Source organism: Bufo bufo, chromosome 7 (assembly GCF_905171765.1).
Source record: "Bufo bufo chromosome 7, aBufBuf1.1, whole genome shotgun sequence".
In the NCBI taxonomy this organism is placed as follows: Eukaryota; Metazoa; Chordata; class Amphibia; order Anura; family Bufonidae; genus Bufo; species Bufo bufo.
This window is the reverse complement of record NC_053395.1, coordinates 226,711,197-226,783,285: the sequence shown is the minus strand read 5'-3', so window position 1 is coordinate 226,783,285 and position 72,089 is coordinate 226,711,197. Positions and strand designations below refer to the sequence as shown.

The window sequence follows — 72,089 nt, the reverse complement described above, 5'->3', positions numbered from 1 at the left end:
AGCGGCTGATATCAGTCACATGTGATGTAATGTCTCTGGAGGTTAAATCAGCGCTGGAGCGTTATAAGAGGATCGGCTGATATCAGTCACATATGATGTAATGTCTCTGGAGGTTATATCAGCGCTGGAGCGTTATAAGAGGATCGGCTGATATCAGTCACATAGGATGTAATGTCTCTGGAGGTTATATCAGTGCTGGAGCATTATAAGAGGAGCAGGTGATATCAGTTGCATGTGATGTAATGTCTGGAGGTTATATCAGTGCTGGAGCGTTATAAGAGGAGCCGCTGATATCAGTCACATATGATGTAATGTCTCTGGAGGTTATATCAGTACTGGAGCGTTATAAAAGGAGCTGCTGATATCAGTCACATGTGATGTAATGTCTCTGGAGGTTATATCAGCGCTGGAGCGTTATAAGAGGAGCGGCTGATATCAGTCTGTCATGGTCTTACCTGCTTGCTGCTCTCCTTCGTTTGACATGTGCTGGCGGCCATCTTGGGGTCTGGGTTTCTTGTAGCCTTCCACCCTGCGGCTCCTCCTTCCCCTGGGAGGAGCTGGATGCCTAGCTCATATATATAGGAGGTCTGTGGCTTCAGTTCCTTGCTTGGTCCTCTTGTGTTCACATGCTTCTAAGACTGCTGCTGCTTCTGGTTCCTGATCCTGGCTTCGTCTGACTACCCTGCTGGTTCCTGATCCTGGCTTCGTCTGACTACCCTGCTGGTTCCTGATCCTGGCTTCGTCTGACTACCCTTCTGGTTCCTGACCTCTGGCTTCGCAAAGACTCTGCTCGGTTTCACCATCCGTTTTCAATAAAGCCTTCTTATTTTCATTTATCTCTTGTTGTACGTCTGGTTCATGGTTCCGTGACATTAGGACCAAGCCATGAATTCTGACGGTACAGGGCCATCCTCGCTACCCACGCTGGTTGCCAGACTTGATCAGCAGGATCACCTGTTGGGTCGGTTCGCTGTGGCGTTGCAAACCCTGCTTGAACGCACGGCTCATTTCGCTCCCGTTGCCGATGGGTCGGTTGTCGCTCCTGGGCTCGCTCCTACTGCCGCTCCGGTTGTTGCGCCAGAGTCTACCCCGACACCTGTTGTTGCGCCTGCGGTGTTTCAGGGTATGACCGGTTCTGCCCCTCTTCCACAGCGCTTTGGGGGAGAGCCAACTCAGTGCCGAGGTTTCCTTAACCAGGTGGGCATTTATTTCGAGTTGCTGCCACATGCCTTTCCTACTGAGAGATCAAAGGTGGGCTTCTTGATCTCGCTGCTCTCGGACAAGGCCTTGGCCTGGGCCAGCCCTTTATGGGAGAACAACAATCCGGTGGTTGCCGAGTTTTCCGGTTTTGTTGCTTCTCTTCGGAAGGTATTCGATGTGCCGGCTCGTGCTGCCTCTGCTGCGAAGCTCCTTATGTCCATCAGACAGGGTTCACGATCCGTAGCTGAATACGCCATTGAGTTTCGTACCCTGGCAGCAGAGGTGGGCTGGAATAATGAGGCTCTGGTCGCTGCTTTCTCTCATGGTCTCTCGGATGCCTTGAAGGATGAGGTTGCAGCTAAGGACCTACCAGTTGAGCTCGAGTCTCTTATTTCTTTCCTGATTTTGATTGACACCAGACTCAGGGAGAGACCTTCCTTTAAGGAGAACCTGCGGAGGTCTTCTAACAGATTGGTGCCTACGTTTGCTGTCCCACCCGTGCCTCCCTCTCCTCCCACGCCTCCTGGGGATGACTTGTCTGGGGGTGAACCCATGCAGCTGGGGTTTGCTCGCCTGTCCGAGGGGGAGAGGGCACTCCGGAGACGCGAGGGCCGATGCATGTACTGTGGTCTCGGTGGGCATTTTCGGTTGGCATGTCCGAACCGTCCGGGAAACAATCGTACCCTGAGATCCTGTCAGGGGCAGATCTTGGGTGGAGTCTCCTCGTCCCCGGTTTCCCGTGTTGACAAACCACTGATCACTGTTGTCCTCTCCTGGGTCGGGGGCTCGGTGACGACCCAGGCGTTGGTGGACTCTGGTGCTGGTGGTTTGTTCATTGATAGTGTGTTCGCTGCCGCCAATTCCATTCCTCTGCAGGCTCGAGGTTCCCCACTGGCTCTTGAGGCGATAGACGGCAGACCCCTTCTGCCGCCACACGTGACTCATGAGACCCTTCCAGTGGGGATAGCCATTGGTGCCGTTCACAGAGAGTCGGTCTGCCTCCAGGTTATTTCGTCTCCACACTACTCGGTGGTCTTGGGGTACCCCTGGCTCCAGAAGCATAATCCGACTTTCGATTGGAGATCGGTCGAGATCCTCTCGTGGTCACCGCAGTGTGGGGCTAGTTGCATCCATGGGTCTGTCAAGTTGCTGTGTACTTCCTCGGACTCTCTGTTGCCTCCTGAATACGAGGAGTACCGGGATGTATTCGATAAGGTGCGCGCGGTTGCCCTACCTCCGCACCGCCCATACGATTGTGCCATAGAGTTACAATCTGGTGCCGTTCCTCCTCGTGGCAAAGTCTATCCACTGTCGGTAGCGGAGAATGAGGCCATGGAGGAGTACGTGAGGGAGGCGCTTTCACGCGGACACATTCGCAAATCTTCGTCCCCGGCAGGGGCTGGATTTTTCTTTGTGAAAAAGAAGGGCGGTGAGTTGAGGCCTTGCATCGATTACAGGGGTCTCAATCGCATCACGATCAAGAACGCTTACCCGATACCCTTGATTTCCGAGCTGTTCGATCGCCTTAAAGGGGCCACGGTCTTTACCAAACTCGACCTGAGGGCGGCGTATAACCTGGTAAGGATCAAGGCGGGCGATGAGTGGAAGACCGCGTTTAACACCAGGACCGGTCATTACGAATCCTTGGTTATGCCCTTTGGGTTGTGCAATGCGCCCGCAGTCTTTCAGGAATTCATCAACGATGTTTTCCGTGACCTGTTGCAGCAGTGTGTGGTAGTCTATTTGGATGACATCTTGGTATATTCTGAATCCATGGAGGCCCACATTCTGGATGTCAGACGAGTGTTGCAACGGTTACGAGAGAACAAGCTGTTCGGTAAGCTTGAGAAATGCGAATTTCACCGATCCCAGGTAACCTTCTTAGGTTACATCATTTCCGCTGAGGGGTTCTCCATGGATCCTGAGAAGGTTTCGGCTGTCTTACAGTGGCCCCAGCCCAGTGGTCTTCGTTCCCTGCAGCGCTTTTTGGGCTTCGCCAATTATTATCGGAAGTTCATCAGGGACTTTTCCATGCTGGCCAAGCCTCTCACGGATCTGACCAGGAAGGGCAGTAATTCCCAGGTCTGGCCGCTCGAGGCCATCCGAGCTTTTGAGGCCCTAAAGTCCGCCTTTGTGTCGGCTCCGATTCTGTCGCATCCCAACCCTGGGTTGCCCTTTGTCCTCGAGGTGGACGCGTCTGAGACGGGAGTAGGCGCCCTTCTGTCTCAGCGTAGAACACCAGAGGGTCCTCTGCTTCCTTGTGGGTTTTACTCCCGGAAACTGTCTTCCGCGGAGTGCAACTATCAGATTGGTGACAGGGAGTTATTGGCCATCGTGCAGGCCCTCAAAGAATGGAGGCACTTGCTCGAGGGTTCGGTGGTTCCGGTTCTCATCCTGACGGACCACAAGAATCTGACCTACCTTTCTGAGGCCAAGAGATTGACACCACGTCAGGCCAGATGGGCTCTGTTCTTGTCACGTTTTAATTACGTGGTCTCCTACCTACCCGGTTCCAAGAACATCAGGGCGGATGCCTTATCACGGCAGTACTCCGAGCTGTCCAGGGAGGAGTCGAATCCGACTTCGGTCATACCTCCGAATCAGATCCTGGCCGCCATTCGCACCAGCCTGACCTCTCCCCTGGGTGAGCAGATTTTGGCGGCTCAATCTGGTGCTCCCTCTGGGAGACCCAACGGCAGATGTTTTGTGCCTGAGGAGTTGCGCACTCGGTTGTTGCGAACCTACCATAACTCCAAGACCGCGGGGCATCCTGGAAAGAATCAGCTGTCCTGGGCTGTTTCACGTCTGTTCTGGTGGCCTTCCCTACGTTCCGACATCGCCGCATATGTAGCGGCATGCTCCGTTTGTGCCCAGAGTAAGTCCCCTCGGCACCTTCCGTTGGGCCTTCTGCAACCCATAGCCACCGGGGAGCGCCCATGGTCACACCTGGGGATGGATTTCATTGTGGACCTCCCTGCATCCCGAGGCCATACGGTCATTCTCATGATTGTGGATCGGTTTTCCAAAATGTGCCACTGTGTTCCTCTCAAGAAGTTACCCTCTGCACAAGAGTTGGCCACGATTTTTGCCAGGGAGGTCTTCCGGTTGCACGGTTTGCCTAAGGAGATTGTGTCGGATCGAGGGAGTCAGTTTGTGTCCAGGTTCTGGCGCGCCTTTTGCTCCCAGTTGGGGATTCATCTCTCCTTCTCCTCGGCCTACCACCCTCAGTCCAATGGGGCCGCAGAACGATCCAATCAGGCCTTGGAGCAATTCCTTCGTTGCTATGTCTCCGATCACCAAGACAATTGGGTTGACCTCCTGCCTTGGGCTGAGTTTGCCAGGAACACGGCGGTGAACTCTTCCTCTGGGACGTCTCCCTTCATGGCCAATTATGGGTTCCAACCTGCCGTGTTACCGGAGGTATTCTCTCCCCAGGATATTCCGGCTGTGGAGGATCACCTTTCCGTCCTACGTGCTTCTTGGGTACAGATCCAGAAGTCCCTTGAGGTCTCTGCGCAGCGCCAGAGACTCCAGGCTGATCGCAGACGAGCGCCTGCTCCTTCCTACCAGGTCGGAGACCGTGTATGGTTGTCCACCCGCAACCTCAACCTTCGAGTGCCCACTCCCAAGCTGGCGCCTCGCTTTGTTGGTCCCTTCCGAGTGCTTCGCAGGGTAAACCCGGTAGCCTATGCCCTTGCGCTTCCTCCTGGCATGCGGATCTCCAACGTGTTTCATGTCTCCCTGTTGAAGCCACTGGTGTGTAATCGTTTCACTTCCTCGGTTCCTCGGCCTCGTCCGGTCCAAGTGGGCAATCGTGAGGAATATGAGGTGAGCAATATCCTGGACTCACGCCTGGTCCGCGGTCGGTTGCAGTTTTTGGTCCATTGGCGTGGTTATGGTCCAGAGGAGCGTTCCTGGGTTCCCTCCGCAGATGTCCATGCTCCTGCCTTGCTCCGAGCCTTCCACGCACGCTTCCCTCAGAAACCGTTTTGTGCTCCGCGGAGGAGGGGCCCTTGAGGGGGAGGTACTGTCATGGTCTTACCTGCTTGCTGCTCTCCTTCGTTTGACATGTGCTGGCGGCCATCTTGGGGTCTGGGTTTCTTGTAGCCTTCCACCCTGCGGCTCCTCCTTCCCCTGGGAGGAGCTGGATGCCTAGCTCATATATATAGGAGGTCTGTGGCTTCAGTTCCTTGCTTGGTCCTCTTGTGTTCACATGCTTCTAAGACTGCTGCTGCTTCTGGTTCCTGATCCTGGCTTCGTCTAACTACCCTGCTGGTTCCTGATCCTGGCTTCGTCTGACTACCCTGCTGGTTCCTGATCCTGGCTTCGTCTGACTACCCTTCTGGTTCCTGACCTCTGGCTTCGCAAAGACTCTGCTCGGTTTCACCATCCGTTTTCAATAAAGCCTTCTTATTTTCATTTATCTCTTGTTGTACGTCTGGTTCATGGTTCCGTGACACAGTCACATATGATGTAATGTCTCTGGAGGTTATATCAGCACTGGAGCGTTATAAGAGGAGCTGCTGATATCAGTCACATGTGATGTAATGTCTCTGGAGGTTATATCAGCGCTGGAGCGTTATAAGAGGAGCGGCTGATATCAGTCACATATGATATAATGTATCTGGAGGTTATATCAGCACTGGAGCGTTATAAGAGGAGCTGCTGATATCAGTCACATGTGATGTAATGTCTCTGGAGGTTATATCAGTGCTGGAGCGTTATAAGAGGAGCGGCTGATGTCAGTCACATAGGATGTAATGTCTCTGGAGGTTATATCAGTACTGGAGCGTTATAAGAGGAGCGGCTGATATCAGTCACATGTGATGTAATGTCTCTGGAGGTTATATCAGCGCTGGAGCGTTATAAGAGGAGCGGCTGATATCAATCACATAGGATGTAATGTCTCTGGAGGTTATATCAGTGCTGGAGCGTTATAAGAGGAGCGGCTGATATCAGTCACATATGATGTAATGTCTGGAGGTTATATCAGCACTGGAGCGTTATAAGAGGAGCGGCTGATATCAGTCACATGTGATGTAATGTCTCTGGAGGTTATATCAGTGCTGGAGCGTTATAAGAGGAGCAGCTGATATCAGTCACATGTGATGTAATTTCTCTGGAGGTTATATCAGCGCTGGAGCGTTATAAGAGGAGCGGCTGATATCAGTCACATGTGATGTAATTTCTCTGGAGGTTATATCAGCACTGGAGCGTTATAAGAGGAGCGGCTGATATCAGTCACATGTGATGTAATTTCTCTGGAGGTTATATCACTACTGGAGCGTTATAAGAGGAGCGGCTGATATCAGTCACATAGGATGTAATGTCTCTGGAGGTTATATCAGTGCTGGAGCGTTATAAGAGGAGCGGCTGATATCAGTCACATATGATGTAATGTCTGGAGGTTATATCAGCACTGGAGCGTTATAAGAGGAGCGGCTGATATCAGTCACATGTGATGTAATGTCTCTGGAGGTTATATCAGCACTGGAGCGTTATAAGAGGAGCGGCTGATATCAGTCACATGTGATGTAATGTCTCTGGAGGTTATATCAGTGCTGGAGCGTTATAAGAGGAGCAGCTGATATCAGTCACATGTGATGTAATGTCTCTGGAGGTTATATCAGCGCTGGAGCGTTATAAGAGGAGCGGCTGATATCAGTCACATGTGATGTAATGTCTCTGGAGGTTATATCAGTACTGGAGCGTTATAAGAGGAGCAGCTGATATCAGTCACATGTGATGTAATTTCTCTGGGGGTTATATCAGCACTGGAGCGTTATAAGAGGAGCGGCTGATATCAGTCACATGTGATGTAATTTCTCTGGAGGTTATATCAGTACTGGAGCGTTATAAGAGGAGCGGCTGATATCAGTCACATGTGATGTAATTTCTCTGGAGGTTATATCACTACTGGAGCGTTATAAGAGGAGCGGCTGATATCAGTCACATGTGATATAATGTCTCTGGAGCCAGGAGAATGACATCAGCACTGCAGTGGGAGCCGCGGAAGAGAAAATGATATTTTTCACCATCGCTGTTGCTGGTTACACATATAGGAGCATATTTCTTAAAGTCTTTATACCAGTTTTTTGTCTAAAAAATGCTGTTTTAGACTGTCTTACTTTTTTGTCACATTTACTACTGAAATTGCGCCCGTTTTGAAGGCTTTTGCAGCTTGTTTTCCTATATAGATTTTTTAGTCTAATTCCCAAGTTTTCTAAGGCCAGTTTCACACTGGAGTTTATCTTTTCCGGTAGGCTGTTCCCACCGCGGTATTTGTCCGGCCACCTCTCGTCATTATTTGCCGTGCTGCTGCCGGATCTCCGCTGCTCCCCATTAGGCCGAATGCACACAGCCTTGGAACACGGACATGAGCGGTCTGTGGTATCCTGGGCTGGCATCTTGCTGCCAGTCACATGTCATTGGTTGCTATGACGCCGTGCGCTTCATGCCGCCGCTGCACTACAGTAATACACTCGTATGATCTATACCAGTGGATTACTTTTTCCCAACCTATTTATGTAAGTGCGCTTTTTTTTGCACCTACATTTTTGCAAAAACAGTCTAATTTCTTCTCCAGTCAAGAGCTGGCGTACTTTTCTTCATCTGTTTTCAGTGGTGAACTGCAACTTTTTTTTGCATTAAAAGCCGCACTTTCCAGGGCACATGCACATTTTCTCCTCACAGATGCCACTTTTTTATCTGTAAATAAATGAGCCCAGTCTAAGTGAATATGACCCTGTCAAACTGAAAAACAACCACCAGAGGGCAGACTAATAACAATACACCAAACCTAATTCATCAACGGCTGTGCGACTTTAAGGCCCCTTTCACACGAGCATGTCCGGATAAGGTCCGGATGCGTTGCGGCAAACCCGCGCAAGTAGGTACCCAATTGCCGTCAGTTTTGACTGCGATTGCGTTCCGTTGTTCAGTTTTTATCGCGCCGGTGCAATGCGTTTTGCACGAGAAGTTCGGGTTTGGGATCGGTGTTGTGTAGATTGTATTATTTCCCCTTATAACATGGTTATAAGGGAAAATAATAGCATTCTGAATACAGAATACATAGTACAATAGGGCTGGAGGGGTTAAAAAAAATAAAAAAATATTTAACTCACCTTAATCCACTTGTTCGCGCAGCCGGCATCTCTTCTGTCTTGTTCTGTGAGGAATAGGACCTTTGATGATGTCACTACGCTCATCACATGGTCCGCCACATGATCTTTTACCATGGTGATGGACCATGTGATGGACCATGTGGTGAACTTATTGACGTCATCAAAGGTTCTATTGCTCACAGATGAAGACAGAAGAGATGCCGGCTGCGCGAACAAGTGGATTAAGGTGAGTTAAATTATTATTTATTTATTTTTTTAACCCCTCCAGCCCTATTCTACTATGCATTCTGTATTCAGAATGCTATAATTTTCCTTTATAACCATGTTATAAAGATCGGGTCCCCATCCCGATCGTCTACTAGCAATCGTGCGTGAAAATCGCACCACATCCACACTTGCTTGCGGATGCTTGCGATTTTCACGCAGCCCCATTCACTACTATGGGGCCTGCGTTGCGTAAAAAACGCACAATATAGAACATGCTGCGATTTTCACGCAACACACAAGTGATGCCTCACGCATTGCACCCGCGCGGAAAACTCGCCCGTGTGAAAGGGGCCTAAGGGTACAACCACACAGAGCGGTCTTGATCCGGTCGAGTTGTGGCCGTACTGCAGTCAAGGGGGCACATTTATCATGAGGTTTTGCGCCTGATTCAGTCGTATTTTGTGTGTGTTGGACGGACTTTTCAATGTAATCACATTTATTGTTAGGTTTGCCCCTTATCTTAGACTTTACATCGTATTTAACATAGTATAAAAGGCTGAAAAAAGCCCTCTGTCCATCCAGCTCGGCCTGTTATCCTGCAAGTTGATCCAAAGGAAGGTAAAAAAAAAACTATGGTAGAAGCCAATTTTCCTCACTTTAGGGGAAAAAATTCCTTCCCGACTCCAATCAGGCAATCAGAATAACTCCCTGGATCAACGACCCCTCTCTAGTAGCTATAGCCTGTAATATTATTACACTCCCGAAATACATCCAGGCCCCTCTTGAACTCCTTTATTGTACTCACCATCACCACCTCCTCAGGCAGAGAGCTCCATAGTCTCACTGCTCTTACCGTAAAGAATCCTCTTCTATGTCTGTGTACAAACCTTCTTTCCTCCAGACGCAGAGGATGTCCCCTCGTCACAGTCACAGTCCTGGGGATAAATAGCTGATGGGATAGATCTCTGTACTGACCCCTGATATATTTATACATAGTAATTAGATCTCCCCTCAGTCATCTTTTCTCTAAAGTGAATAACCCTAATTTTGATAATCTTTCAGGGTCCTGTAGTTGCCCCATTCCAGTTATTACTTTAGTTGCCCTCCTCTGGACCCTCTCCAGCTCTGCTATGTCTGCCTTGTTTACAGGAGCCCAGAACTGTACACAGTCCTCCATGTGTGGTCTGACTAGTGATGTGTAAAGTGGTAGGACTATGTTCTCATCACAGGCATCTATGCCCCTTCTGATGCAACCCATTATCTTATTGGCCTTGGCAGCAGCTGCCTGACACTGGTTTCTACAGCTTAGGCCCATTGAAGTGAATGGGTCCTCATCCGAGCCGCCAAAACTGCGGCTCGGATGCTGACCAAAACAACGGCTGTGTGCATGAGGCCTTAGTTAGCTGTTCACAAAAATTCCTAGGTCCTTTTCCATGTTAGTGTTACCCAGTGTTTTACCATTTAGTATGTACGGGTGACTTGCATTGTTCCTTCCCATGTACATAACTTTACATTTGTCAGTGTTAAACCTCATCTGCCACTTATCTGCCCAAGCCTCCAGTCTATCCAGATCCCTCTGTAGTAGTATACTGTCCTCTTTAGTATATATATATATATATATATATACAGTATACTGTCCTCTGTAGTATATATACAGTATACTGTCCTCTGTAGTATATATACAGCATACTGTCCTCTGTAGTATATATATATACAGTATACTGTCCTCTGTAGTATATATACAGTATACTGTCCTCTGTAGTATATATACAGTATACTGTCCTCTGTAGTGTATATACAGTATAATGTCCTCTGTAGTATATATACAGTATACTGTCCTCTGTACTATATATACAGCATACTGTCCTCTGTAGTGTATATACAGTATACTGTCCTCTGTAGTATATATATAGTATACTGTCCTCTGTAGTATATATATATACAGTATACTGTCCTCTGTAGTGTATATACAGTATACTGTCCTCTGTAGTATATATACAGTATATTGTCCTCTGTAGTGTATATACAGTATACTGTCCTCTGTAGTATACAGTATACTGTCCTCTGTAGTGTATATACAGTATACTGTCCTCTGTAGTATACAGTATACTGTCCTCTGTAGTGTATATACAGTATACTGTCCTCTGTAGTGTATATACAGTATACTGTCCTCTGTAGTGTATATATACAGTATACTGTCCTCTGTAGTGTATATACAGTATACTGTCCTCTGTAGTATATATATATATATATATACAGTATACTGTCCTCTGTAGTGTATATACAGTATACTGTCCTCTGTAGTGTATATACACTATACTGTCCTCTGTAGTGTATATATACAGTATACTGTCCTCTGTAGTGTATATATACAGTATACTGTCCTCTGTAGTATATATACAGTATACTGTCCTCTGTAGTATATATACAGTATACAGTCCTCTGTAGTATATATACAGTATACTGTCCTCTGTAGTATATATATACAGTATACTGTCCTCTGTAGTGTATATATACAGTATACTGTCCTCTGTAGTGTATATATACAGTATACTGTCCTCTGTAGTATATATATACAGTATACTGTCCTCTGTAGTATATATATACAGTATACTGTCCTCTGTAGTGTATATATACAGTATACTGTCCTCTGTAGTATATATATACAGTATACTGTCCTCTGTAGTGTATATACAGTATACTGTCCTCTGTAGTATATATATACCATGTACTGCCCTCTGTAGTATATATACAGTATACTGCCCTCTGTAGTTTATATACAGTATACTGTCCTCTGTAGTATATATTCAGTATACTGTCCTCTGTAGTATGTACACAATATATTGTCCTCTGTAGTATATATACAGTATACTGTCCTCTGTAGTATATACACTGTATATTGTCCTCTGTAGTATATATATATACAGTATATTGTCCTCTGTAGTATATATACAGTATTCTGCCCTCTGTAGTATATATACAGTATACTGTCCTCTGTAGTATATATTCAGTATACTGACCTCTGTAGTATATATATATACAGTATATTGTCCTCTGTAGTATATATACAGTATACTGCCCTCTGTAGTATATATACAGTATATTGTCCTCTGTAGTATATATACAGTATACTGTCCTCTGTAGTATATATACAGTATACTGTCCTCTGTAGTATATATACAGTATACTGTCCTCTGTAGTATATATACAGTATATTGTCCTCTGTAGTATATATACAGTATATTGTCCTCTGTAGTATATATACAGTATAGTGTCCTCTGTAGTATATATACAGTATACTGTCCTCTGTAGTATATATACAGTATATTGTCCTCTGTAGTATATATACAGAATACTGCCCTCTGTAGTATATATACAGTATACTGTCCTCTGTAGTATATATACAGTATATTGTCCTCTGTAGTATATATACAGTATATTGTCCTCTGTAGTATATATACAGTATACTGCCCTCTGTAGTATATATACAGTATACTGTCCTCTGTAGTATATATACAGTATACTGTCCTCTGTAGTATATATACAGTATATTGTCCTCTGTAGTATATATACAGAATACTGCCCTCTGTAGTATATATACAGTATACTGTCCTCTGTAGTATATATACAGTATATTGTCCTCTGTAGTATATATACAGTATATTGTCCTCTGTAGTATATATACAGTATACTGCCCTCTGTAGTATATATACAGTATACTGTCCTCTGTAGTATATATACAGTATACTGTCCTCTGTAGTATATATACAGTATATTGTCCTCTGTAGTATATATACAGTATATTGTCCTCTGTAGTATATATACAGTATACTGCCCTCTGTAGTATATATACAGTATACTGTCCTCTGTAGTATATATACAGTATACTGTCCTCTGTAGTATATATACAGTATACTGCCCTCTGTAGTATATATACAGTATACTGTCCTCTGTAGTATATATACAGTATACTGTCCTCTGTAGTATATATACAGTATACTGTCCTCTGTAGTATATATACAGTATACTGTCCTCTGTAGTATATATACAGTATATTGTCCTCTGTAGTATATATACAGTATACTGTCCTCTGTAGTATATATACAGTATACTGCCCTCTGTAGTATATATACAGTATACTGTCCTCTGTAGTATATATACAGTATACTGTCCTCTGTAGTATATATACAGTATATTGTCCTCTGTAGTATATATACAGTATACTGTCCTCTGTAGTATATATACAGTATACTGCCCTCTGTAGTATATATACAGTATACTGTCCTCTGTAGTATATATACAGTATACTGTCCTCTGTAGTGTATATATACAGTATACTGCCCTCTGTAGTAGTATACTGTCCTCTGTAGTATATATACAGTATACTGTCCTCTGTAGTATATATACAGTATATTGTCCTCTGTAGTATATATACAGTATATTGTCCTCTGTAGTATATATATATACAGTATATTGTCCTCTGTAGTATATATATATACAGTATACTGTCCTCTGTAGTGTATATATATACAGTATATTGTCCTCTGTAGTATATATACAGTATACTGTCCTCTGTAGTGTATATATATACAGTATATTGTCCTCTGTAGTGTTTATATACAGTATACTGTCCTCTGTAGTATATATATACATTATACTGTCCTCTGTAGTGTTTATATACAGTATACTGTCCTCTGTAGTATATATATACAGTATACTGTCCTCTGTAGTATATATACAGTATATTGTCCTCTGTAGTATATATACAGTATACTGTCCTCTGTAGTATATATACAGTATACTGTCCTCTGTAGTATATATACAGTATACTGTCTTCTGTAGTATATATACAGTATACTGTCCTCTGTAGTATATATACAGTATACTGTCCTCTGTAGTATATATACCGTATACTGTCCTCTGTAGTATATATACAGTATATTGTCCTCTGTAGTGTATATACAGTATACTGTCCTCTGTAGTATATATATAGTATACTGTCCTCTGTAGTATATATATAGTATACTGTCCTCTGTAGTATATATACAGTATACTGTCTTCTGTAGTATATATACAGTATACTGTCCTCTGTAGTATATATACAGTATACTGTCCTCTGTAGTATATATACCGTATACTGTCCTCTGTAGTGTATATACAGTATACTGTCTTCTGTAGTGTATATATACAGTATACTGTCCTCTGTAGTATATATACAGTATACTGTCCTCTGTAGTATATATACAGTATACTGTCCTCTGTAGTATATATATAGTATACTGTCCTCTGTAGTATATATATAGTATACCCTCCTCTGTAGTATATATACAGTATATTGTCCTCTGTAGTATATATATATACAGTATATTGTCCTCTGTAGTATATATACAGTATACTGTCCTCTGTAGTATATATATACAGTATACTGTCCTCTGTAGTATATATATACAGTATATTGTCCTCTGTAGTATATATACAGTATACTGTCCTCTGTAGTATATATACAGTATACTGTCCTCTGTAGTATATATACAGTATACTGTCCTCTGTAGTATATATACAGTATATTGTCCTCTGTAGTATATATATATACAGTATATTGTCCTCTGTAGTATATATACAGTATACTGTCCTCTGTAGTATATATACAGTATACTGTCCTCTGTAGTATATATATATACAGTATATTGTCCTCTGTAGTATATATACAGTATACTGGCCTCTGTAGTGTGTATATACAGTATATTGTCCTCTGTAGTATATATATACAGTATACTGTCCTCTGTAGTATATATATATACAGTATATTGTCCTCTGTAGTATATATACAGTATACTGTCCTCTGTAGTATATATACAGTATACTGTCCTCTGTAGTATATATATACAGTATATTGTCCTCTGTAGTATATATACAGTATATTGTCCTCTGTAGTAGTATACTGTCCTCTGTAGTATATACAGTATACTGTCCTCTGTAGTATATATACAGTATACTGTCCTCTGTAGTATATATACAGTATACTGTCCTCTGTAGTATATATACAGTATACTGTCCTCTGTAGTATATATATAGTATACTGTCCTCTGTAGTATATATACAGTATATTGTCCTCTGTAGTATATATATATACAGTATATTGTCCTCTGTAGTATATATACAGTATACTGTCCTCTGTAGTATATATATACAGTATACTGTCCTCTGTAGTATATATATACAGTATATTGTCCTCTGTAGTATATATACAGTATACTGTCCTCTGTAGTATATATATACAGTATACTGTCCTCTGTAGTATATATATACAGTATACTGTCCTCTGTAGTATATATATACAGTATATTGTCCTCTGTAGTATATATACAGTATACTGTCCTCTGTAGTATATATACAGTATACTGTCCTCTTCCGTGTTTTAAATCATATAATATAAGTACAGACAATAGTGAGTACATATATGAATATCAATGTTTTTATCACAAATTTACATTGTTTTAATAATATCAACATAATATTGTTGTTTAATGTTATCAACATTATGTTGCAAATAAACTTTATATATATAATAAGTAAAGTGCACTATGCCCAAGTTATAACAGAAAGAAAACTGACATAGATTTCTCCTTTTATTAACTCTCATCTAACCAATTCTCGGGTGACCAATCCTCCAATTCAAAAGCATTTTGTAATTTGTGTTAGATTGGCTAAGCTTCGGAAAGCCAAAGTCATACTGACTATAACAGACATTATAAATATTTTATCAAAAAACTACATTAATGAACAAAATATACAAATTTTCAGGCCATTTGGAGCACTTTTGATTCAGGTAGAATCGCTTCAGAGCTCACTGAAAATAATTCTTCCAGTCACTGTGTGCAATCTATTAGACCACAATCAAATTTTTGGAAAGATTTGGCGAATCTGACACAAAGGAGATCATTTATCAAACAGAAAAACGTCTAAATTAGATGTATTTACGGTGCAGATTGCGGCGCAAAGGTTCTTTCTGCTGTAATCTGCAACTTCTCCCCTCCATGGTGCGGGCGGGGAAGGGATCGGGCCGGAGGCCCGTCTCATTTACCATTCTTTACACCTGTTTTAGGTGTTGAAAAAGGTCTAAATGTAAGACAGCAAGAAAGTTCTTATATTTAGGCCGATGGTGGGTGCGCCAAAGTTATGTAGAGGCCGGCGCCTCTTCATATCTCCAGCTGATCCACCGCCAGAGCAGGGGCTTATTAAGACCGGCATCTAAAAGGACGGTCTTATTAAATCTGCCCCAAAATGTATTTCAAGATATTCACTTATCTCTAATAGACAGATTTGGGATAGATAAGTATAAGAGAGAGATAGATAGATAGATAGATAGATAGATAGATAGATAGATAGATAGATAGATAGATAATAGATAGATAGATAGATAATAGATAATAGATAGATAATAGATAGATAATAAATAGATAATAGATAGATAATAGATAGATAATAGATAGATATGAGATAGATAATAGATAATAGATAGATATGAGATAGATAATAGATAGATATGAGATAGATAGATATGAGATAGATAGATAGATAGATAGATAGATAGATAGATAGATAGATAGATAATACATAGATAGATAGATAATAGATATGAGATAGATAGATATGAGATAGATAATAGATAGATAGATAGATAGATAGATAGATAGATAGATAGATGGATAATAGATAGATAGATAGATAGATGATAGATAGATAGATAGATAGATGGATAGATGGATAATAGATAGATAGATAGATAATAGATAGATAGATAGATAGATAGATAGATAGATAGATAGATAGATAGATAGATGGATAGATGGATAGACTCGAGGGTTGAGCCAAAACGTTGCATATCCACATGGGTAAATAAAGTATTTTCTTTATTTTTACTGATTTTGGAGCGCTGCCTTTTTGCTATTTTAGATAGATATGAGATAGATAATAGATAGATTATAGATGGATAATAGATAATAGATAATAGATAGATAGATAGATAATAGATAGATAATAGATAATAGATAGATAGATAATAGATAGATAATAGATAGATAATAGATAATAGATAATAGATAGATAGATAGATAATAGATAGATAATAGATAATAGATAGATAATAGATAGATAATAGATAATAGATAATAGATAGATAATAGATAGATAATAGATAATAGATAGATAATAGATAGATAATAGATGGATAGCACCCAAAAGTGACACACACGGTCTGCAGATCTCATAATCTTCACTATTGACACCGATTACAGTGAGGACCCCCCTGGATAGAGGCCGCCCGGACAGAGTGGTCTTATGCATTCTGATCAAAACATAAATGATGCGGAGAAGCAGGAGATCGGCGCCCGGCATGTTTTTTCTTCTTTTTGGATTTTTTTTATATATGAGTTGATCCTTCTAGAACATTGGCCACTTTGTCTGGATGAGAGTGTGCAATGTGCAGGTCAGGCTGGGTGAGGGTGCCCCGCAGGCAGCGAAGGGGTTAATCCTCTCCGCAGCTGTTGACGGGCTCTCTGTAATATTATTAGGAGCAGGAGAGGGTTGAGAAATTTCAAGAGCAACTGTGACCAGCCCGAGACTCTCCAAATATGTGGGGCTCGCCCACTGCACGACAAGGCCGCAGCCGCCCTGCCCCCTCCCCGACCACAGGGCTCTGCGCAGCCTTCCTGCGCCTTATCGCGCAGCTGTTCAGCTGTGTGTGTACAGAGTCACTCAGGAAACTCCCCGAGATTTCACCGCCTGTGGGTTTAAAGGGCACAGAACACGGAATAAAATGTGAACATTTTGTCTTCTTTTACATTGTAGGTATGAGCTGCGTGGATGACGCAATATGAGCAGCCGAGGATCGGGCATATCGACATACCGACGACTGACAGCAGGGCTTTCCCAGCATCCTGAATGGCAAATCTGATCTCCCAAAGTATTGCATGAGGCAGATGATGAGCAGGAGCCTGGGAAAGCTGGATGAAAACCCCTGGGACTATTCCATCAGGGTCGTGATCAGTAGGCGACCACTCTGGGACCACTACCAGTCCTGAGAATGGAGGGGCCTCAGTGCTGTGTCCCCTCCTAAGGTTCCTCTCCACAATGGCGCCCCAGCCACCAGGCGGTGCAGAGAACTTCATTAGGCCCATTAGCTTGAAATGGGCAAGAGGTTGGATGTCCACTGCGCGACAGCTATCAGTGGCGATTACGTGTGACGGCGGTCCTACTGGTTCCTCCTTTAAGGAAGCACTCCGACCACCCACTGCGCGGGGGACTGCATCTGGCTGCATTCAAGTCACTGGATCCTGAAGAAATTCCCTGTGTTACAGTGGCCTGCCTCCCTCTGTCTCCTTCAGGTCAGCTCTGGCCCTCCATGCAGGCTGTGGCCCCATAGGGCATGCAACCTCCTTTTGCTTTTTAAAGGGCCAGTGCACACCCTAATCTTCATCATCTAATAGCTAACAACCCAGTTCCACTGTCTGTGTAGCGACTCTCTGCTTGTTTACTGGATTCTAACCCTTTTCTGCCTGATATGACCTGTGGCTGACCTCCGTATTGACCCTATGCTGCCTGCCCTAACGGCGGATCCTTTACCCTTTAGAACGCACTCTGCCTGCCCTGACTTCAGTCTGTCCCTGACTATGATTCTGCCTGACCCCTTGGTGCCCTGCATCAGTGTGTCCGACCCCCGTGGGTCAGCTGTCAATCACATAGAGACTACTCCAGAAGATAGAGGTCCAGTGGTTCCCCTGCAGTGAAGTCCAGATCCCTGTACAGGGGAATACCAAGGGACTGCCAAGATAAAGTCTTTAGGATTAGGTCAAGGTCAAATCTGTTGGTTGACATAAAAACTGATCTAAAACTACATCAGATTTTCACACAAGTCCTAAAAATAAATAGTGAACCAAATCAATTAAAAAAATATTAGATTTTGTCATTTATTGAGGAAAATGATCCAATATCACGTCTGTGATTGGCAAAAGTATGTGATACTTGACATTTCGCTTTGGGGCCTCCCATTTATTTGAATCATCTCTGAGATGTTTGGAGTCGCCTGTGATAAATTCAGTGGATTGGACATGATGTGGAAAGACACAGCCCTGTCTGTATAAGATCTCACAGCTGACGATGCATCAGAACCAAAACCAAGCCATGAGGAGGAAACAGCTGCCTGTAGAGCTCAGGGACAGGATTGTGTGGAGGAACAGATCTGGAGAAGAGGACAAGAACATTTCTTCTGCTGCACTGAAAGTTCCCAAGAGCACAGTGGTCTCCATAATTCTTACCTGGAAGAAGTTTGGAACAACCAGGATTCTTCCTAGAGCTGCTGCCGCTCCAAACTAAGTAATCAGGGGGGAGAAAGACCTTGGCAAGAGAGAAGACCAAGAACCCAATGGTCACTCTGGCTGAGCTCCAGAGATCCTGTGTGCAGATGGGAGAAACTTCCAGAAGGTTGACCATCGCTGCAGCCCCCACCAATCTGGGCTTCCAGAAAGAAGCCTCTCCTCAGTAAAAGGGCTCTTTCACCCAACCGTGCCATGTTTTGCGGTCCGCAAATTGCGGATCCGCAAAACATGAATACCGCCCGTGTGCCTTTTCGCAATTTGCGGAACGGAAAAGGAGGCCCATTATAGAGATGCCTATTCTTGTCCGGATTCGGAAATCCATGTGCAAATGGATATCTTTTTTTTCTGGATCCGGATCCATTGGACGTATGAATTGAATTACCGGATCCGTCTTGCCGCTATCATCTGGAATAACGGATCCGGTATTTAATTTTTTTTAACGCTAGAAAGAACTGAGCATGCGCAGACTGGAAAACCGGATCTGGCGATGCAGCAATTTATGGAACACTTGGTACCGGATCCGGCATTAATACATTTCAATGGAAATTAATGCCGGATCCGGCAAGTGCGGTAGTGTTCCGGGATTTTGTCCGGTCAAATACCGTACAAGGTACGGAACTGAAGACATCCTGATGCCTACTGAACGGATTGCTTTCCATTCAGAATGCATTGGGACAAAACGGATGTGTTTTTTTACAGTATTGAGACCCTTTACCGGATTTCAATACCGGAAAAGAATAACGCTAGTGTGAAAGTTCCCTATGTCCCGAATAAAGTGCTGAATACTTATGTACTGTATCTCACAAAAGTCAGTCCACCCCTCACATTTTTGTAAATATTCTATGTTTTCCTGGGACAGCACTGAAGATCTGACACTTTGATACAATGTAACGTAGTCAGTGTACGGCTTGTAGAACGGTGTAAATTTGTTGTGCCCTCAAAATAACTCATCACACAGCCATTAATGTCTAAACCGCTGGCAACAAAAGTGAGGACACCCCTAAGTGAAAATGGTCAAATTGTGCCAAATTAGCCATTTTCCCTCCCCGGTGTCATGTGACTCGTTAGTGTTACAAGGTCTCGGTGTGAATGGGGATCAGGTGGGTTACATTCGGTGTTATCGCTCTCGCACTCTCTCATACTGGTCACTGGAAGTCCAACATGGCTCCTCATGGCAAAGAACTGCTTTACATAAAGATGGCCGAGGCTATAAGAAGATCGCCAACACCCTGACACTGAGCTGCAGCGCGGGGGCTAAGACCATCCAGCGGTTTAACAAGAACAAGTTCCACTCAGAACAGGCCTCGCCATGGTCGACCAAAGAAGTTGAGTGCACGTGCTCGGCGTCATATCCGGAGGTTGTCTTTTCAAAATAGACATACAGTATGAGTGCTGCAGAGGTTACAGGGGTGGGGGGTCCACCTGTCAGTGCTCAGAACATTCACCGCATCAAATTGGTCTGCGCGGCTGTCGTCCCAGAAGGAAGCCTCCTCTAAAGATGATGCCCAAGAAAGCCCGTAAAAGATTTGCTGAAGACAAGCACTAAGGACATGGATTACTGGACCATGTCCTGTGGTCTGATGAGACTAAGATAAACTTATTTGGTTCAGATGGTGTCCAGCGTGTGCGGCGGTATACAGGTGAGGACTGGAGACCAGTGTGTCCTGCCTACATTCAAGAACGGTGGTGGGAGAGTCACGGTGCATGCATGAGTGCTGCCGGCTGTGTTGAGCTACAGTCCACTAAGGGAACCATGATTGCCAACATGTCCTGTGACATACTGAGGCAGCGCATGATCCCCTCCCTTCAGAAACTGGGCGGCAGGGCAGTATTCCAACATGATAACGACCCCAAACACCCCCAAGACGGCCACTGTCTTGCTAAAGAGACTGAGGGTAAAGGTGCTGGACTGGCCGAGCATGTCTCCAGACCTAAACCCTATGGATCATCTGTGGGGCCTCCTCAAACAGAAGGTGGTGGAGCCCAAGGTCTCTAACATCCACCAGCTCCGTGATGTCCTCATGGAGGAGGGAAGAGGATTCCGGTGGAACCTGTGAAGCTCCAGTGAACTCCATGCCCAAGAGAGTGAAGGCAGTGCTGGAAAATAATGGCGGCCACACAAAGTATTTGGGCACAATTTGGCCATTTTCACTAAGGGGTGTTCTTACTTTTATTGCCAGCGGATTAGACATTAAAGGATTTCTGTCACCAGAATTAACCCTAAACTGGCTGATATTAGCGATGTGCTAATGTCAGCAGACCCTAACTCTCCTAATCTCATGCTTATGGATGCCCTCGTTACTGCACAATTATAACTTTCATGATATGCTAATTAGCCTTTAGGAGCGGGGGGGGGGGGGGGTGGTGTTGCTCCTGCTCCTAGATTCTCAGTTCGCCCACCTCAAGTCACGCCCTTCCGTCCTTGATTGACAGGGTCAGTGTTCGCCTATGTGCTGGGACTGCGCAGGCGCGAGATTTATCCAGCACATTGGGCCGGCAAGAGAAGACGAACACTGACCCTGTCAATCAAGGACGGAAGGGCGTGACTTGAGGTGGGCGAACGGAGAATCTAGGAGCAGGAGCAACCATCCCCCCCCATCCCCCCCGCTCCTAGAGGCTAATTAGCATATCGTGAAAGTTATAATTGTGCAGTAACGAGGGCATCCATAAGCATGAGATTAGTAGAGTTAGGGTCTGCTGACATTAGCACATCGCTAATGTCAGCCAGTTTAGGGTTAATTCTGGTGACAGAAACCCTTTAATGGCTGTGTGTTGAGGTATTTTGAGGGAACACCAAATTTACACCGTTATACGAGCCGTACACTGACTACGTTACATTGTATCAAAGTATCAGATCGTCAGTCTTGCTCCATGAAAAGACAGAATAAAATATTTACAAATATGTGAGGGGTGGACTGACTTCTGTGAGATACTGTAAATGCAAGATTTTAGTTTGGGGACAGAATAATGAGTAAAAAGAACTTTTTATTTCAGCACAAGGTCGCAACATAACAGAATGCGAAAAAAGTGATAGTCTGAAGATTTCACGAATCCACTGTAGTTTTGCATCTTGTTTTTTTCTTATTTCACATTTTCTTTAGTTTATATATAGAAACATAGAATGTGTCAGCAGATAAGAGCCATTCGGCCCATCTAGTCTGCCCAATATACTGAGTACTATGGATAGCCCCCGGCCCTATCTTATATGAAGGACGGCCTTATGCCTATCCCATGCATGCTTAACTCCTCCACTGTATTTGCAGCTGCCACTTCTGCACTTCTGTTTTGATATTACATTGCATTTGCATTCATTTTTGTTTATTTTAGACAAATGGTTTATATTTATTTTGATGTTACATTTTTGTATCTTATTTTTTCATACTTTACATTTCTTTTCTTGCCTTAGTTTTTTTTTCTTTTTGTCCATCGCATTCAGCAGAAGTGCAGCCCTGATAGCAGCAGCAGCCTCTGCCCAAAAGCAGTTCCTGTTATCTGTAAACTTGTGCGCCCCTCCCCTCCTGTAGGATCCACAGCCCTCTGACACATGTTTTTCCTTTGCAGAGGTCAGGAAACTGACTGTGCAACAGGAGTCCGGTGCCTGGAGCCTCCTCGCAGCCACCACCACTAGCAGCAGCCGCAGCCCAGGAGGGACCTTCCACCATGTCTACACCTGATGAGAGTATTCCTGCTCCTAGCTGTAAGTATGTGCTGCGCACATGACCTCACTAGCACGTGTTAACCTCTTCACTGCCAGGTATAAAGTTACCATTCAGTATCAGTATAGCCTGCAAGTCCACACAGGCTGCATGCATTTCAATGGAGACATGATACTTGCAATGAAGGACTTAGTAACATGTCACCAGCTACAGGACCCCAATCAGCTTATCATAATGTACAAAATACCACAGACCCTCATATTCCATTGCCAGGGATGTGACAAATTCTCTTGGTGGCCAAGGCAGAAGTTTAGGAGTCCCCACAGCCCCTGTGTGACATGTTTTGCGTGTATATGTCATTTTTCATGCATTCTTATACAATGGGGGTCCATGTGTGTATTCTATTATTCCACAAATGCCCAACCTGCGGCCCTCCAGCTGTTGCAAAAGTCCCATCATGCCTGGACAACCTACAGCTATCAGGGCATGCTGGGAGTTGTAGTTTTGCAACAGCCGGTGGGGCGCAGGTTTAGCATCCCTGTAAATCCATAAATTATGTACCCCAACTGTAATGAGTCCTAGGCGACTGCCCACTCTGCCTAGCCCTTGTGTGCACCCTAGATACAGTGACAGAAACGCACGTGACAAGAGCAATATCGGCATTTACTGTGCAATGTGCATTGGCGCAGTCAGATCTGAGGGCAAATCAGGAGAATTGGTGTAGAAAGGTTTTGCTCCTTCAATAGACATAACCTGCACACCGGATACATGTCATTGGGGGCCTGGTATCTGGACAGGCAGCTGTAATGTGCATATGGCCCTCGCTACCTTCATCTGTAATGTGCATATGGCCCCCACTACCTTCATCTGTAATGTGCATATGGCCCCCACTACCTTCATCTGTAATGTGCATATGGCCCCCACTACCTTCATCTGTAATGTGCATATGGCCCCCACTACCTTCATCTGTAATGTGCATATGGCCCCCACTACCTTCATCTGTAATGTGCATATGGCCCCCACTACCTTCATCTATAATGTGCATATGGCCCCCACTACCTTCATCTGTAATGTGCATATGGCCCCCACTACCTTCATCTGTAATGTGCATATGGCCCCCACTACCTTCATCTGTAATGTGCATATGGCCCCCACTACCTTCATCTGTAATGTGCATATGGCCCCCACTACCTTCATCTGTAATGTGCATATGGCCCCCACTACCTTCCTCTGTAATGTGCATATGGCCCCCACTACCTTCACCTGTAATGTGCATATGGCCCCCACTACCTTCATCTGTAATGTGCATATGGCCCCCACTACCTTCATCTGTAATGTGCATATGGCCCCCACTACCTTCATCTGTAATGTGCATATGGCCCCCACTACCTTCATCTGTAATGTGCATATGGCCCCCACTACCTTCATCTGTAATGTGCATATGGCCCCCACTACCTTCATCTGTAATGTGCATATGGCCCCCACTACCTTCATCTGTAATGTGCATATGGCCCCCACTACCTTCATCTGTAATGTGCATGTGTGCATTCTACACCTAGGACCTTGTCACCCATTAAGCTCGCAATCTATAGCTGACATGGGTGCAACAATGTTGCAGTTCTTGTTTTTAAATCAAGTATATTTTTTATTGATCAAAGTTATTTTGTACAAAGTTGCAATTCTGTTACAGCAACAGACAATTAAAAATGTCCCCCCACATGTAATCCACGCCCGTGCTCTTCAGTATTTTCGGGGCAGGGAAATTCTTCAAAAACACCAAAAAGTAACAAACAAGATGATGTGAACCCAGCCTAAATCACGTGAAGGATCATGATCCAGATCCAGTAGCGATGTTCGGATCGTTCTGTGATGTAGAGTGGACTTTATTGTACCAGCTGGCAGTAAATACACATAAAGTACGGAGAGTGCAGGAAGTGTTCTGTTTTTTTTTGTTTTTTTTCTTTAGTCCTAAAAATATTCCAAAATTTCACAGAGGATTGAAAGCACAAGATACAGGGAGGAGGAGGAGGGGGCTGCTGGGTCTTAGTGCAGAGGGATTTATCTGTGTGTAGAATTACCAGGCCGTGTGCGAAACTCTAGACACATGCCAGGGCTGTCACACTCCAGTTGATTTCTCAGAGTTGACCCCGGGTAACGTGCGCCGAGGGAGGCTGCATCTAGAGATCTCCAGGTTAAAATCCCAAGGAGACTGTGGCTGTCAATCACCAAGCTGGAAATATCTGGATTATTGGAGAGTATATGTAGAAAATATGTGGTATCTGTCCAGTATTGGGGCTCGTTCACACGACCGTTGCCCCTCCGTTGCCATATTGCGGCCCGCATTTGCGGATCCGCAATACACGGCCACCGTTCTGTGTGCATTCCGCATCACAAATACGGACCCATTAGGCTCCAATCAGACGTCCGCAGTGCATTGCGGATCCGCAATACACCCAGCCGGCACCCCCATAGAACTGCCTATTCTTGTCCGCAATTGCAGACAAGAATAGGACATACTCTGTTTTCTCGTGGAGCTGCGGACCAGAAGATCAGGGTGCGCTCCGGAAATGCGGATGAGGAGAGCACATAGTGTGCTCTCCGCATCTCTTCCGGCCCCATAGACAATGAATGGGTCCGCACCCATCCCGGATAATTGCTGAACGGAGGCGCACCCATTCTACGGACGTCTGAATGGACCCTTAATCATGGAACGGAACACTACGGAAGCACTACAGAGGGCTTCTGTGGGGTTCTGTTCCGTACTTCCGTTCCGCAAAAAGATAGAACTTGCTCTATCTTTTTGCGGAACGGACGAATGCAGACCCATTCAAGTTGAATGGGTCTGGATTCATCCTGGCGTCCGTACGGAGGTTGTCAGTGCATTGGGGACGTCCCCAATGCACGGAACGGCCCACCTACGGCTGTGTGAATGAGCCTTTACCCATGTTACAGTTCATCTCATGCTCCCCTGTCCTTCTCTCATAATACTGTAGGATATATCTATCTAGATGTGCAAACATACAGGTGTCCTATCATTACATAACTCTAGGAAAGCAGAGCGACAACTGGGAAAGCAGAGCGACAACTGGGAAAGCAGAGCGACAATGGGGAAAGCAGAGCGACAATGGGGAAGGCAGAGCGACAATGGGGAAAGCAGAGCGACAACTGGGAAAGCAGAGCGACAACTGGGAAAGCAGAGCAACAATGGGGAAAGCAGAGTGACAACTGGGAAAGCAGAGTGACAACTGGGAAAGCAGAGCAACAATGGGGAAAGCAGAGTGACAACTGGGAAAGCAGAGTGACAACTGGGAAAGCAGAGTGACAATCGAGAAAGCAGAGCGACAACTGGGAAAGCAGAGCGACAATGGGGAAAGCAGAGCGACAACTGGGAAAGCAGAGCGACAACGGGGAAAGCAGAGCGACAACTGGGAAAGCAGAGTGACAACTGGGAAAGCAGAGCGACAATGGGGAAAGCAGAGTGACAACTGGGAAAGCAGAGCGACAACTGGGAAAGCAGAGGGACAACTGGGAAAGCAGAGCGACAACTGGGAAAGCAGAGCGACAACTGGGAAAGCAGAGCGACAACTGGGAAAGCAGAGTGACAACTGGGAAAGTAGAGCGACAACGGGGAAAGCAGAGCGACAACTGGGAAAGCTGAGCGAGAAGTGGGAAAGCAAAGTGACAATTGTAAAAGCAGAGCAACAAGTGGCAAAGCAGAGAGACAATAAGGAAAGCAGAGCGATAACTGGGAAAGCAGAGTGACAACTGGGAAAGCAGAGCGACAATTGTGAAAGCAGAGCGACAACCGGGAAAGCAGAGTGACAACTGGGAAAGCAGAGCGACAACGAGGAAAGCAGAGCGACAATGGGGAAAGCAGAGGGACAACTGGGAAAGCAGAGCGACAATCGGGAAAGCAGAGCGACAATCGGGAAAGCAGAGCGACAACTGGGAAAGCAGAGCGACAACTGGGAAAGCAGAGTGACAACTGGGAAAGCAGAGTGACAACTGGGAAAGCAGAGTGACAACTGGGAAAGCAGAGCGACAACTGGGAAAGCAGAGCGACAACTGGGAAAGTAGAGCGACAACTCGGAAAGTAGAGCGACAACGGGGAAAGCAGAGCGACAACTGGGAAAGCTGAGCGAGAAGTGGGAAAGCAAAGTGACAATTGTAAAAGCAGAGCAACAAGTGGCAAAGCAGAGAGACAATAAGGAAAGCAGAGCGATAACTGGGAAAGCAGAGTGACAACTGGGAAAGCAGAGTGACAACTGGGAAAGCAGAGCGACAATCGGGAAAGCAGAGCGACAACTGGGAAAGCAGAGTGACAACTGGGAAAGCAGAGCGACAACGGGGAAAGCAGAGCGACAATGGGGAAAGCAGAGGGACAACTGGGAAAGCAGAGCGACAATCGGGAAAGCAGAGCGACAATCGGGAAAGCAGAGCGACAATCGGGAAAGCAGAGCGACAACTGGGAAAGCAGAGCGACAATGGGGAAAGCAGAGCGACAACTGGGAAAGCAGAGTGACAACTGGGAAAGCAGAGTGACAACAGGGAAAGCAGAGAGACAACTGGGAAAGCAGAGAGACAACTGGGAAAGCAGAGTGACAACTGGGAAAGCAGAGTGACAACTGGGAAAGTAGAGCGACAACGGGGAAAGCAGAGCGACAACTGGGAAAGCAGAGCGAGAAGTGGGAAAGCAAAGTGACAATTGTAAAAGCAGAGCAACAAGTGGCAAAGCAGAGAGACAATAAGGAAAGCAGAGCGATAACTGGGAAAGCAGAGTGACAACTGGGAAAGCAGAGTGACAACTGGGAAAGCAGAGCGACAATCGGGAAAGCAGAGCGACAACCGGGAAAGCAGAGTGACAACCGGGAAAGCAGAGCGACAATGGGGAAAGCAGAGTGACAACTGGGAAAGCAGAGTGACAACTGGGAAAGCAGAGTGACAACTGGGAAAGCAGAGCGACAACGGGGAAAGCAGAGCGAGAAGTGGGAAAGCAGAGTGACAATTGTAAAAGCAGAGCGACAATCGTAAAAGCAGAGCGACAATGGGGAAAGCAGAGTGACAACTGGGAAAGCAGAGCGACAACTGGGAAAGCAGAGGGACAACTGGGAAAGCAGAGCGACAACTGGGAAAGCAGAGCGACAACTGGGAAAGCAGAGTGACAACTGGGAAAGTAGAGCGACAACGGGGAAAGCAGAGCGACAACTGGGAAAGCTGAGCGAGAAGTGGGAAAGCAAAGTGACAATTGTAAAAGCAGAGCAACAAGTGGCAAAGCAGAGAGACAATAAGGAAAGCAGAGCGATAACTGGGAAAGCAGAGTGACAACTGGGAAAGCAGAGCGACAATTGTGAAAGCAGAGCGACAACCGGGAAAGCAGAGTGACAACTGGGAAAGCAGAGCGACAACGGGGAAAGCAGAGCGACAATGGGGAAAGCAGAGGGACAACTGGGAAAGCAGAGCGACAATCGGGAAAGCAGAGCGACAATCGGGAAAGCAGAGCGACAACTGGGAAAGCAGAGCGACAACTGGGAAAGCAGAGCGACAACTGGGAAAGCAGAGTGACAACTGGGAAAGCAGAGTGACAACTGGGAAAGCAGAGTGACAACTGGGAAAGCAGAGCGACAACTGGGAAAGCAGAGTGACAACTGGGAAAGTAGAGCGACAACTCGGAAAGTAGAGCGACAACGGGGAAAGCAGAGCGACAACTGGGAAAGCTGAGCGAGAAGTGGGAAAGCAAAGTGACAATTGTAAAAGCAGAGCAACAAGTGGCAAAGCAGAGAGACAATAAGGAAAGCAGAGCGATAACTGGGAAAGCAGAGTGACAACTGGGAAAGCAGAGTGACAACTGGGAAAGCAGAGCGACAATCGGGAAAGCAGAGCGACAACTGGGAAAGCAGAGTGACAACTGGGAAAGCAGAGCGACAACGGGGAAAGCAGAGCGACAATGGGGAAAGCAGAGGGACAACTGGGAAAGCAGAGCGACAATCGGGAAAGCAGAGCGACAATCGGGAAAGCAGAGCGACAATCGGGAAAGCAGAGCGACAACTGGGAAAGCAGAGCGACAATGGGGAAAGCAGAGCGACAACTGGGAAAGCAGAGTGACAACTGGGAAAGCAGAGTGACAACAGGGAAAGCAGAGTGACAACAGGGAAAGCAGAGTGACAACAGGGAAAGCAGAGAGACAACTGGGAAAGCAGAGAGACAACTGGGAAAGCAGAGTGACAACTGGGAAAGCAGAGTGACAACTGGGAAAGTAGAGCGACAACGGGGAAAGCAGAGCGACAACTGGGAAAGCAGAGCGAGAAGTGGGAAAGCAAAGTGACAATTGTAAAAGCAGAGCAACAAGTGGCAAAGCAGAGAGACAATAAGGAAAGCAGAGCGATAACTGGGAAAGCAGAGTGACAACTGGGAAAGCAGAGTGACAACTGGGAAAGCAGAGCGACAACCGGGAAAGCAGAGTGACAACCGGGAAAGCAGAGCGACAATGGGGAAAGCAGAGTGACAACTGGGAAAGCAGAGTGACAACTGGGAAAGCAGAGTGACAACTGGGAAAGCAGAGCGACAACGGGGAAAGCAGAGCGAGAAGTGGGAAAGCAGAGTGACAATTGTAAAAGCAGAGCGACAATCGTAAAAGCAGAGCGACAACTGGGAAAGCAGAGCGACAACTGGGAAAGCAGAGCGACAACTGGGAAAGCAGAGCGACAACTGGGAAAGCAGAGCAACAATGGGGAAAGCAGAGAGACAACGGGGAAAGCAGAGTGACAACTGGGAAAGCAGAGCGAGAAGTGGGAAAGAAGAGCGAGAAGTGGGAAAACAAAGTGACAATTGTAAAAGCAGAGCAACAAGTGGCAAAGCAGAGAGACAATGAGGAAAGCAGAGCGATAACTGGGAAAGCAGAGTGACAACTGGGAAAGCAGAGTGACAACTGGGAAAGCAGAGTGACAACTGGGAAAGCAGAGCGACAATCGGGAAAGCAGAGCGACAACCGGGAAAGCAGAGCGACAATGGGGAAAGCAGAGTGACAACTGGGAAAGCAGAGTGACAACTGGGAAAGCAGAGCGACAATGGGGAAAGCAGAGTGACAACTGGGAAAGCAGAGTGACAACTGGGAAAGCAGAGTGACAACTGGGAAAGCAGAGCGACAACGGGGAAAGCAGAGCGAGAAGTGGGAAAGCAGAGTGACAATTGTAAAAGCAGAGCGACAATCGGGAAAGCAGAGCGACAACTGGGAAAGCAGAGCGACAACTGGGAAAGCAGAGCGACAACTGGGAAAGCAGAGCAACAATGGGGAAAGCAGAGCGACAACGGGGAAAGCAGAGTGACAACTGGGAAAGCAGAGCGAGAAGTGGGAAAGCAGAGTGACAATTGTAAAAGCAGAGCAACAAGTGGCAAAGCAGAGAGACAATAAGGAAAGCAGAGCGATAACTGGGAAAGCAGAGTGACAACTGGGAAAGCAGAGTGACAACTGGGAAAGCAGAACGAGAATCGGGAAAGCAGAGCGACAACTGGGAAAGCAGAGTGACAACTGGGAAAGTAGAGCGACAACGGGGAAAGCAGAGTGACAACTGGGAAAGCAGAGCGAGAAGTGGGAAAGCAGAGTGACAATTGTAAAAGCAGAGCAACAAGTGGCAAAGCAGAGAGACAATAAGGAAAGCAGAGCGATAACTGGGAAAGCAGAGTGACAACTGGGAAAGCAGAGTGACAACTGGGAAAGCAGAGCGACAATCGGGAAAGCAGAGCGACAACTGGGAAAGCAGAGGGACAACTGGGAAAGTAGAGCGACAACGGGGAAAGCAGAGTGACAACTGGGAAAGCAGAGTGACAACTGGGAAAGCAGAGTGACAACTGGGAAAGCAGAGCGACAACTGGGAAAGTAGAGCGACAATGGGGAAAGCAGAGCGACAATGGGGAAAGCAGAGCGACAACTGGGAAAGCAGAGCGACAACTGGGAAAGCAGAGTGACAACTGGGAAAGTAGAGCGACAACTGGGAAAGCAAAGTGACAACTGGGAAAGCAGAGCGAGAATAGGGAAAGCAGAGCGACAACTCCTGTGAGAGATCAAACTATAACCATTGTACTTATTACGCAGCAAATATATTTCTAGATTGGTTTAATTCCTGTAATTTATTTTCTGAGGTGTGAGGTACTGAGAGCCTCGAGCCTCTGCAATATTACAGGTTTAATTAATTAAATACAGGTTCCAAGCGGATCCATTTAAAGGGACTAATCCCAAGGACTTGTTGGATGCATATTTCTGTGTCTAAACTCTGCAGGTCCGCTCATGGATCCTGGGGCGGGCGCTGTGCACTTCTGGCATCTATCTGTGAGCCTGAGTGTCTGAGATAAGACAATGCTGCTTCTGGGACTGCTGATACAGACAACCAGAGATAGCAAAAAGTATAGGAGCCCCACCTGAACATGTAGCAGAGCTGAATCTGAATCTCATAGATGTTAAAGGGATATTCTAGTTACAAGTTATCCCCTATGCACTGGATAGAGGATAACTGTTCGATCAGCGGGGGTCTGACCAATCATGAGAACAGAGGTTAGTTGTCCTTGTATGAGTTGATCTGCTATTGAGCATGCGCCCTGCTGCTCCATACATCTCTATGGGATAACTGAGGTCCGTACTCGGTCATTTCTAGCGGTCCCATAGAGATGAATGGAGCGGCAGCATGCTTGCCTGAGCGCAGATCCATTCGAAGAGGGGACCCAAGACCCAGTTCTCGTGAGGGGTGGGGGTCCACCTGATCCAACAGCTATTTTCTATCCATTAGAAAAGGGATAACTTGCTACTGGAATACCCCTTTAAGTACATAGAACCCCTTCCATATGCAGGGTTGAAGTCAGTGAAGGAGAATTCTGCAAAAAATGCCAAAAGGCAACAAATAAGATGTCCTGATGCGAACCCGGCAGGAATGCCTAACTTGCGGCCCTCCAGCTGTTGCAAAACTACAACTCCCAGCATGCCCTGACAGCTGCAGGCTGTGCAGGCATGATGGAAGTTGTAGTTTTACAACAGCTGGAGGGCCGCAGTTTGGTCATCCCCGACGTAAAGGATCAGGATCCAGTAGCCATGTTCGGATCCTTCTATGAGATGTTCTGTTCATGCTTTATGGTCACAGAAGGATACCCCAACTAGAGCATCCTAACCTATTGCTTATCACTGCTGAGAGTTTGTTACAATTCCATCCATCCTAGACAGCCCCCTCTGAGTGAAGCAGACTGATACATTGTACCTGCGCTGATACATTGTATCAATCGTAGATCTTGAAAATACCGTAGATAACTGCAAAGCGCTTTCTGTAACTGGCGATTTGAGGAGACCACCCGCTCATTGGCGGTCACGCTTCGGCCCCACTTCAACAACTGCTTTATGCAAAAAATAAAATAAAATAAAGTACACTGGTGTGAGTCCTCCATACAGTCGTGCAGCCGTTCTGTGGATAGTCCCGCTATGTTCAGAGCAGCTGCTGCGTTTGGGTTATTGATCCTTTAAGTCAGCAGGAGAGAAATGCGCCGGGCGCCGCCACGGGCGGTAATTGATGCTGCGCTCCCCTTGTCACCGTATGTTTGGTTTCGCCATCCTCCCATGTACACAGTCCTGGGGCTCGGGGTACACGGATCCGCACATTGTACCATCACACTCCATTAGCTCCCCATCTGTCCTGTAAGGACCGCACCGTCAATCTTCCCACTAACGCAAACAGGATATTCCTGCATCCTGCCTCAGCCCCCTCCGCGGATCAGAGGCCAAAAAGCATTTCCCCTAAAATCCTGAGAGCTCGGGTCGTCTGCTTCTTCATCTGTTTCTGGGAAAGCTGGGTGACAACCAATATAGTCACTGCTGCTGCTCACACAGGGGTTGTCACTCTCTCCTACAGCGCTGAATAGTAAGGCCTCTTGCACACGAAAGTGTGCGCCCTTTGGTCGCGCTGCAGCCCGCAAATTGCAAACGCGGTCCACAATAGGGCCCCGGAGCGCACACGTTCGTGTGAAAGAGGCCCAAGTCTGCATTACCAGGTAGATTTGCCTTTCAGGAACCTGAGAAAGCTGGATGATGGTGGTAGTAGGCCTGTATTAAATAGCACCCAGCTTTCCTGGAGCCCTGAATGGTTCTTGGGTTGATCTCTGCATAATCAGGTAGATTGCACTTCCAGGAACCTAAGAAAACCGGACGACGATACACGCAGGACATGTAGTTGGGCCGTACTGAATGTCACCCAGCTTTCCTAGAGTCCGGAATAGTGACCCTTTCTTTTTTAGGGCTCATGCAAACAAACATATTTTCTTTCTGCGTCCATTCAGTTTTTTTGCGGACCGTATGCTGAACTATTCATTTTAATGGGTCCGCAAAAAAAAAAACGGCTGTAGTGGTTTTGCTGATCCGCAAATTGCAGATGCGCAAAACACAGGTACCGGCCGCGTGCGTTCCTCAAATTGCAGACGGCACATGGCCACAACCATAATAGAAAATGCCTATAGTAGGACATGCCCTATCTTTTCTGCGGAGCCGCGGACGGAACCACGGATGCGGACAGCACACGGTGTGCTGTCCGCATCTTTTGTGGCCCCGTTGAAATGAATGGATCCGCACTTGACCCCGTTCACGCGGCCGTCTGTTGAACTACACATGGAAAAATCAACAGGTGATATTCATCAGATTCAGCAGAGCTAAGTTTGTCAGATTCAGAGGAGCCGAATTTTTCAGATACAGCAGAGCTGAGCGTGCCACATGCAGCAGAGCTGAGCGTCCAACTCCAGAAGACCCAAGTATGTGAGAAGCTAAAGAAATAAGTGTCTAAAATATATAGAAAAGCAGCGTGTCAGAGGCTGCAGGTAGGGGTGTGTCAGGTGTAGCAGAGCTCAGTTTGACATAAACTGGGGGGAAAGTAATAGTGATTTGAACCTCTATCAGTAGGATGTAGTAGTGCTGAGTTTGTCATTTGGCACAGCGTATAGCTGATATGTAGTTTTACATAGGACTGCAGGTAAACTGATAGTCAGCGCTATAAACCGACTTAGACCGACGTAAAGAAGATTTCATGATTTACGTGAAAAAAATTGCAGGCTTGGAATGACAGATTCAGCTCTGCTACATAGCGTATGCGCCGTATAGCAGCGCCACTCACCTGCTATTCACAGTTAATTACACCGTTTTAATGCTGTTTTAAAACCATTTAACAAACTCAGCCTCGATCCCTGGCCTCCTCCCTGACGTGCCGAGCAGTGTGCCGCTACGTACTGACTGTCTCCAGGTACCGGACGTCAGGACGTATTTTATCCTGTAACATTTAATGATCATAACAGGAAATAAGGTGATAATTTCTGTTCAGTCCCAAGACTATCCGGCCCTGTGTTACTGGCGGAGGCCGCCTGCTCGCACGGGACCTTCCACCAGCTGCTGCCGAGTCCTGACTGGTTAAATCATTCATAATTAACGCTGTTTACGATACGCTGTATTCCTGGAGACGCCCGCGGCCGTAACGAGCGCAGCGCAGAACAAATACCGAGCGGACGCGGCTTTCACTGAAAAACAGTCACCAATTTCATGGACCAAGAGTACAGAACATTCTGGACAAAGAGGAAAATTGTCCTTAAAGGGGTATTCCAGTAGGAGAAAGTTATCCACTATCCACAGGATCGGGGATAACTATTAGATTGGTGGGGGTCCTCCAGCTGGGGCCACCACAGATTATGAGAATGGGGCCTCGTATTCCCCTGCAGCTCCTCTGATAACATGTGTGCGGCTGCTCTATTAATTTCTATGGGAGTTCCTGACATAGCCGAGTACTGCGCTCAGCTACCTCCGGAACTCCCATAGGAATGAATGGAGCCACCAGCTGCTCCGGTAATTGTAGGGGAGCAGTAGGGGGCCTGCAGGGGGTACACGACCCCCTTTCTCGTAATCAATTGGGGTTCCAGAGATAGGACCCCAACCTGAAAGTTATCCCCTATCCTAACTTTTATCTAGCGGAATACTCATTTAACTCATAAAACTTGTCTATAGGAGGCAGTATTATAGTGGTTATATCCTTGTACATAGGAGCAGTATTATAGTAGTTATATTCTTGTACATAGGAGGCAGTATTATAATAGTTATATTCTTGTACATAGGAGCAGTATTATAGTAGTTATATACTTGTACATAGGAGCAGTATTATAGTAGTTATATTCTTGTACATAGGAGCAGTATTATAGTAGTTATATTCTTATACATAGGAGCAGTATTATAGTAGTTATATTCTTGTACATAGGAGGCAGTATTATAGTAGTTATATTCTTGTACATAGGAGGCAGTATTATAGTAGTTATATTCTTGTACATAGGAGCAGTATTATAGTAGATATATTCTTGTACATAGGAGGCAGTATTATAGTAGATATATTCTTGTACATAGGAGCAGTATTATAGTAGTTATATTCTTGTACATAGGAGCAGTATTATAGTAGTTATATTCTTGTACATAGGAGCAGTATTATAGTAGTTATATTCTTGTACATAGGAGCAGTATTATAGTAGTTATATTCTTGTACATAGGAGGCAGTATTATAGTAGTTATATTCTTGTACATAGGAGCAGTATTATAGTAGATATATTCTTGTACATAGGAGGCAGTATTATAGTAGATATATATTTTTGTACATAGGAGGCAGTATTATAGTAGTTATATTCTTGTACATAGGAGCAGTATTATAGTAGTTATATTCTTGTACATAGGAGGCAGTATTATAGTAGTTATATTCTTGTACATAGGAGCAGTATTATAGTAGTTATAGTCTTGTACATAGGAGCAGTATTATAGTAGTTATATTCTTGTACATAGGAGGCAGTATTATAGTAGTTATATTCTTGTACATAGGAGCAGTATTATAGTAGTTATAGTCTTGTACATAGGAGCAGTATTATAGTAGTTATATTCTTGTACATAGGAGGCAGTATTATAGTAGTTATATTCTTGTACATAGGAGCAGTATTATAGTAGTTATATTCTTGTACATAGGAGCAGTATTATAGTAGTTATATTCTTGTATATAGGAGCAGTATTATAGTAGTTATATTCTTGTACATAGGAGCAGTATTATAGTAGTTATATTCTTGTACATAGGAGCAATATTATAGTAGTTATATTCTTGTATATAGGAGCAGTATTATAGTAGTTATATTCTTGTACATAGGAGCAGTATTATAGTAGTTATATTCTTGTACATAGGAGGCAGTATTATAGCAGTTATATTCTTGTACGTAGGAGGCAGTATTATAGCAGTTATATTCTTGTACGTAGGAGCAGTATTATAGTAGTTATATTCTTGTACATAGGAGCAGTATTATAGTAGTTATATTCTTGTACATAGGAGGCAGTATTATAGTAGTTATATTCTTGTACATAGGAGGCAGTATTATAGTAGTTATATTCTTGTACATAGGAGCAGTATTATAGTAGTAATATTCTTGTACATAGGAGGCAGTATTATAGTAGTTATATTCTTGTACATAGGAGCAGTATTATAGTAGTTATATTCTTGTACATAGGAGGCAGTATTATAGTAATTATATTATTGTACATAGGAGCAGTATTATAGTAGTTATATTCTTGTACATAGGAGCAGTATAATAGTAGTTATTTTTTTGTACATAGGAGCAGTATTATAGTAGTTATATTTTTGTACATAGAAGCAGTATAATGCGAAAGTCTGGCATTTTTTGTTGTTATTATAGAGACACAGAAGTACTGTAGCATATTCAGCTTATTGTGATGAGCTATTTAATGAGCTATTCAATAATACCTCACAGTTAGGGCTCATTCTGAATAGTTAAGGCTCATGCACACAAACGTGTGTGCCCCGGGTCTGTATTTGAACCCACAAACAGCCTCACTAGAATGGGTCAGCATTCAGCAATCCTCAAGATACACAGCAGTGTGTTCTTTTTTTGTGGGGCTTACTGAGTCTTGCGACTTCTGGACACATTCAAGTCAATGAGTCCGCATCCTCAAATAGCGGGCACACGGCCGATGTCCGTGCATTGCGGACTACTATTTGCACGGGGCGCACAAGCAAGCAGTTTTGTCCCTCATTTTTAGCACTGGGACAATTCTCATTAGAATCCTGGGCTCCTCTGACCTGGTAAAGCTCCACCACCTGGTTTTATATCAATGTAACTGAAAGGTTAAAATGTACCTGAAAGGTTCCGATTACTGGGATGCAGATGGCGATATCAAATCTCTTGGTGTTATCTGGTCATTTGTCGGATGCCGTCACGCGTACCTGATAACCGCGGCCGACTTGGAAAGGATTCATTTTCCATTCTTTTGAACGCTTTGTGCTAAATGCATAAAACATCCCAGGGGTCTTTTTTTCCATTAGTTCATAAAATTAATAGTCTAAATTCAATTAAAGCTGGCTGAGACCTGGAGGGCACTGTGCCCAGAGGAGGAGGGCAAGGAACAGACAAGACAATATTATATCTTACCCCCGGCCTTCTTACAAGACGTTTTCCCCACTGATTTTCCAGGCCTTTCTTTCTAACCTTCTGCCTATTAACTGAGATTGTAATGAAAAGAAAGAGTGAGTCTGTGAAGAAGACATCAGGAGAGAAGATAGAAGATATGAGGAGCCTAGAATCGCAATAAGTAGCAGCCTCTCTACCTCTATACCAGGCATCCTCAAACTGCAGCCCTCCAGCTGTTGCAAAACTACAACTCCCAGCATGCCCGAACAGCCTACAGCAGGGCATTGTGGGAGTTGTAGTTTTACAATAGCTGGAGGGCTGCAGTTTGAGGATGCCTGCTCAATACTATAGCTGCCCTGAGCTCTTATCTTCCTTTTCTCATACACTGCACGATATTCTAATTGTTGGAGCAGAAGTTTGTGCTCCAGAGCTGCATTCTGTACACCACTCGGTCATCTTAAATGCCATGGAAAGCTATCTTTAGTCACTTAGCCACCTGGAATGTCTGTCAGCAACCTTCTCCCATGCCCAAAGCTTTTTGGGTCTACCTTGCTTCCATCATACATAGGGAGAAATCATTTTTGCACTTTTGTGATAGAAATGTTCAGAAGAGCCCAGAGTCACTATGGAAGCGATGAATGCGAACCCCTTCCCTTTGGAAATGTTTTCTTCTTATGCACGTACACCGATATGTATGAATTATGGAGATGTACATGTAGGATTATAAGACGGTCCTCGCTTAGCAGTTAAATCGCCAGTTATTGTATGACTGGGGTCTCTTTAGGGGAGGTCGGAGACAGAAATCTCAGATGTTGGTTTGATCCCAAAAAACATAATACTGTCCCCGATCCGCTAATATGGCCGGTTCTAAACCCAGTGGTTTATGGTCCATTTTACAGGCCTGTTATAATGTCTCTGTCTTTCGAGGATTTCTCGTTCTCAGCCTCTGTCCCCTGCTGCATCCTGAAACTGACATCTGTTCTATCACCGACGGGGTTAAGTTTAAAGTTTTAGCTTTCTCCCTCACCTAATGAGCTTTCTTTCCTAATGACATGGCTCCCTGCCACGAGTGTACAGTGCAGCAGAGGCATTAAGGACTCAGAGACGTCTCTTATCTTTCTTGCTTGACTTTACTTCTAGCAGCTTCTGATATCTCCTGAAGAGAAGCTGAGCTGTTTATCAGACCTGTGCAGGAGCCGAGGGGAGGCAGGAGAGATGGGGAAGCAAGGCTGCAAGGGAGGAGGAAGAAGAAGAGGCATAGAGGAAGCATGCAGGGGAAGCAGAAAGATGAAGAAGCAAAGAGGAAACCCCTGAATAGACAGGAGGGGGGGGGGGGGGGGGGACAAGATGTGAGGATGAAGAAGCAGAAGAGAGGAAGAAGAAGAAGCAGCAAAGAGGGAGCTAGAGAAGAGATTAGGAAGGAGGAATGGAAGCAAAAGGGTGAAGAAGCAGAGAGGAAACATGAGTAGACAGGAGACAGCAGAAGAGGCAGGAGAGATGGGGATGAAAGAGCAGAAGAGAGGAGGAAGAAGACAAGAGGAAGCATGGGAATATAGGCAAAGGGATGAAGAAGCAGACTGGAAGCATGAGTATAGGGGAGGAAAGAGATAAGGGTTGGAAGTGGCAGAGAAGAAGCATGAGTATAGGGGAGGAAAGAGATAAGGGTATGCATTACAGGGGGGAAAGGAAGGGTTGGAATCAGCAGAGAAGAAGCATGAGTAGAGAGGAAGCAAGAGGACAGTGAAGGACAATCCAATGGGAAAGCAAAAGCGGAAGAGGGGAAGAAGAAGTAGAGGAGAAGCATGAGAAGATATAAGGAAAGTGGATAGGGAAGGCTCAATGTAATGGGAGGCAGCGGAAATGAGGAAACAATAGAGGAGGAAACAAAGAGGAAGCATGTGTAGAGAGGAGGCAGGAGGGGAGGCTTGAGATATGCGAATCGGGCCTTGAAGGGAAGAAAGACAGGAGCTAGTATAGCTAGGGAAACACGTCTGTAGGGGTGGAAGAAGCATACAGAAAGTATGAGGTAGTAGCAGAGAAGAGGCGGGAGAGATGGGAAAGCAGAAGAGGAAGGGAGGTAGGCGACCTGGGAAAACAAACGTAGAGCAGAGGATGAAGCAGAGAGGAAGCATGAATAGTGAGGAGGGAACAGAAGAGATGGGAAGCAAGTCTGAGGGGTATGAAGAAGAAGAGAGGAAGCATGAATAGAAATAGGGCAGAAGTGTAGAAGAGGTAGGAGCAAAGGGAAAGCAGACCAGGAAAAGAGGAGAGGCAGAATGGAGGAAAGGAAGGAGCAGAGGAAACCAGAAGGGAAGCAGTAGTGGAGAAATATAAAGGAGCAGGGATGCCAAGGTGGAGAGAAAGCAGAAGTGGGGGTGGGGGTGGGGATTCAGAAGCAGATAGGGATGGATCAGAGGTAGGAGTGGAGAGGACGCTTTATCTCTCTTACTGTGAGTTACTTTTGTTTGACTGTTCCCTTTTTCTTGTACTGGGGGGGGGGGGGGGGGGAGATCTTCAGCATTACAGTGTGTGCTTTCAGTCAGAAGTCCAGAATCCGTGTTTGGTTCAGGCAGAGCCCGACACTGACTCGGATACTCACTCAGCGCTGTGTATCCAATGTTTTCTTATTTGAGAGGCCCTATTACAAGCCAGAGTGGAGGGGAGACTGGAGAGGGTTGAGTAGTAGGAGAAGCCGAGGCGGAAATGTTCAGGTGAGAAGAGGGGACAGGAGTAAGAGGAATAAGGAAAGGAGGGAGGACAGGGTTGGAGAGAAGGCAAGAGCAGACGCAGGACAGGATGATGGTTAATGTTGAGCGAATTGAATGGTGTCTGAAAAAAAAAATTATACTTGTCTTATCCACTTTGCGGAGAGGCCGTCTGCTGCGTCTTGGTTGAAGAAAGCCTGCGGCAAGAGTGAAGACATCACCACGTGATCACGCTGGCCCCGCGCGCTGACATCGTCAGGGAGAGGACGGCCTCCCCGAGATCAAGTAGATAAAGTATAATTTTTTTAAACCCCAGATTAACCCCCCAAGCACACGAATGTGAGTCTCAGATGCCAAAAGAAGCACTCAACGTGGCATCTGAGGGGTTAAATGACGGGGCAGCGTGATCGCTGTTCCCCATCATTGCACCCTCTCCATACAACAAAAAGTGATTTGTGACTAAGTCATTTGTAACCAACCAAATTCCTTGATGAAGTTCCACGAAACTGCAGAATTGAAAACTTCGCTCGTCACTAATGACGGTAATAAAGGCAACGTGCCGCTAGGTTTGGGGACACTAAACCACTGACATGTTATACAACTGGGGATTAGAGTTCCAAACGTGTCTACATCAAAACCATCCATTTCTGGATTGTGTAATAAAATAACAAGTCGCCAGTGGCATCGGGTGCATGCGCTTTGAACATATAAAGCTCAAGACAGTACACCAAACTTCTCTGCGCATGTGCTCCATAATCCATGGTACACATTAGCTACCCATACACAGGGGAAGTTATTGGGCACTATACATGTATTTATGCCAGCAGGGGTGGATTAAGTGCATGATAGGCCCGGGGCTGTCTACCCAACTCGGGCCCCTGTATTTTAGTTTATTTTTATTTGTATGAAGAGGCTGCGGTGCTTCGTGAGCGCCACAGTCTCTTCCTAGGGCATATGACATCTTCAGACTGAAAAAAAATACCCCAAATTACTAGCGTTGAGCGAGCATGCTTCAGTCAGTGTATTTAAATCTAACTTAGCCTCTATTTCTATGCAGGAGATGACTGTACAGTGAGGGAATCCCTCAGTGTGAGTCCGCGGCTTAGGAGTCCCTGCTCTGACTCCATATATAGCTATGTCTATACATGGAGTCAGTGCTTGGGGACACCCCACTGTATTTAAATCTAATTTAGCCTCTATTTCAGAAAAGTTTCTGCCAGGATTTGAACTCATGACCTTTTGCATTAGAGGCAAGGCACTTAACCACTCAGCTATAATTGCTGCATAGCCAGTTACTTTAAAAAAATAAAATATTAAAAATACATATATATTTACAGCTACCAGAGAGGGAAGGAGACTGCTTGGTGTGATGTGTTGCAGGGGGAGCGAAAGACATATAAATCACATGCATTTTGGGAGATTTTGGCAGAAAAAAGAGAAATACGTCATCTGACACTGCCCAAGGGCCATCCCACAATAGCACAGATCAGCAGTGATGCTGAAGTGGACATCAAGAAAACCGAAAGATGGAGATTAGTATAATTAGGTGTAAAAAGTGGAATTCAGTTTCAGATAGTGGTTGAAAGCCTTTTGAGATTTTTTTTAAAATTAACTTGATTCATAGGATAACTGCGTTATACAGATTACTGATCACTAAGGACACTGTTACATTGGATACAATAATCTCCCCTTTGGCCTCTAGAGGCGCTGTTACAGTTGACGCTAGCGGTAAAGGTCGTCTCTAAGAGTATGTTCTTTCACTGTTGTCCTGATCTTGGGGACCACAGTGATATTCATTGTAGTGTTTTATAGACAACAGTTGAGAGATAGATGAGGAATTTTTAGACATAGGGATCTGTGTGAAAAGCTCTTATACAGGCCATACCTCTATAATTGGGAGCAATCAAGGTGACCCCAAGGAATCCTCTCAGTGAGCAGAATCCCGTCCCATTTCCTGCGTACAGCGAGCAGACTCCGGCTGATGTGGACATTCCTCTTATTGCTAATGGACTGAGATGAAAGCTGCTGGGAGTTTATTTGCCTTGCAGCTGATTCACTCTGCTTGAAATGACTGTATGGTACGGGCTGTGCAGGGTACAATAGAATTCGGGGTGCATTACAACTATATAATATTCTGTGTACGGTAGCAGAGAAATGATAGAGACGTGACCAGCGCATGACCGGGGTTCATATGACGTCTTCATCCCTCTCATGGGACCACTGATGATTTGTTCTAACATCTCTCTCGATCTTTGCTGCATTGTGTGAACCAGAAATCTAGTCTATATTACCTTAATATCCTGCCTGACACCCAGAAATTAAATTAAAAGGCTCATCTAGACATCAGTAAATAAAGCATTTTTACAATATTATGAAAAGTTCTGAAACATTTCTATAAAGTTGATTCAATGTTTCACCATTTCAAAATTATTGCTTGCTGTCAGTAATTGAAATACTAAAGGGATTTTCTGGATGTCCAATATTTATGGCCTATCCTCAGAATATGTCATCAATATCTGATTGGTGGGAGTCCGACTACTGAAAAACACAATGCAACATCACCCAGCAAACATGCAATATATATTATAAACTAATGCTATATTCACCATATAAAATGAATGACGTACTCAGCAAATACTTTATAATAAAATTAATTTGTGCCCACTAGTGTTTGGCGAGCATGCTTGGCCGAACAGTAAGGGATAGGGAAGTGGCTGTGCTGCTGATGGTGCACGCAGAGGCCGTGGCCCTGGGCGCGGTGGAACTGTGCCTGCTGCCAGAGCACAAGAAACACACTCATACACGATACCTAGCTTCATGCCCCAGTTTGCAGGGCTGCGCAGGACACCACTCTCCAAGTCAGACCAGTGGTCGGTTGGATTGCAGCAGATAATGCTTCCAGTCGGTTAAGCATCACCCTGTCTTCCACCAAGTCCAGTCTCAGTAGCCAAGAGTCTGGTCAACAGAATCCTCACCCAGATCCTCCTTCCTCCCAGGTGGTGGACGATGAAGTCACTGACCCAACCTGGGAATGTGGCAAGCCAAGCGAGGACAGCAGTACAGAGGGGGAGGGATCCGCAGCACCGCAACAGGCTGGAAGAGGCAGTGGGGTGGCAAAAGGGAGAAGGCGGGCCACACCAAACAGGCCCTTTAACTGTTTCCCGGAGCACCCCCTTGCAGCAATCTCCTTTGGAAAGGGGTAGGTGTTCCGTAGTCTGGCGCTTTTTTGAGGAAAGTGCGGACGATAAAAGAATTGTCATTTGCAACCTGTGCTGTACCAAAATGAGCAGGGGCGTGAACACTAGCAACCTCACCACCACCAGCATGATCCGCCAGATGGCATCAAAGCACCCAAATAGGTGTGCCGAACGCCTGGGTCCACAACCAGTGTCTGCGGGTCACACCACTGCCTCCTCTTCCCCTGTGTTACGTGCTGGCCAATCCCCTGTCCAAGATGCAGGCCCGGATGCCTCCCGCCCTGCATCTGGACATTCGCAAGCACCATCAGCTAGCACATCCACTTCTGTATCCCAGCGCAGCGTACAGCGCAGCGTACAGATGTCCATACCCCAGGCTTTTGAACGAAAGCACAAATACCCAGCCACCCACCCACAGACCATAGCACTAAATGCGCAGCTTTCCAAATTGCTGGCCCTTTTGGACACTAAGGCTTTCTGTAGCCTGATGGCGGCGGCCGTCCCTTGTTGCTCAGTCCCCAGCCGCCATTATTTTTCCCTGTGTGCCGTCCCCGCCTTACACCAGCATGTGTCCCGTAACATCACCCGCGCCCTGACCAATGCAGTTATTGGGAACGTCCACTTAACGACTGACACATGGTCACAAGTGCTTTTGGCCAGGGACCCTATATTTCCCTGACGGCACACTGGGTGAACGTTGTGGAGCGAGTCGTACCCTGGGATGGCACAGGTGCTACCGACGCCAAGGATTGCGGGCCCTACTTCCAACAGGATTTATGCCACTACCTACATTAGTGGCTGCAACCCCCACCCCTTCTCCTCCTCCTCCATTTCCACCTCTGAATTCTCATCTTGCAGCACCAGTCAGCCATCAGTCAGTAGCTGGAAGCAGTGTAGCACTGCAGTGGGGAAGCGGCAACAGGCCGCGCTTAAACTGATCTGCTTAGGTGACAAGCAGCACACCGCCGCAGAGCTGTGGCAGGGGATAAGAGACCAGACTGAGCTGTGGTTCTCGCCACTCAACCTACAACGAGGCATGGTTGTGTCTGATAATGGCCGTAACTTGGTGGTGGCTTTGAAGCTCGGCAAGCTCACACACATCCCATGCCTACCCCACGTCTTAAACTTAGTGGTTCAGCGGTTTCTCAAAACCTACCCCAATTTGCCTGAGCTACTAGTGAAGGTGTGCCGCGTGTGTGCCCATTTCCAAAAGTCACCGACAGCTTCAGCCGGTCTGTCAATGTTGCAGCAGCGCTTACAATTGCCAGCTCACCGACTGTTGTGCGACGTAAACACGCGTTGGAACTCCACGTTCCACATGTTGGCCAGGCTTTGTGAGCAGCAGAGGGCAGTAGTGGAATACCAGCTGCAACATGGTCGTCACCTTTCCAGTCAGCTTCCGCTCTTCACATGTAATGAGTGGGCATGGATGTCTGACCTCTGTGAGGTTTTACGCAACTTTGAGGAATCAACACAAATGGTGAGCGGCGATAACGCTATTATCAGCGTCACCATCCCACTTCTGTGTCTACTGAAACGCTCGCTGCTCACAATTAAGGTGGACGCTTTGCATGTGGAAGAGGTGGAAATGGGGGAAGACAGTACACAGGGTGATAGCCACACCACCCTCCGTTCGTCTTCTTAGCGAGAATTGGATGATCATGATGAGGAGGAGCAGGAGACGGTTGACTCCGCTACCGAGGGTAGTACCCATAGCAGGTTTATTCCATCTGTTCAGCGTGGATGGGCCGAAGAGGAGGAAGAGGATGAGGAGATTGAGAGTCATCCTTCTGATGAGGACAGTGAAGTCTTGTCTGTTGAGACTCTGGCACACATGGCTGACTTTATGTTAGGCTGCCTTTCCCGTGACCCTCGCGTTATACGAATTTTGGCCAACACGATTATTGGTTATTCCTCCTTCTCGACCCACACTACATAGAGAACTTCTCATCTCTCATTCCTGTGGTGGAGAGGACTAGCAAAATGGTGCAATACCAGAAGGTCCTTGTGGAAAAATTGCTCCAAAAATTTCCAGCTGACAACGCTGGCGGCAGAGTCCGGACTTCCTTGGGCAACCGAGGAGGAGAGACGAGGGGAACACACAGCAGTTCCAACAGAGGCAGGGCAAGACTCTCCAAGGCCTGGGACAGTTTCATGACACCCCGCCAGCACCCTCACCCTGATGCGCGGCCTAGTGTCACAAGGAGGGAAAAGCTTTGGAAGATGGTGAAGGAGTACGTAGCAGACCGTGTCAGCGTCCTCAATGATCCCTCTGTGCCTTACAACTACTGGGTGTCCAAGCTGGACACGTGGCACGAACTGGCGCTCTACGCCTTGGAGGTGCTGGCCTGCCCTGCCGCCAGCGTTTTGTCAGAGCGGGTATTTAGTGCTGCTGGGGGCATAATAACTGATAAGCGCATCCGCCTGTCAACTGAAAATGCTGACAGGTGGATTCTTATCAAAATGAACAAGGCCTGGATTACCCCTGACTTCTCTTCTCCACCAGAGGAAAGCGGCCGAACATAAAGGCACTTTAAATGTGGCTTTTATGGTGTATTGAATACACTGTATGCCCACCACAAAAAAGGTATATGGTTCAATCTCCTTTTTCGTGTCCTCCTCCTCCATCATATCAACATGCTTATTAGTCTGCCCTCGCTCCTAATGTTTTAGAGGGTCAGCTCAGAAGCAGGCTATCAATCATAATTTTTCAAGGGTGTGTATGATGCCCTCCATTATGTGTAATAAAGGGTGTATTGTAGTGCCGGTTCTTTGTAATTTTTGGCAGCCTTTTCCCTTAGTGCATAGGCTTTATGAGTGTAGGAGTCCCACTACCTGAACAATTGTACCACAATGTGAATGAGGCCCTCCTTTATGTGATATACAGGCTGTATCGGAGTGCCTCTTCCTTGTAATTTTTGGCAGCACTTGCACTTTATATAAAAATAAATATACAGGAAAGAATGTTTCCTAAGAATTTTTTCTTGTCAGTCTGTAAAAGTGGCGTACTACTCGGACAACATCATTCGCAGCAGCGACCTGGGAGTCCAAGATGCATCCAGACATCCTCCCCATGCTGTTCCTGAACCATTTCAGTGGTGTTTCCATCAATTTCTGACCATTTCCTATGAATCAGACAACCAGTCCCCTCATCAGAGCAGAAGGTGCCTGGTTTAATGCTCGGGTTCTCCCATTGCTCCTATGTGCAAGAATATAACTACTATAATACTGCTCCTATGTACAAGAATATAACTACTATAATACTGCCTCCTATGTACAAGAATATAACTACTATAATACTGCCTCCTATGTACAAGAATATAACTACTATAATACTGCCTCCTATGTACAAGAATATAACTACTATAATACTGCTCATATGTACAAGAATATAACTACTATAATACTGCTCCTATGTACAAGAATATAACTACTATAATACTGCTCCTATGTACAAGAATATAACTACTATAATACTGCTCCTATGTACAAGAATATAACTACTATAATACTCCCCCCTATGTACAAGAATATAACTACTATAATACTGCTCCTATGTACAAGAATATAACTACTATAATACTGCTCCTATGTATAAGAATATAACTACTATAATACTGCCTCCTATGTACAAGAATATAACTACTATAATACTGCCTCCTATGTACAAGAATATAACTACTATAATACTGCTCCTATGTATAAGAATATAACTACTATAATACTGCCTCCTATGTACAAGAATAGAACTACTATAATACTGCTCCTATGTACAAGAATATTATGTTAGTTAAAAGGGTTTTCCAACATTTTACAACTGATGACCTATCCTAAGGCTAGGCCATCGGTATTTGATCAGTGGGGGTCCAACACCCGAGACCTCCACCGTTCAACAGTTTGAGAAGACACTGCGCTCCTGTGAGCACCGCTGCCTTCTTCCAGCTTACCAAGCACAGCGCCGTACATTTTATAGTGGTTAAGCTTGGTATTGTGCTCAGCCTTATTCACTTCTATGGGGCTGGTGTGCACGTGTCGTCACTGGCCTAGGGAAAGCTGTGAGAACGCTGTGGTGCTCACAGCAATGTCAGTGCCTTCTCAAAAAGCTGATCGTGGGGATCTCAGGTGTCAGACCCCCACCGATCAGATACTGATGACTTACCCAAAGGATAGCAGTTAAATCTCAAAAAAAAACCTTTAGGAATTTACTTGAAGGACAATTACATTGGGTGAGGATTCTTTCACATCAGGTTATGTGGATACACTTGGATATTCTTATATCTGTACATTGTAATTACTTTTGGATGATGAGGATTTTACATTAATGACTTGTAGAGACTTCACTATAAATATAATGTTATGATTAGAATGTTCAATATTTTACATTTGGGACAGAATTTGATTCCTTTTATGTAAATAAAGCTTTAAACAAGGAAACTAATAAAGTGTAATCACAATGAAAATGTATTATTGGAAGTAGATGATCACTTTCCTCCAGAGTGACAGTATTTTGCTGAAACCATCTGTAGCACGAAGGTTCACGCTGCCCGCGCCACCACCTGCTGCCAATCACTTGTCACCCACGGCGCAGTCAGAGCCAAGAGACAAGTTATTTATCTTGCAGCTATTTTTGGCGCCTTGAAAAATACAGTTTTGTCATGTTTTTGGCATGAGGCTTTTTTTGGCAGTCCCCGACTCGCTTCTGTCTTCCAGCTTCTTGTGACACTGAGAGCAGATTCTTCTTCTTATTATTAATCATGGAGACCCTCAGACACTCATAAAATTAAACCAATAAAATTATATATATATATTTTTTAATACATTTCAAAACCGCCATCAATACTTTACATTACATGGAATGAATGCTTTACTAGCAATTTCTAAGAAGAGAAGATAGATTTATTTAAACTTATTCATGGTTCCCAGTGAATCGGAAGAATTCACATTTGAGAGACAATTCACTTATCTCTCTTGCTTATTCTGGAGATCTTATAGTAATTGCTGGCCTGAGGCGGAGCGCCTCCTATAACCATGGCTGATGCTTCTGCTGTGTTTTACTTTTCTGCGTAATATAATATCAGGCACGCTGGGGCAGATTTACTAAGACGGACATTTCCTATACCATTTTTAGTCTAAGCCTCGCAGGAGTAAGATGCGCCAAATTTGATAAGAGGCCTTTTCATAAAATTGGTGCATCTTCTGTTAGTTCATGTACTAGAAAACTAAATTTGGATTTGAGGTGGTATAGATTTCAGCTATAATATAGACCAGTTACTTGTGTAAATCATAGGAAATCTACCATAATGGACCCTGGCTCTACCTCTAAGCCCTACCTACTTTTTTTTTACATTTTTCAAAAGTGTAAAAAGTCACAAAAATAAAATGCTATTTTGACATGCACCACAATTTGCAACTTTTTTTGTCATAAATTTGCCATATATCTTATGATAAATCTTACCCGATAATACGTTGCGACAATTAACTGCAATATAGAGTACAAAATTGCATAATAATAACAAGTGCTACACTATAAGTGCGAGATACTTGGCAAATCGTTTTGTACAAAATTATTTGAGCCCGTCTGCCGAGCGTCAAGGCGATCTCTGTTAGACGGGTTCCTACGCTAAATTCTACCTGTTATGTGCCATGACGGCTACCATACACTTCAGGGAGTGAGGTTCCACATACCTACGATAATTTTACCTGTTAGGTGCCATGACGGGTCAGGACCCTGACCACCCTGTCTGTCCTATAGGCTGATTTTAATTAGTGTTAGTACATAGTCAGGCCTGCTCCCCTTCACTCACTGAAGCCATGGCACCAGGAGTGGGATAGTTTGTGGACTCTCACTGCAGTCCTTGGTAGCCATTTGGCGCCGGTGATGTCGTGGAGTGGGCCTGCTGTGTAACCTACACTCCCTGAAGTATATGGTAGCCGTCATGGCACCTAACAGGTAAAATTATCGTAGGTATGTGGAACCTCACTCCCTGAAGTGTATGGTAGCCGTCATGGCACCTAACAGGTAGAATTTAGCGTAGGAACCCGTCTAACAGAGATCGCCTTGACGCTCGGCAGACGGGCTCAAATAATTTTGTACAAAACGATTTGCCAAGTATCTCGCACTTATAGTGTAGCACTTGTTATTATTATGCAATTTTGTACTCTATATTGCAGTTAATTGTCGCATTGCATGTTTCTGTCTTTCAATGTTGTTCCCTGCCTTAGCAATGTGCTTCTGCGGTTTGGTATGTGCTGACTGACCCAAATTTCAGAAATGCACTGGGTGACAACTAAATGTTAGTGCAGCGTATTCTGCTGTTGCCCCTGAATCTCCGCTAGGCCGCTTTCTGTATGTTATAAAGGATATATTTTCTGCTTCTTGCAGTGGACTGTAGTTTGCACATTGCCTGCGACATGCTGCATGGCCGAATATTGCGTGTGCTTGAGTGAGTGTATTTAAATCTAATTTAGCCTCTATTTCTGAAAAGTTTCTGGTGGGATTCGAACTCACAACCTTCTACATTACAGCCAAGAATGTTAACCAGTACACTATAGAGCTTATAAAAAAAAATAAAAAAATATGAGACTTCTGTTGTATAGGGATACTTACTAGTTGTAAGTATTCCTATACAAAGTCTCATATATATATATCTATATATATATCTATATATATATATATATATATATATATATATATATATATATATATATATATATATATCTATCTTTTTTATAGCTGTCCATGCAGCTCTATAGTGTAGTGGTTAAGATTCTTGGCTGTAATGTAGAAGGTTGTGAGTTCAAATCCCACCAGAAACTTTTCAGAAATTGAGGCTAAATTAGATTTAAATACACTGGGTTTCCCAAAGCACTGACTCCATATATGGACATAGCTATATATGGAGTCAGAGCAGGGACTCCTAAGCCGCACTAGAGTCCCGACACCCTCCCCTCTTCAGAGCAGGGGGTGCCTGGTTTATTGCTTGAGTTCTCCCATTGACTTCCATTGTGCTCTGTAGAGCACCCGAGCATCGGGAAGTGTTCTACTTGAGCACCAGAGCACTTTGGTGCTTGATCAACACTACTTGGCATCCAACTTACAATTTGGAATGATCTACAATACATATCTTACGCTTCTGATGCCTAGGAACGGGTAACACCTCTCCATGGGATATCTGTGCAAGGTAACATGGCAGTTACTGCGACTGTGGTTTCTGCAGATTTCATGCAGATTCCCATTTGCAAGAGAAATGGAATATCCCGATAACCTTATAGATATGCAGAATCCAGAGGTAGAAAATCAGAACAATGGCCATAAAACAGCTACTTCTCTTTTACTGATCATATTTTATACTTATTGTCGCAGCCAGAGCAGCATTCATAATTCTGACATTCCCTGGAGTTGGTAGTCTGCATGCCTTTTCATCTTCTGGCGCATCATGCTGGTTCGGTCTCTGTGTATATTTTTCTTTACGTTGGTGCATTATGGGAGTGTTCACATTATATAATGTACAACAGCTGGAAGTGCTGGAAATGGATCACCCACAATGCACTGCACAAGTCATCCTAGATGAGAACTGTCTCTGCTCCTGGGAATGACTGTGCAGCAGCTTATTAGTAATTTGTATTTGTCTTTTAGGTATTTGTTATTTCTTTTGTAGATGAAAAATGTATATGTGTGTGTGTGTATATATATATATATATATATATATATATATATACAGTACAGACCAAAAGTTTGGACACCTTCTCATTCAAAGAGTTTTCTTTATTTTTATGACTATGAAGGCATCAAAACTATGAATTAACACATGTGGAATTATATACATAACAAACAAGTGTGAAACAACTGAAAATATGTCATATTCTAGGTTCTTCAAAGTAGCCACCTTTTGCTTTGATTACTGCTTTGCACACTCTTGGCATTCTCTTGATGAGCTTCAAGAGGTAGTCCCCTGAAATGGTCTTCCAACAGTCTTGAAGGAGTTCCCAGAAATGCTTAGCACTTGTTGGCCCTTTTGCCTTCACTCTGCGGTCCAGCTCACCCCAAACCATCTCGATTGGGTTCAGGTCCGGTGACTGTGGAGGCCAGGTCATCTGGCGCAGCACCCCATCACTCTCCTTCATGGTCAAATAACCCTTACTTTTAAAGTTTTCCCAATTTTTCGGCTGACTGACCTTCATTTCTTAAAGTAATGATGGCCACTCGTTTTTCTTTACTTAGCTGCTTTTTTCTTGCTATAATACAAATTCTAACATTCTATTCAGTAGGACTATCAGCTGTGTATCCACCTGACTTCTCCTCAACGCCACTGATGGTCCCAACCCCATTTATAAGGCAAGAAATCCCACTTATTAAACCTGACAGGGCACACCTGTGAAGTGAAAACCATTTCAGGGGACTACCTCTTGAAGCTCATCAAGAGAATGCCAAGAGTGTGCAAAGCAGTAATCAAAGCAAAAGGTGGCTACTTTGAAGAACCTAGAATATGACATATTTTCAGTTGTTTCACACTTGTTTGTTATGTATATAATTCCACATGTGTTAATTCATAGTTTTGATGCCTTCATAGTCATGAAAATAAAGAAAACTCTTTGAATGATAAGGTGTGTCCAAACTTTTGGTCTGTACTGTATATATATATAACTACGTCCCCCCCTCCACCCCACGAGCACTGATATCTACCAGGAAGACGGCACAATAAATAACCTTCTCCTCCATTCTAATGTGTTCACAGCTCCAGGAACCACCATCAGCGGAACAGATGCCGCCATCATTGGGGGTAAGACAGACGCCTCTCCTCTAATAGCTGCAGCATGGCAGGTGCAACCACCACCTGATGCAGGAGTCCAATTACACAGATCAGAGGTCATATATTCCAGGAACGTATGAGAAAGGAAAGTTGTCAGATAAGATGAACTCTTGCTAAATGTACAGCTGGTGATATATGGGACATTTTTTCATCCCGGTCTCACCAACTTGCTGATACTTTTCACTATTAAAGGGCATCTGTCAGCAGTTTTGTCCCTATGACAAAAAATGACCTGTTACATGTTCACTTGGCAGCTGAAGGCATCTGTGTTAGTCTCATCTTCATATGTGTCCACATTGCTGATAAAAATGAAGTTTTAATATATGCAAATGAGCCTCTAGGAGCAACCATTACACCGAGAGGCTCAGCTCTCTCTGCAACTGCTGCTCCCTCTGTACTTTGATTGACAGGACCAGGCAGTGAGAACAACATAATGCCCATCCCTGTCAATAAAACTAGAGAGGGTGCAGCAGTTGCAGAGAGAGCTGAGCCTCTCGGTGTAATGGTAACGCCCTTGTTGCTCCTAGAGGCTCATTTGCATATAATGACACATCATATTTCTCAGCAATGTGGGCACATATGAACATGGGACCAACACAGGTGCCTCCAGGGGCCAACTGCACATGTAACAGGTCAGCCAGTGTCATAGGGACAAAACTGCTGACAGATGCCCTTTAAAGATGTTGTTATATTTTTCATATTTCACAGCTCAAAAAATGTAAGGGCATTACAACCTCTTGAAATCAAATAAGCAGAAATCTTTTTTTTTTTTTTTATAAATATACTGCCATTCTTGTGCTGCCAGTCACCAGGGCCCTGCACCTGAAGAGGCTGACAGATTGAATGCTGGGCACAGTGTCAAGACGCTGGTAGTTACTGGCCCCCTGCTCCTGCCAGTCTGGTCCAATAGCCTAGGACAGTGGTTTAATATGCGGGTGACAAGCTTAGTGGAAGTCCATCACCCCTCACCCTGGTGCTGCTGGGTTTATTATGTTTTGAACCAGTGGCCAAACTTATGTCACATTGTATCCCAAAAATGTATCATGCTTTATATTATATATACATAATGGGATACAAAATATTCATCACGTCCAGGATTTTATATTACACTGCATTACATTATGAGGTCAATTTGTACCCTACTACAGTCTATGTAATGCATTAGATTCTACAATCTATTCTAATTCTATTGTACTATACGTAATGTAACAATATATCACATTACATTCTATTTTATTACAGTCTAATGTTACATTTATCATTTATTAAATTAAAAACATTACTTTGCATCTTAAGTAGTATTTTTAAATCTTACATCATTCTATACTATGTTACATTTCATTTACCGTAAAATATAGATTCTATTATAATACTTTAAATTATTCTGTTACATTGTTACTATAGTTTATATTGTTTTCTATTACAGTGCATTAAAATGACATATTATTCTATATTACAGTATATTGTACATTGTTATGAGATTCTATTAGGTCAAATGATATTGCATTGTAGTTGTTAACATTAAATTATACCGCAGCTTATTACATTTTGTGTATTAAGACTACAGTGTGTTACATTAAAGTAATTTACTGTATATGATGTCATGTTATATATTATCACCTAACATTATATAATATTACATTGCTGATGTTACATTATATTAAAATGTAATGTCCTTATATTGTATATTAATATATCTCATTTTGCTATTTTAGATATTACATTAGATTATGATACATTGTTGCAGTATATTATATCAGCATCACTGCACCTGGAAATTGATTTGCACCAGAATTTATGGCGCACACTTGCTGTTCCACAGATATGAAGTTCAGCACCACAAAAATGGCGCAGGCACAATACCCTGGTGTAGAATAAACCTGTCTTAACATATCTGCCACATTGTATTTTTTACCTTATATAATTGTTACATTTTGATATATCATATTACGTTATTTAGTATTTTTAATGTTTGTCTTGCATTTTATACTTTTATCAACTTGGATATTGTCTTTCTAGGGACTGTGGCTGCTGTGGTCGTGGTGGTTATTATTCTATTGATAATTTTTCTCCAGTACCTGTACCGACACAAGGGCACGTACCACACCAACGAGGACAAAGGCTCGGAATTTGCAGAACACTCTGAAGCTGCTCTGAAAAGTGACCCCTCCTTGCAGGAGGCAGTAGATGAGTCAAAAAAGGAATATTTTATCTGACCGCCAGGGTCATTGTGCCGCTTCACTAACAACGGCCTTTAAAGGGTGTTTACACTGCGGCGCTGTGTAACGAGGGCGCCATTCTTGAGATATATGTACAAATAGATACTTTATGTCTCCGGGGGATCATTACTGATGCTATGGATTATGTGCTGGAAAATCTGTTCTCGACACTTGGATCATCCATCTACAAGGCTGAGTGGCCATGGAGGTGTTCACCATGGAGATTTTGGGTACAAGGTCCAGGAAGTTAATGAAGCGTTAACACTCAGGACCTGCTCTTAATGGCCACATTCAAAGCTGCATCAATTCCACTTGTTAATAGAGAAAAATAGAGAAACATCATCACTACACCTGGAACCTGCACTGACACGTCTTCATGAGATCTCCTGCTGCTTGTTGTCACAGATACGTCTATGATGGACCATATGATGGTGCAGAACAGAAGACAGAAACATGGGGACACCACAGGGAATAGCTGCTTTTGTTGTGTTTTTTAACAAATACCACTAATGTGTCTGCTAACCTTTTAATTACCATTGACATTTGCTGTTTATAGATATAGAATTCATCTACATAATCAGTTCAGCCACTTTCTAAATTCTTACATTACTTATCCTTTACTGATCCTGAGTTACATCCTGTATTATACTCCAGAGCTGCACTCACTATTCTGCTGGTGCAGTCACTGTGTACATACATTACTTATCCTCTACTGATCCTGAGTTACATCCTGTATTATACTCCAGAGCTGCACTCACTATTCTGCTGGTGCAGTCACTGTGTACAGACATTACTTATCCTGTACTGATCCTGAGTTACATCCTGTATTATACTCCAGAGCTGCACTCACTATTCTGCTGCTGCAGTCACTGTGTACATACATTACTTATCCTGTACTGATACTGAGTTACATCCTGTATTATACTCCAGAGCTGCACTCACTATTTTGCTGGTGCAGTCACTGTGTACATACATTACTTATCCTGTACTGATCCTGAGTTACATCCTGTATTATACTCCAGAGCTGCACTCACTATTCTGCTGGTGCAGTCACTGTGTACATACATTACTTATCCTGTACTGATCCTGAGTTACATCCTGTATTATACTCCAGAGCTGCACTCACTATTCTGCTGGGGCAGTCATGTAACACAGTGACTGCACCAGCAGAATAGTGAGTGCAGCTCTGGAATATAATACAGGATGTAACTGAGGATCAGTACAGGATAAGTAATGTAATGTACACAGTGACTGCACCAGCAGAATAGTGAGTGCAGCTCTGGAGTATAATACAGGATGTAACTCAGGATCAGTACAGGATAAGTAATGTATGTACACAGTGACTGCACCAGCAGAATAGTGAGTGCAGCTCTGGAGTATAATACAGGATGTAACTCAGGATCAGTACAGGATAAGTAATGTAATGTACACAGTGACTGCACCAGCAGAATAGTGAGTGCAGCTCTGGAATATAATACAGGATGTAACTCAGGATCAGTACAGCATAAGTAATGTATGTACACAGTATCTGCACCAGCAGAATAGTGAGTGCAGCTCTGGAGTATAATACAGGATGTAACTCAGGATCAGTACAGGATAAGTAATGTATGTACACAGTGACTGCACCAGCAGAATAGTGAGTGCAGCTCTGGAGTATAATACAGGATGTTACCCAGGATCAGTACAGGATAAGTAATGTAAGGTATGTACAAATCTGCTGACAGATGCCTTTTAACACTCTATACAACTACTCACATTACAGGGCAGACACAATGTATAATCCATTCCAGATGCTGGTTTGTTTTAAAAGATAGGATTAACTCTATATGGGTTAATGCAAATTTTACATCTAGGAAGTTGTTTTTTTTATGTTAAGGCATAGCTCTGAATTTACAGTACGTATTACATTGGAAATCACTAGCAACCTTACTATCTTAGGGAAGTGCAATAAGAGCAGTTTCCCAATATATTATTATCAAGGCTGCAGTTGGAATTGTCAGGTGCCATGTTCATTGCATTGTAGTAAAACAAGAGATTCCTAAAATAACTGTTCTGAGATTAAGATGGTTAATGGTTATATTTTGGAAATTGACATTTAGTAATTGTTAGTTTAGCAAATCTTATAACCATTTAATAGGAATGGAAATGAAAGCCTCATCTTAAAGCAGACAGTGTCGTCCTAACGGAGCGTCTGCAGGGAGCCAAAAATCCCTGAGGATGCAGTGAGGTTGGGCCAGAAAAACAGGAAAATCATATTCCTTGTTTCAGAAAGTTAAATTTTTTCAGATTATCTAATGTAAGTAATTCTTCTAACTCTAATATATTAAGGAATTGCCTTTCATGCATTTGCCTAACGTTTTATGTAAATCGGAGCTTCACCCTCCCCCTCTTATGTTTTAGTCTGTTCTCCTTACATTGGCAGACGCAGATATAAGATGTTTTCAGGAAGTGCCTTGATTTTCACATAGAGTAAAATAAAATGTATTTTAAATGGTCTTCTGTATTATATATACATAATGCCGCACACATGTCACCCTCTGCTTATGTAATGCACTCAGCCAGGAGGATACTTATACAAATCATAGGTAGGTGAAACTATATGCACATCAATAACCTAAATCTTGTATTGTAATGTGACAAAGCAACGTAAAGTGATTGTCCAGTCAGGAGCTCCAAATCTATATGTAAGTCAGTTCCTACAGGAGATTCCTGCCTTCTATTTATTTTCCTCCGTTCTTCCTCTTTGAGAGCATTTTAGCTCAGCTTCATTAGTGCAGAGCTGTGACCTGTGACTACTGTTTAACTACAGGACCTACAGGCAGTCGGTCATAGTCGGAAACATATGTACACCCTACCTCATCAAGGTTCAGGCCGGTGCTATGCTCTCCTCCTTCAGCTTTGCTTCCTCGAAATGGCTGATATGTGTAAAGAAGACCCTAGAAATCAGGGCCATGTGGGGAGGCCGGACATCACAGCAATGACAAACGATTATAAAGTACAGTATAGAAGTGTAATTACTGTAATACATTCTTGTATGCATAATTATATATCTGATGTAGAAGTGCCCTCTACAGTATCTACAAAAATATAACTACTGTATTGCCTCTGTGTACCAGAAAAAATCTACTAGACTAATTACTATAATACTGACTCTATGTACAAGAATATAACTGCTATAATACTGTTCCTATGTACAAGAATATATAACTACTATAATACTGCTCATATGTACAAGAATATAACTGCTATAATACTGTTCCTATGTACAAGAATATAACTACTATAATACTGCTCCTATGTACAAGAATATAACTACTATAATACTGCTCCTATGTACAAGAATATAACTACTATAATACTGCCTCCTATGTACAAGAATATAACTACCATAATACTGCCTCCTATGTACAAGAATATAACTACCATAATACTGCTCCTGTGTAGAAGTATATAACTACTATAATACTGCCTCATATGTACATGAATATAACTACTATAATACTGCCTCCTATGTACAAGAATATAACTACTATAATACTGCTCCTATGTACAAGAATATAACTACTATAATACTGCTCCTATGTACAAGAATATAACTACTATAATACTGCTCCTATGTACAAGAATATAACTACTATAATACTGACTCTATGTACAAGAATATAACTACTATAATACTGCTCCTGTGTAGAAGTATATAACTACTATAATACTGCCTCCTATGTACAAGAATATAACTGCTATAATACTGCTCCTATGTACAAGAATATAACTACTATAATACTGCCTCCTATGTACAACAATATAACTACTATAATACTGCTCCTATGTACAAGAATATAACTACTATAATACTGCTCCTATGTACAAGAATATAACTACTATAATACTGCTCCTATGTACAAGAATATAACTACTATAATACTGCTCCTATGTACAAGAATATAACTACTGTAATTTTGCTTCCTATGTACAAGAATATAACTACTATAATACTGCCTCCTATGTACAAGCATATAACTACTATAATACTGCCTCCTATGTACAAGAATATAACTACTATAATACTGCTCCTATGTACAAGAATATAACTACTATAATACTGCTCATATGTACAAGAACATAACTACTATAATACTGCTCCTATGTACAAGAATATAACTACTATAATACTGTCCCTATGTACAATAATAGAACTACTATAATACTGCTCCTATGTACAAGAATATAACTACTATAATACTGCCTCCTATGTACAAGAATATAACTGCTATAATACTGCCTCCTATGTACAAGAATATAACTGCTATAATACTGCTCCTATGTACAAGAGTATAACTACTATAATACTGCTCCTATGTACAATAATATAACTACTATAATACTGCTCCTCTGTACAAGAATATAACTACTATAATACTGCCTCCTATGTACAAGCATATGACTACTATAATACTGCCTCCTATGTATAAGAATATAACTACTATAATACTGCCTACTATGTACAAGAATATAACTACTATAATACTGCTCCTATGTACAAGAATATTACTACTATAATACTGCTCCTATGTACAAGAACATAACTACTATAATACTGCTCCTATGTACAAGAATATAACTATATTAATACTGCCCCTATGTACAATAATATAACTACTATAATACTGCTCCTATGTACAAGAATATAACTACTATAATACTGCCTATATGAACAAGAACATAACTACTATAATACTGCCTCCTATGTACAAGAATATAACTACTATAATACTGCTCCTATGTACAAGACTATAACTACTATAATACTGCTCCTATGTACAAGAATATAACTACTATAATACTGCTCCTATGTACAAGACTATAACTACTATAATACTGCTCCTATGTACAAGACTATAACTACTATAATACTGCTCCTATGTACAAGAATATAACTACTATAATACTGCTCCTATGTACCAGAATATAACTACTATAATACTGCTCCTATATACAAGAATATAACTACTATAATACTGCTCCTATGTACAAGAATTTAACTACTATAATACTGCCTCCCATGTACAAGAATATAACTACTACAATACTGCCTCCCATGTACAAGAATATAACTACTATAATACTGCCTCCTATGTACAAGAATATAACTACTATAATACTGCTCCTATGTACAAGAATTTAACTACTATAATACTGCCTCCCATGTACAAGAATATAACTACTACAATACTGCCTCCCATGTACAAGAATATAACTACTATAATACTGCCTCCTATGTACAAGAATATAACTACTATAATACTGCTCCTATGTTCAAGAATATAACTACTATAATACTGCCTCCTATGTACAAGAATATAACTACTATAATACTGCTCATATGTACAAGAATATAACTACTATAATACTGCTCCTATGTACAAGAATATAACTACTATAATACGGCTCCTGTGTACAAGAATATACCTACTATAATACTGCTCCTGTGTACAAGAATATAACTACTATAATACTGCTCCTATGTACAAGAATATAACTACTATAATACTGCCCTCTATGTACAAGAATATTACTACTATAATACTCCTCCTATGTACAAGAATATAACTTCTATAATACTGCTAATATTGGGTTGTGATGAGCGGCAGGGGCTATATTCGTATTCACAATATTTCACGAACTTCAATATTTGGGTGAATATTCGTCATATATTCGCGAATTCGATATCTTCGCTCAATATTTTCGCGACAGTGAGGAAGAACTCCTGATCAATGTAAGTAATCTGACATTACAGCATTACTGATTGGTGCACTAAATATTGTTGTAACATCACAGCACTATGTCTGTATCATGTATGTATGGAAACCAGAGTAATATCTCTCACATGTACATTGCACATCTATTTTCCTGCCACACACTATATACCACATACACACTACACTCACCAAAAGAATTATTAGTGCCACCATACTAATACGGTGTTGGACCCCCTTTTGCCTTCAGAACTGCCTTAATTCTACGTGGCATTGATTCCACAAGGTGCTGATAGCATTCTTTAGAAATGTTGGCCCATATTGATAGGACAGCATCTTGCAGTTGATGGAGATTTGAGGGATGCACATCCAGGGCACGAAGCTCCCGTTCCACCACATCCCAAAGATGCTCTATTGGGTTGAGAGCTGGTGACTGTGGGGGCCATTTTAGTCCAGTGAACTCATTGTCATGTTCAAGAAACCAATGTGAAATGATTGGAGCTTTGTGACATGGTGCATTATCCTGCTGGAAGTAGCCATCAGAGGATGGGTACATGTTCTCATTCTGTTTACGCCAAATTCGGACTCTACCATTTGAATGTCTCAACAGAAATCGAGACTCATCAGACCAGGCAACATTTTTCCAGTCTTCAACAGTCCAATTTTGGTGAGCTCGTGCAAATTGTAGCCTCTTTTTCCTATTTGTAGTGGAGATGAGTGGTACCCGGTGGGGTCTTCTGCTGTTGTAGCCCATCCGCCTCAAGGTTGTGCGTGTTGTGGCTTCACAAATGCTTTGCTGCATACCTCGGTTGTAACGAGCGGTTATTTCAGCCAACGTTGCTCTTCTATCAGCTTGAATCAGTCGGCCCATTCTCCTCTGACCTCTAGCATCCACAAGGCATTTTTGCCCACAGGACTGCCGCATACTGGATGTTTTTCCCTTTTCACACCATTCTTTGTAAACCCTAGAAATGGTTGTGCGTGAAAATCCCAGTAACTGAGCAGATTGTGAAATACTCAGAGCGGCCCGTCTGGCACCAACAACCATGCCACGCTCAAAATTGCTTAAATCACCTTTCTTTCCCATTCTGACATTCAGTTTGGAGTTCAGGAGATTGTCTTGACCAGGAGCACCCCCCTAAATGCATCAAAGCAACTGCCATGTGATTGGTTGACTAGATAATTGCATTAATGAGAAATAGAACAGGTGTTCCTAATAATTCTTTAGGTGAGTGTATATACCCTACACACACACACACACACACACACACACACACACACACAGTTTATAGATTAGAGATTGTGTCCTGTTGCTCAGGACTCAGGAGAAGCTTTCTATGTCTGACCAGCAGTATTTGCTGGTTCATTTAGAGTTACCCAGGGTGCACCACGGGAAGGCGAACCAGCTGTACACCCCATACCGTACCGTCACTTCACTAGACAGGTACATCTCTGCTCAGCAGGCCAGTATCCGATTGCTCAGACCCCACACACATATAATCGCAATACAATCCGTTCTTATAACGGTAACATTCATTAAATCGAATATTTCCCCTTCAAACACTTAAATACTTTTAGATGTTTTGTTGAAGACATTATTTTCAATACTTGTATTAAAAGAAATTGGGATTATATGCTTGCATCTTTATACTGCAGCTCATGTTAGAGCGGGGCTACGACCAGACCCGGGTTTATGCTGAGAAGCAGCGTATCATTCAGTTCTGTTATCAACATTAGAGAAAGTTCAATGGCAGGCACCCGAGGATGGCCATATTAAAGAAATGGTCCAATTTGAAGAGGAGGAACTCGGAGCGGATCAAAGAGATCTGTGACAGAATATGCCCAGGTACAATGCTCACATTACTTTTGTATCTCTCTCCAACACTCTGTAATGTATATATACAGTTATGAAAATAAGTATTTCATCCATTTACAAATGATTACTTGGTACCTGCTGTGACATGTAGAAAATCAGCCGGTTACATCATACATCTCTACCTCGCTATGAGTATATATATATATATAATTATACACACAGCGAGGTACAGATATATAATGTAACCGGCTGATTTTGTGCGTTTTACACACACAGAAATATATACTGTATACAGTATCTTAATCAGGGGACATTTTTATAAGTCTTAAAGGGTAATTCTCTGAAATGTGCCTTGTCGGAGCCTAGAAAATTTTTATTTTAGGCCACGGGAGTACGGGCCTTAAAAATTAGGCATTCACCTGACATAAAAGAAATTCTGATTATGTGGCTTGAGGTACATTATGCGGTCAATGGATACAAACTTTACTGTAGGCCACTGGACTACAGGCCCCAAACATTAGGCATTCACCGGACAGAAAAGATCAAGTGATTATGTGGCCTGGAGGTATATTACACAGTCAATGGATATCAATTTTACTGCAGGCCAGTGGACTACAGGCCCCAAAAATTATGCATTCAGCGTACAGAAAAGAACAAGTAAGTTTGTGGCTGGAGGTAGATTACACGGTCATTGGATATCAATTTTACAGCAGGCCATTGTATTACAGACCCCAAAAATTATGCATTCACCGTACAGAAAAGATCAAGTGATTATGTGGCTGGAGGTCTATTAGACTGTCAATGGATATTAATTTTACTGAAGGCCAGTACAAATACAGGTCAAATACATATGTTTAAAAGAACTAAAAATATAAAATTGGATTAAAAACATGGCTAACGAAATCCCCCCTCTTGAAAAAAACCTAATGATAATAGTTGAAACACGTGGTCGTCACAGGTGTTGAATTCCTTTGAGGCCCAAAACATTAGGCATTCACCGGAGAGAAAAGGCCTTTTATGCCGCTGTATTTACATAAGACAGGGACCATTATTTGTTCTGGGTGGTGGCAGATATTTGTGGGCTGTCATGAGGAAATTCAATTAAACGTGGTTGTCACATATGTTGAATTCCTCAGAGATAAATGCCTCATTAATCTTTAGAAATATGATGTAGTTCACACTGTCGTGAGCTAGGCGAGTGCGCTTATCGGTCACGATACCCTCTGCTGCGCTGAACGTCTTTTCGGACAGGACACTGGACAAGGGGCAAGCCAAGAGTTCCACAGAAAATTGTGCCAGCCCCATAACACAGGTCAAGCCTGCACACCCAGTAGTCCAGGGGTTCATCGCTTCTCAGAGCGTCCACATCGGCCGTTAACCCGATGTAGTCGGACACCTGTCGGTCTAGGCGTTCCCTGAGGCTGGATCCGAAGGGCGGCTGTCGATGGGTTGGATGCAAGAATGATCTCATATCCGAACTGACCAACACATCTTCAAACCGCCCTCTTCTTGCATGCACTGTTGGATTGGTACCCGACACTATTTCACTGTGAGTGGAAATTCCTCTGCCAGCGCCCGCAAAAGCAGAATGCAGTATTTCTTGCAACAAGGCCTGGAAGTGCTGCATTCTGACAGCCCTCTGTGATGCTGGTAACATGTTCGCCATTTAATGTTTGTACAAGGGGTTTAAGTTCGTTGCCACCCAGTACTGGTCCTTGCCCTTTATGCTTTTTATACGGGGGTCCCTCTTCAAACACTGGAGAATGAAGGCCCCCATTTACACTAAACTGGAAGCAGTGGAGTGGCCTGGCTCCTGCTCTTCGTCCAGGATAATGTCGTCCTCCTCCCCCCAGCCACGGACAACACCAGGGATCCCAGAAAAGTTTAAAGCATGCTCTTCTTGCTCCTCCTCCGCCCCAGCACCACCCTCATCTGACTCCTCTTCAGACTCCTGTTGTTGACATGTCTCAGATGCAGTAGCCCCCCCTGGGAATTCATCCAGCATTGCGACTTTCTCATCTTCCTGCTCCTCGATGGCTTGATCAATGACACGCAATGCATGTTCCAGAAAGAAGGCGTAAGGTACGATGTCATTGATGTCGCCCTGGCTGCGACTGACCAGTTTGGTGATCTCATCAAATGGCCGCAGAAGTCTGCATGCATCGCGCATAAGCAGCAACTGGCGTGGTGAAAAAAACCAAGCTCCCAGAACCTGTTCTGCCACAGAGTTCGTACAGGTAGTCGTTAACTGCACGTTTCTGCTGGAGCAGCCTATCAAGCATATACAAGGGGGAGTTCCATCGCGTCGGGCAGTCACAAATCAGACGTCTGACATGGAGGTGGTGTCACCAACATCAGCAAGGCGAGCCATGTCCGTGTAAGATCTTCTAAAATGGCCAGAGATTTTCCTGGCCTGCCGCAAGATGTCCTGGACCCCGGGGTATTTGGCAACGAATCGCTGCACGACTAAGTTCAGGACGTGTGCCATGAACGGCATGTGTGACATTTTGCCCTGTTTCAGCGCGCTCAGCAGATTGGCACCGTTGTCGCACACCACTTTACCAACTGTCAAATTGAGCCGGATCGGCCACTGATCGGCCTGTGATCGCAGAGCTAAAAGCAGTGCAGGATCGGTGTGTCTCTTGGCTTCCAGGCACAACAGCCGCAGCACAGCATGGCAACGTCTCACCTGGCATGTCGAATAGGTTCTGGGGAGCTTGGGGGGTGCAGCGGAAGAGGCGGTAGCAGTGGAAAAGGAGGAGTCAGCCGAGGAGGAGACGGAGGATTGAGTAGGAGGAGGAGAAGAATAGGCAGGCCTGTATGCAATCCGTGGCGGTAAAACCAAATCCACACGGGTTGCATGCTTGACGGCCATCAGAAGGTTCACCCAGTGGGCAGTAAAAGTTATGTACCTTCCCTCCCCGTGTTTGCTAGACCACTTGTCTGTGGTCAGATGTATCTTGGCAATGACACTGTGTGCCAGAGATACATTCACTTGCCGCTGAACGTGGCCATATAGCTCTGGTATGCCCTTCTGGGAGAAATATTTCCTTCCGGAGACCTTCCATTGTGGTGTGCCAATGGCCACAAATTTTCTAAAGGCCTCTGAGTCTACCAATTGATATGGCAGTGGTTGGCGGGCTAGCAGTTCCGACAAGCCGTCAGTCAGCCGTTGGGCGAGATGGTTATCCGGCGTCATCATCTTTTTACGCTAGAACATTTGTGCCTCGGAAGCCTGCCTTTTGCCAGATGAACGCGATGACGGCACGGTGGAAGGTGGAGTGGAGGACAAATGGGAGGAGAGAGGAGAAGGAGAAGAGGCAGGACATGGAGCGCCTGGAGTGTGGCTTTGTGGGTTCTGACAGTATCACTCCCCTACCTCAATCAGTTTTATTGGGGGGCAACTGGTATATCACACCAGTTGCAATTAGTTGTTCCAATAGCGTTTGTCCCTCTATCTAGCTGCAGTATCGCAGTAGAAACGCACACAGCTGCACTATAATATACTTTCTATGTTAGAAAGTATATTATAAGTATATCACACCCCTCAGTAAGTCACACCTATCGATAGCACACCTATACCAGTCCTTAAAAGGACTTTTGTGGCCCTATTAGCTAGCGTTTGGTGTCCCTAACAGCCTGTCCCTGCTCCACACAGCAACCTCTCCCTACACTGACAAAAGACTGAATGTAAAATGGCGGCCAGATCGGGTTTATTTATATGGTAGGGGGTATGTCCATGTGCTGAAACGTCTCATTGGCTGTCCTGTACCACCTGGTGTCATGGGTCAAAGTTCTTCACAATGTAAAAGAATATGACGCCGGCGGACATCGCCATATGTTCGCCCGTTCGGCGAACCGCGAATGAGCTAAGTTCGCCGCAAAATTACCGCCGGGCGAACCACAAGGCCATCTCTATATACGCTGAACAAAAATATAAACGCAATTCTTTCGGTTTTTCTCTGTGCATTATCTTGCTGCAACATGAGGTGATGGTCGTGGTGAATGGCACAACAATTAGGATCTCGTCACGGTATCTCTGTGCATTCAAAATGCCATCAATAAAATGCACCTGTGTTTGTTGTCCAGAAGATACGCCTGCCCATACCATAACCCCACCGCCACCATGGGCCACTCATTCCACAACGTTGACGTCAGCAAACCGCTCACCCACACAACCCCACACACGCTGTCTGCCATCTGCCCTGAACAGTGAAAACCGGGACTTATACGTGAACAGAACGCCTCTTCAACGTGCCAGACGCCATTGAATGTGAGCATTTGCCCACTCAAATCGGTTACGACGACGAACTGCAGTCAGGTCCAGACCCCGATGAGGAAAACGAGCAGATGAGCTTCCCTGAGACGGTTTCTGACAGTTTGTGCAGAAATTCTTTGGTTATGCAAACTGATCGTTGCTGCAGCTGTCCGGGTGGCTGGTCTCAGACGATCATGGAGGGGAACATGCTGGAGGTGGAGGTCCTGGGCTGGTGTGGTTACACGTGGTCTGAGGTTGTGCGGCCGGTTAGATGTACTGCCAAATCCTCTGAAACGCCTTTGGAGACGGCTTATGGTAGAGAAATGAACATTCATTGCACGGGCAACAGCTCTGGTAGACATTCCTGCAGTCAGCATGCCAATTGCACGCTCCGTCAAACGTTACGACATCTGTGACATTGTGCTGTGTGATCAAACTGCACATTTCAGAGTGGCCTTTTATTGTGGGCAGTCTAAGGCACACCTGTGCAATATTCATGCTGTCTAATCAGTAGTGTTGAGCGCGAATATTCGAATTGCGAATTTTTATCGCGAATATCGCAACTTCGAGAATTCGCGAAGAATAAGAATATTTGCCTCTATATTCGTTAAAACGAAATTTCGTTTCCTTTTAAGCTAAAAAAATAATAGAAATATAATTTATTAGGCCCAATGCATTTAGAACAACTCACATATTATAAATCACACACAAGCTGTAAGCAAAAGCAGCTAACAGTAGTTTGGATGAGCCAGCTAACCATTACACGAACAGAATTTTTTTACGAATTTAATGGTAGCGAATTTTCGCATACAATATAAGAAAGATTCAAAATTATATGAGTATTGGGAAGAGCCAGCTAACCATTACACGAACAGAATTTTTTTACGAATTTAATGGTAGCGAATTTTCGCATACAATATAAGAAAGAGTCAAGATTATATGAGTAACTGAACGCTTTTTACATGTCAAGTGAATTCTCGGCACGGTTGCTTGTCATGGAACATAACCTAGCCTTTGCCTTTGCGAAAAAAAAAACGTCTTTACAACATGCGATCCGCACACAAGCTTTAAGCCTTAGCAATAAGCATAGTAATACTTGACTGATGAAATGACTCGAAATTTTTCGAAAATAGTGCTATATACGAAAATCAAGAATATAGCACTATATTCGAAAAATACGAAAAATACGGCATATTTGTAATATTCTAAAAGACGGAGTTAGAGCAATATTACGAATATTCTAAAAGACGAAGTTAGAGCAGTATTAAGAAATTTCGTAAAATACACATATAGATTGTAATTTAGCTAATATACTGCTAAAGTAATTTTTTTAATAGTGTACATATTTTCCAAAAACTGAAGTTCAGAAGAGGCCCAAAAAATTAGATAAGAAAAAAAAAAGGATTATAGCACTATATTAGCTAAATTACAATCTATGTGTATTATACGAAATTTCTTAGTATTGCTCTAACTTCGTCTTTTAGAATATTCGTAATATTGCTCTAACTCCGTCTTTTAGAATATTACGAATATTCTAAAAGACGAAGTTAGAGCAGTATTAAGAAATTTCGTAAAATACACATATTAGCCTAGCCATAGTCATAGGAACGTTGCCTTATACAGGAAAAAAATTAGTACGAAAAATTTATTCGCATATTATTCGTGAAAAATAAAATAATTACGAATATTCGATTTCGACGAAAATAATGCGAATATTCATTCGAATATTCGCGAAATATCGCGAAATCGAATATGGTACCTCCCGCTCATCACTACTAATCAGCACCTTGATATGCCACACCTGTGAGGTGGGATGGATTATCTCGGCAAAGGAGAAGTGCTCACTAACACAGATTTAGACAGATTTGTGAACAATATTGGAGAGTAACGGGTCTTCTGTGTCTGTAGAAAATGTTTCAGATCTTTGAGTTCAGCTCATGCAAAATGGGAGCAAAACCGAAAGTGTTGTGTTTATAGTTTTTGTTCAGTGTATAAATAAGATTACAAAATACGAAGTATTGCGGTATGCAGGGATTCCTTTTTATTGTACTATCCTAATACTTAAAAGACAAGCTTTCAAGAGTTTTCCTTTCTTCCTCGGTATTGCTTCGGACCTGAGAAAGAGAGAAACACTCTCGAAAACTTTTCTTTATAGTTTAAAGCAGTTTCAGCAAACACCAGGGCTGTGTAAATAATCCCATATGTTAAACATGTCACTAAAGAAGACCAATGGACAGACGCTCACAGGCTTATTCACAAAAGGGTGAAGAGTTTGGAGAAGGGAACAATCTATGACAGTGGTGCCCAACCATTTTTCGTCTGAGGGCCACACTAGACTTGGTATAAATTTCGCGGGCCGGAACCAGGTAGCTTTGCCAGAAAGAAATGCAAACGCTTTGAGGGGGCACGTGTGAGCATTACTACTGTGAAGAGGGCACATATCTGGCATAACTACTGTAAGGGGGCACATATCTGGGCATAACTACTGTGAGGAGGGCACATGTCAGGGTATAACTACTGTGAGGAGGGCACATATCAGGGTATAACTACTGTGAGCTGTGAGGAGGGTACATATCAGGGCATAACTACTGTGAAGGGGCACGAGTGAGCATTACTACTGTGAAGAGGGCACATATTTGGCATAACTACTGTGAGGGGGCACATATCTGGGCATAACTACTGTGAGGGGGCACATATCAGGGCATAACTACTGTGAAGAGGGCACATATCTGGGCATTACTACTATGAGGGGGCACATATCTGGGCATAACTACTGTGAGGGGGCACATATCAGGGCATAACTACTGTAAAGAGGGCACATATTAGGGCATAACTACTGTGAGGGGGCACGAGTGAGCATTACTACTGTGAAGAGGGCACATATTTGGCATAACTACTGTGAGGGGGCACATATCTGGGCATAACTACTGTGAGGGGGCACTTATCAGGGCATAACTACTGTGAAGAGGGCACATATCTGGGCATTACTACTGTGAGGGGGCACATATCTGGGCATAACTACTGTGAGGGGGCACATATCTGGGCATAACTACTGTGAGGGGGCATGTGTGAGCATTACATCTGTGAACAGGGCAAATATCTTGGCATTATTACTGTGAGGGGGCACATATCTGGGCATAACTACTGTGAGGGGGCATGTGTGAGCATTAAGTCTGTGAAGAGGGCACATATCTTGGCATTATTACTGTGAGGGGGCATGTGATGTATACATGTGTATGATGTATATAGTGCAGCATGTGATGATCGCACACTGCACTACATACATTACACACATGTATACATCACATACTGCGCTGTCACCTTCTTCTGCAGGTCTACCTTGATGTCTGGTCTTTAGGCTTCAGTCAGATCCTCCACCGCCATGCTTGCGCCGTGTGCCCGACACCACCAGGAGCTGGCCCCTCCTCTTTTCATCTCCCGTCGACTTCTCCTACAGCAGGGCGCTCCATCGCTCCAGTGCCCGCCCAATCTTACCAATCAGGGACATAGCTAGAAATGACTGTGCCCCATAGCAAATAAAATGATGGCCCCCCCCATCCCGGATCGCCCACCCCCACATACCTATTGGACCTCCCACCCCTTCCAGAGCTCCCACCCAAACACCCCTCCAGGACCTCCCACCCCAACATCCCCCTAAGTGTCGTCCACAGATCCCCCCCCAAGTGTGGTCCACAGATCCCCCCTAAGTGTCGTCCACAGATCCCCCCTAAGTGTCGTCCACAGATCCCCCTTCAGTGTCGTCCACAGATCCCCCCTTCAGTGTCCTCCTCAGATCCCCCCTTCAGTGTCGTCCACAGATCCCCCCTTCAGTGTCGTCCACAGATCCCCCCTTCACTGTCGTCCACAGATCCCCCCCTTCAGTGTCGTCCACAGATCCCCCCCTTCAGTGTCTTCCACAGATCCCCCCCCTTCAGTGTCGTCCACAGATCCCCCCCCTTCAGTGTCCTCCACAGATCCCCCCTTCAGTGTCCTCCACAGATCCTGTAACGGACCGTTTCAGCAGACAAGGGGTTAAAATCCGTTTAGGCGATAAGGCCCTTTCTGAGAGACAGGCACAGCTACTGCAGGATACATCAAACTCCCGAACTGGATACAAAGTATCACTCCAAACTGGAACCTCACGAATAGCTGCTAGCAGACGAACAGGGATCAGCTTACACTTATGGCAATCGGTCTTCTAACAGCATACAGTGAATCCCCCCAATAACGAGACAAGTCTCCGTGTTGAGGGTCAAGCAGTGGTCTGACTGTACTTCACGTACAGCCTCTTTTATTCATAAACCACAAACATAGTACTGCCCACAGGGGTTTGAAATACAACCAATCAGTAATTTACAACACATACAATGTAACTACAGCAACCAATCGTTCACGCCCCCAGAGGACCAGAATGAAGACTGTGACATAGGACAACATATCGCCACAATGCATCATGGTCTCCTCCTCTCTGTCCCGGAGACAACCTGAGGAGCAATCCAATTATCTCTGAGGACAAAGGGAGATCGCCAATACACATGTGAGGACAAAATTCACTTGAATAGGTTTGTCCCCAAGTTATACTGTTTAAATTGATGTAAGTTATATGTATGGCCAATGTAAACTCACAAAGTTGTAACAATTTATAATAAGTGTAACTTGTCAGCTTGGGAGGAAAATGCTGGGTGTGTTTCTATTGTGCCATTGTCCCATTGTGTGTTTAAATGGTGATGTCTGTTCTGTTGTCCTCACATGTGTATTGGCGATCTACCTTTGTCCTCAGAGATAATTGGATTGATCCTCAGGTTGTCTCCGGGACAGAGAGGAGGAGACCATGATGCATTGTGGGGATATGTTGTCCTATGTCACAGTCTTCATTCTGGTCCTCTGGGGGCGTAAACGATTGGTTGCTGTAGTTACATTGTATGTGTTGTAAATTACTGATTGGTTGTATTTCAAAACCCTGTGGGCAGTACTATGTTTGTGGTTTATGAATAAAAGAGGCTGTACGTGAAGTACAGTCAGACCACTGCTTGACCCTCAACACGGAGCCTTGTCTCGTTATTGGGGGGATTCACTGTAGGCTGTTAGAAGACCGATTGCCAGAAGTGTAAGCTGATCCCTGTTCGTCTGCTAGCAGCTATTCGTAAGGTTCCAGTTTGGAGTGCTACTTTGTATCCAGTTCGGGAGTTTGGTGTATCCTGCAGTAGCTGTGCCTGTCTCTCAGAAAGGGGCTTATCGCCTAAACGGATTTTAACCTCTTGTCTGCTGAAACGGTCTGTTACAGATCCCCCCTTCAGTGTCCTCCACAGATCCCCCCTTCAGTGTCCTCCACAGATCCCCCCCTTCAGTGTCCTCCACAGATCCCCCCTTCAGTGTCCTCCACAGATCCCCCCTTTAGTGTCCTCCACAGATCCCCCCTTCAGTGTCCTCCACAGATACCCCCTTCAGTGTCCTCCACAGATAGCCTCTTCAGTGTCCTCCACAGATACCCCCTTCAGTGTCCTCCACAGATACCCCCTTCAGTGTCCTCCACAGATACCCCCCTTCAGTGTCCTCCACAGATCCCCCCTTCAGTGTCCTCCACAGATCCCCCCTTCAGTGTCCTCCACAGATCCCCCCCTTCAGTGTCCTCCACAGATCCCCCCTTTAGTGTCCTCCACAGATCCCCCCTTCAGTGTCCTCCACAGGTCCCCCCTTCAGTGTCCTCCACAGATCCCCCCTTCAGTGTCCTCCACAGATCCCCCCCCTTCAGTGTCCTCCACAGATCCCCCCTTCAGTGTCCTCCACAGATCCCCCCCTTCAGTGTCCTCCACAGATCCCCCCTTCAGTGTCCTCCATAGATCCCCCCTTCAGTGTCCTCCACAGATCCCCCCTTCAGTGTCCTCCACAGATCCCCCCTTCAGTGTCCTCCACAGATCCCCCCCTTCAGTGTCCTCCACAGATCCCCCCTTCAGTGTCCTCCACAGATCCCCCCTTCAGTGTCCTCCACAGATCCCCCCCTTCAGTGTCCTCCACAGATCCCCCCCTTCATTGTCCTCCACAGATCCCCCCTTCAGTGTCCTCCACAGATCCCCCCCCCTTCAGTGTCCTCCACAGATCCCCCCCTTCAGTGTCCTCCACAGATCCCCCCCTTCATTGTCCTCCACAGATCCCCCCCTTCAGTGTCCTCCACAGATCCCCCCCTTCAGTGTCCTCCACAGATCCCCCCCTTCAGTGTCCTCCACAGATCCCCCCCTTCAGTGTCCTCCACAGATCCCCCCTTCAGTGTCCTCGACAGATCCCCCCCCTTCAGTGTCCTCGACAGATCCCCCCCC

The 72,089-nt window shown here is 44.1% G+C and overlaps 1 protein-coding gene across 1 annotated transcript; it reads left to right on the top strand.

The window, feature by feature from the left end:
- The first annotated feature begins 17,332 nt into the window (after positions 1-17,332).
- GYPC (glycophorin C (Gerbich blood group)) lies at positions 17,333-54,537 on the top strand. Its single transcript, XM_040439944.1, has 4 exons — positions 17,333-17,477; positions 22,469-22,604; positions 51,652-51,696; positions 53,746-54,537. The coding sequence occupies exons 2-4, from the start codon at positions 22,568-22,570 to the stop codon at positions 53,940-53,942; spliced, it is 279 nt and encodes a 92-aa protein (XP_040295878.1). The 5' UTR covers positions 17,333-17,477; positions 22,469-22,567; the 3' UTR covers positions 53,943-54,537.
- The last annotated feature ends 17,552 nt before the right edge of the window (positions 54,538-72,089 follow it).

Bases quoted from the DNA above. Each gene is read 5' to 3' on its own strand.
- GYPC (XM_040439944.1), top strand. From the start codon at position 22,568: ATGTCTACACCTGATGAGAGTATTCCTGCTCCTAGCT. The intron at 22,605-51,651 runs GTAAGTATGTGC...ATGTGTTCACAG, and splicing joins GAGTATTCCTGCTCCTAGCT to CTCCAGGAACCACCATCAGC. The intron at 51,697-53,745 runs GTAAGACAGACG...TTGTCTTTCTAG, and splicing joins AGATGCCGCCATCATTGGGG to GGACTGTGGCTGCTGTGGTC.